The sequence below is a fragment of the Hordeum vulgare genome, chromosome 2H, assembly GCF_904849725.1.
Source record: "Hordeum vulgare subsp. vulgare chromosome 2H, MorexV3_pseudomolecules_assembly, whole genome shotgun sequence".
NCBI classification, from domain to species: domain Eukaryota; kingdom Viridiplantae; phylum Streptophyta; class Magnoliopsida; order Poales; family Poaceae; genus Hordeum; species Hordeum vulgare.
In genome coordinates this window covers 449,780,860-449,852,948 of record NC_058519.1, presented here as the reverse complement: position 1 = coordinate 449,852,948, position 72,089 = coordinate 449,780,860, and the positions used below count along the sequence as shown (strand labels likewise).

Genomic DNA, 72,089 nt, shown 5'->3' with positions numbered 1-72,089 from the left:
ATCATCTACCTGTGAGGAACATGAGCGACATGATAACTTTCATAGCTGAAATGTTCCGATAGAGGTCGTGTTGCGCGCCAGTTGTCCCCAACCTTATCCACCTAACGGTCATATCATTGGGGCATTTATGTCAATTCATGTCGAGATTGCTCCCAGGCTATAAATAGCCGCCCCCATAACCATTGGTTGGTTGGCTGCCCCGCGAGAGAAACTGACACTTGTGATTTGAGAGCAACCCAATCCTCGAAGACTTTGAGATATTTTCATAAGTGAGGAAAAATCCCAAACACCCAAACCAAAACCCAAAACCCAAAGTGATTGAGCATCACTGAAGAGATTATTCCTGTGTGGAACCGATGCTTGTTACCTTTGAGGATTGTGCATCCTCCACATGGTTAGGCATCATGGTCTAGAGCATCCAGTAGTGAATTGTGGATCGCCGTGTGACCAAGTTTGTGAGGGTGTGGAAGTCTGCCTTGAAGACTTACCACGAATGTTAGGCGAGGACAGTGTGTCCTTAACTCAAGGAGAATACAGTAAGGACTTAGTGTCCTGGGACTCTGTTTCCTTTGGTTTAAATACCAAGCCGCTCCAAACCAGACGTATAACTATCACAACAGTTGATACCGTGTCATCAAATCATTGTCTTCATCGAGCACCGGGTTCTAATTCCTCAACCCTTTCATTTCCTCAAATGTATGTTGACGACTTCGATCTTTACTGTTTGAAGAATTTGAGTGAAGACTTTCTCAAATTCCTCATCCCAAATTCTTCACTTAACTTATTCTTCACCTACATGTCCTGATCACGCTACTTGTGCAATCCGAACGTTTCATTTCACTCTGATGACTGTGCTTTTGCTGTTTTGCACATCTGTTTGAGTACTAAGTTTGTTGCACTTAGTTCATGACTGGGGAATTTCCTCACAAGCAATTTCCTAGGTGAAAAAATCATGAAAAATGCCTATTCACCCCCTGATACGTCTCCAACGTATCTATAATTTTTGATGGTTTCATGCTATTATCTTGTCAAACTTTGGATGTTTTGTATGCCTTTTATATATTTTTTGGGACTAACTTATTAACTCAGTGCCAAGTGCGAGTTCCTGTTTTTCCATGTTTTTGACCCCTTTCAGAGGAGGATTTTGAACGGAGTCCAAACGGAATGAAACTGCCAAAAAGATTTTTTCCGGAACAGAAAAAGATCGGGAGCCGGAGAATCAGGGCAGGGGGCCACCAGGGACCCCACAAGCCCTCCTGGCGCGGCCAGGGGGGTCGCGGCCCCCTGGCTTGTGGGCTCCCTAAGGCTCCTTTGCCCTTGGTTTTGCACCTATATATTCCCTACAAATCCATAAAAAATCGGGAGATCATCGAAAGTACTTTTCCGCTGCCGCAAGCTTCTCTCTCCGCAAGATCCCATCTGGGGCATGTTCTGGTGCCCTGCCGTAGGGGGGGTTCGGATACGGAGGGCTTCTTCATCAACACCATGACCTCTCCGATGATGTGTGAGTAGTTCACCATAGACCTACGGATCCATAGCTAGTAGCTAGATGGCTTCTTCTCTCTCTTGGATCTTCAATACAAAGTTCTCCATAATCTTCATGGAGATCTATCCGATGTAATCTTCTTTTACGGTGTGTTTGTCGAGATCCGATGAATTGTGGATTTATGATCAGATTATCTATGAATCTTATTTGAGTTTCTTCTCATCTCTCTTATGCATGATTTCATATCCTTGTAATTCTCTTCGAATTGTGGGTTTTGTTTGGCCAACTAGATCTATGATTCTTGCAATGGGAGAAGTGCTTGGTTTTGGGTTCATACCGTGCGGTGACCTCACCCAGTGACAGAAGGGGTAGCGAGGCACGCATCGTGTTGTTGCCATCAAGGGTAAAAAGATGGGGTTTTCATCATTGGTTTGAGATTATACCTCTACATCATGTCATCTTGCTTAAGGCGTTACTCTGTTCGTCATGAACTCAATACACTAGATGCATGCTGGATAGCGGTCGATGTGTGGAGTAATAGTAATAGATGCAGAAAGTATCGGTCTACTTGTCTCGGACGTGATGCCTATATGTATGATCATTGCCTTAGATATCGTCATGACTTTGCGTGGTTCTATCAATTGCTCGACAGTAATTTGTTCATCCACCGTAATACTTGCTATTTTGAGAGAAGCCTCTAGTGAACACTATGGCCCCCGGGTCTACTCCACACCATATTTTCAGCCTTACACTTTTTACTTCGTTGCACTTTCCGCCTTCAGATCTCACTTTGCAAACAATCTTGAAGGGATTGACAACCCCTTTATAGCGTTGGGTGCAAGCTCTTTTGTGTTTGCGCAAGTACTCTGGACTTAACAAGATTGTCCTACTGGATTGATACCTTGGTTGTCAAACTAAGGGAAATACTTACTGCTCCTGTGTTGCATCACCCTTTCCTATTCAAGGGAAAAACCGACGCAAACAAGAGAAGTAGCAAGAAGAATTCCTGGCGTTGTCGGGGAAGGACTTTTGTTGCCGTAGCAGAAGAATTTCTGGCACCGTTACCGGGGAGGATCAAGTCAAGAACTCATCCAAGTAAGTGTCGCAAACTCATCTCTTGCATTTACTTTGTTTGTCAGTTGCCTCTCGTTTTCCTCTCCCCCACTTCACCAGTTTGCCTTTTTCGTTTGCCTTTTTCGTTCGCCCCTTTCTCTTGCTTGCTTTCTGTTCGCTTGTGTGGCATGTGCCTTCAATATGCTTGCATCTTCGCTTGCTGAAAATCTAGTGATATGGGTCCTCATCCACTTGCTAATCTCTTTAAGAGATCCAATTATGTTGATCCAATTGCTAGTGAGTTGAGTGCACTTGACTATCTTTATGGAGTTTTGCTTGAGATGCGTGAATCTGAAAATTGTTCGGAAGAAATTTATGAAGTGATTCACGAGGGCTCCTTGGATTAAAAGCATGATTGCAATGGTTTCACTATAAATTCTATTAGTGGCAATCATGCTAAAAATATGCAAAACCCAAAGCTTGGGGATGCTAGTTTTGCTATGTCCACTACTTGTTGCAATGATCATGAGTGGGGCGATGTTTTTTCTTATGATCTTGAAAAAAAAATTAAGACTTATGATGAATATGATATTTGCAATATTATGGAAAGTGGGTTTGGAGAAGTCATGACTTTAGTTGATGATAATCTGAAAGTGCGTTATATCGACTAGAGGGGGGTGAATAGGAGATTTTTAGAATTTCATCACTGAGGAAATTCCTTTTGAGGAAATTCCTCACTGATAACTAACTTACAGCGGAAATAGTTAAGGATCAGTCGTGCAATCGTTCACAACAGCAGTATTACAGAGTGAAGATTGTGAAAACAGATTGCACAGTAAGCAGGCACGCGGAATATAGATGATGATTAACTATTGTGAAGAATTTGGGGTTGAGGAAATTCGGAGAAAGTCTTCAGCAAATTCTTCAAACAGTCACAGTGAAAGTCATCAACACATAATACAGAGAAAGTAAAGAGTTGAGGAATTAGAACCCGATTCTTGGTGAAGACTGTTGTTGATGACCCAGTTCCAACTGCTGTGACAGTTGTCCATCTGGTTTGGAGCGGCTTGGTATTGAAACCAAAGGACACCCAGTCCCGGGACACACAGTCCCTACCGTATTCTCCTTGAGCTAAGGACACACAGTCCTCGCCCAACACTCGTGGCAAGTCTTCAGGGCAGACTTCCAAACCCTCACAAACTCGGTCACGCGGCGATCCACAATTGACTGCTGGATTGCTCTAGACCATGAAGCCTAACCGTCTGGAGGATGCACAGTCCTCAAAGGTAAAAGGCTTCAGTCCCACACAGGAACAACTTCTTCAGTGATGCTCAATCACTAGATTTGGTTTGTGGTTCCGGTGGGTGGTGTATTTCCTCACTGATGATTTACTCTCAAAGGCTCTGAGGAATTGGGTTGCTCTTATGACAAGTGTCAGTTTCTAACGGAGCAGCTAACCAGCTAGTGGTTGTGGGGGGCGGGTATTTATAGCCTGGGAGCATCCCGACATGATTTGACACTAATGCCCTTAAATAATATGACCATTAGAGTTGATAAGACCAGTGACTTGGCATGGTTATCGAAACGGTCGGGACCCTCAACTGTGAGAGTCCTCATGTCACTCATATTCCTCACTTGAGGCTTTTGGTAGGATTTGGCTTGGGATGAGCATCATGAGGAAATTCATTCCATAGCGTTACTTTGACCCCCTTTACAGTACGGTGTTCCTATTCATCAAATGCGAAGAAAGTAAAACAGAAAACGTAAATCTTCACGCTTCAATTTCTTCAAAATGATTTTCTTCAGGAACCACCGATCTTCTCAATATCAATATCTTCATGAGGAATATCAATTTCATCGCAGATTCCTCGTGATTCATTTCTTCAGCTTCAGACCAATTTCTTCAACTAAAGATATACATTTTTAGGGGTCGATATTCTTCAAATATCTCAAACTCCTCAATGACTTATAGATCATGTGTACACTTATAAACACATTAGATACTTAACCTATAAGTCTTCAAACCACCAAAATAACTAAGGGGCACTAGATGCACTTACATAATCCCACTATTTTTGAAGAGCGTCAACTTTGCATGCATGTGGATCATGAAAAGAATATCCTATGTGATAGTTACATTGTTGAATTTGAATATGATCCCACATGTAATTATTATGAGAGAGGAAAATATGGTGGTAGAAACTTTCATATCACTAAATCACCTCTCGTTATGTTGAGATTGCTATTGTCTCTTTCTTCTTCCTGGCATATGGTAACTATTGGTTGTCTTGACAATCTGTTTTCCTACAAAATGCCTATGCATAGGAAGTATGTTAGACTTAGATGTGATTTTCACATGCTTTATGATGCTCTCGTTGTGCTTCAATTCTTGTCTTTTGTGTGAGCATCATTGAATTATCAATGCCTAGCTAAGGGTGTTAAACAATAGCGTTTGTTGGGAGGCAACCCAATCAATTTATTTCTTTTTCTTTCTATTTTGTTGCGTCCACACTTTCATAATTCTGTTGTGATTGTGTGTTTTTTTGTGTTTTTTTGTGTTTTTTTTGTGTTTGAGCCAAGCAAAACCTTTATGATTAGTCTTGGTAATGGTTGTTTGATCCTTCTGGAAAAAGACAAAAAAAATTCGCTCACGAGATGATATTTCATTTTTATTCGGAAAGAGCTTTTGAGTTGATTCTTTCTGCTGCCGGTGGATATGCATTTTTCCCAGGCAGTCGTAAGTTTTCAGAATTTTTGAGGTAGCATAAGTATACGAAGTATACAGATTGCTACAGACTGGTCTGTTTTTGACAGATTATGTTTTTATTGAGTTGGTTGCTTGTTTTGATGAAACTATGGTTAGTATCGGGGGGTACTAGCCATGGAAAAGTGAGAATACAGTAGCCCAACACCAATATAGATAGAATTCAAGTTTGCTACAGTACCAAAAGAGGTGGTAGTTTGTTTTCTTGTGCTAATGTTACCACGAGTTTCTGTTTAAGTTTTGTGTTGTGAAGTTTTCAAGTTTTGGGTGATGTTCTCATGGACAAAGAGATAAGGAGTGGAAAGAGCTCAAGCTTGGCGATATCCAAGGCATCCCAAGCCAAATTCAAGGACACAAAAATCCTATGCTTGGGGATGCCCCGGGAAGGCATCCCCTCTTTTGTCTTCAATCCATCGGTAACATTACTTGGAGCTATATTTTTATTCACCACATGATATGTGTTTTGCTTAGAACGTATTGTATCGTAGGAGTCTTTTCTTTTTGTTGTGTCACAATCATCCTTGCTGCACACCTTTTTGAGAGAGAGAGACATGCACTCATCGTGATTTTGCTAGAATGCTCATAGTGCTTCACTTATATCTTTTGAGCTAGATAATTTTGCTCTATGTGCTTCACTTATATATTTTAGAGCACAGCGGTGCGTGACTAGGTAGTTTCCTTATGCTATTAAAGTAGTCCCAAAGGTGATAGGTACCCCAAGAGGATACAAAAACCTCCATCTTCATGTGCATTGAGTAGAAAGAGAAGTCTTGATTCCTCTCAAGTAGTTTTGAGACGTGGATTCGGTAATATTAAGAGTTATGTTAGTAGGGTGTTGTGAATCTAGAAATACTTGTGTTGAAGTTAGTGATTCCCGTAGCATGCACGTATGGTGAACCGCTATGTTAGGAAGTCGGGGCATAATTGATCTATTGATTGTCATCCTTTGTGTTGAGGTTAGGATCGCGCGATGGTTAACACCTACCAACCCTTCCCCTAGGAGTATGCGTTTAGCACTTTGTTTCGATTACTAATCAAAACTTTTGCAACAAGTATGTGAGTTCTTCATGACTAATGTGAGTCCATGGTATAGATGCACTTTCAGCTTCCACCATTGCTAGCCTCTCTAGTGTCGCGCAACTTTCGCCGGTACACAAACCCACCATATGCCTTCCTCAAAACAGCCACCATACCTACCTACTATGGCATTTTCATAGCCATTCCGAGATATATTGCCATGCAACTCCCACCGTTCCGTCTCATGACTTGTGTCGTCACTCTCATATTGCCATTGCATGATCATAAGATAGCTAGCGAGATGTTTCAACGTCATACGCCAAGCTAGATCGTTGCACATCCCGGTACACTGTCGGAGGCATTTCCTATAGAGTCATTTCTAAGCTTTGGGCTGTGAGTAAATAAAAGTGTGATGATCATCATTATTAGAGCATTGTCCCATGTGAGGAAATAAAAAAAGAGCCCAAAAAAAGGAGAAAATAAAAATAAAAAAGAGAGGCCTAAGAGCCTAAATAAAAAAAAGAGAAAACGAGAAGGGACAATGCTACTATCTTTTTCCACACTTGTGCTTCATAATAGCACCATGTTCTTCATGATTGAGAGCTTCTTGCTTTGTCACTACCATATGCTAGTGGGAATCTTCATTATATAACTTGGCTTGTATATTCCAATGATGGGCTTCCTCAAAATTTCTCTAGGTCTTCTTGAGCAAGCAAGTTCGATGCACACCCACTAGCTCTACTTTTGAGCTTTCACATACCTATAGCTCTAATGCATCCATTGTATGGCAATCCCTACTCATTCACATTGATATCTATTAATGGGCATTTCCATAGCCCTTTGATACGCCGAGTCAATGTGACCATCTCCTCCTTTTTGTCTCACAACCACCACCACACTCTATTCCACCTATAGTGCTATATCCATGGCTCACGCTCATGTATTGCGTGATAGTTATAAAAAGTTTGAGAAAGTAAGAGTGCGAAAACAATTACTTGGCCAATACCGGGGTTGTGCATGATTTACATTAGTTGTGTGAGGATGATGGAGCATAGCCAGACTATATGATTTTGTAGGGATAACTTTCTTTGGCCTTGTTATTTAGAAAGTTCATGATTACCTTGCTAGTTTGCTTGAAGTATTATTGTTTTCATGTCAATAGCAAACTATTGTTTTGAATCTTATGGATTTGAACATTCATGTCACGTGAAAGAAGTTGCAAACCACAACTATGCTAGGTAGCATTCCACATCAAAAATTCATTCTTTATCACTTCCCTACTCGAGGACGAGCAGGAGTTAAGCTTGGGGATGCTTGATATGTCTCCAACGTATCTATAATTTTTGATGGTTTCATGCTATTATCTTGTCAAACTTTGCCTGTTTTGTATGCCTTTTATATATTTTTTGGGACTAACTTATTAACTCAGTGCCAAGTGTCAGTTCCTATTTTTTCCATGTTCTTGACCCCTTTCAGAGGAGGATTTTGAATGGAGTCCAAATAGAATGAAACTGCCAAAAAGATTTTTTTCCGAAACAGAAAAAGATTGGGGAGCCAGAGAATCAGGGCAGGGGGCCACTAGGGACCCCACAAGCCCTCATGGCACGGCCCCCTGGCTTGTGGGCTCCCTGGGGCTCCTTTGCCCTAGGTTTTGCGCCTATATATTCCCTAAAAATCCATAAAAAATAGGAGATCATCGAAAGTACTTTTCCGCCGCCGCAAGCTTCTGTCTCCGCAAGATCCCATCTGGGGCACGTTCTGGTGCACTGCCGGAGGGGGAGTTCGGATACGGAGGGCTTCTTCATAAACACCATGACCTCTCTGATGATGCGTGAGTAGTTCACCATAGACCTACACCTACGGGTCCATAGCTAGTAGCTAGATGGCTTCTTCTCTCTCTTGGATCTTCAATACAAAGTTCTCCATGATCTTCATGGAGATCAATCCGATGTAATCTTCTTTTGCGTTGTGTTTGTCGAGATCCGATGAATTGTGGATTTTTGATCAGATTATCTATGAATCTTATTTGAGTTTCTTCGGATCTCTCTTATGCATGATTTCGTATCCTTGTAATTCTCTTCGAGTTGTGGGTTTTGTTTGGCCAACTAGATCTATGATTCTTGCAATGGGAGAAGTGCTTGGTTTTGGGTTCATACCATGCGGTGACCTCACCCAGTGACAGAAGGGGTAGCGAGGCACGCATCATGTTGTTGCCATCAAGGGTAAAAAGATTGGGTTTTCATCATTGATTTGAGATTATCCATCTACATCATGTCATCTTGCTTAAGGCGTTACTCTGTTCGCCATGAACTCAATACACTAGATGCATGCTAGATAGCAGTCGATGTGTGTAATAAGAGTAGTAGATGCAGAAAGTATCGGTCTACTTGTCTCGGACGTGATGCCTATATGTATGATCATTGCCTTAGATATCGTCATGACTTTGCGTGGTCCTATCAATTGCTCGACAGTAATTTGTTCACCCACCGTAATACTTGCTATTTTGAGAGAAGCCTCTAGTGAACACTATGGCCCCCGGGTCTACTCCACACCATATTTTCAGCCTTACACTTTTTACTTCGTTGCACTTTCCTCCTTCAGATCTCACTTTGCAAACAATATTGAAGGGATTGACAACCCCTTTATAGTGTTGGGTGCAAGCTCTTTTGTGTTTGCGCATGTACTGTGGACTTGACGAGATTCTCCTACTGGATTGATACCTTGGTTCTCAAACTGAGGGAAATACTTACTGCTCCTGTGCTGCATCACCCTTTCCTCTTCAAGGGAAAAACCGACGCAAACAAGAGAAGTAGCAAGAAGAATTCCTGGCGCTGCCGAGGAAGGACTTTTGTTGCCGTAGCACACACCCCCCCCCCTCTAGTCAATATAACACACTTTCAATTTTGGAGTAGTCTACCATCAAGCCAAAGTCCTCACCAGCAAACCCCTCACAGCAAATTCCTGAGTCAGCTCCCAAGGTGGCAGCAAAGTCCTCAGTTGCTGCCACACAGTCTTCACCGCCACTAAAGCTGACGACCAATCAGAATCCAATAGGGACTTCAATTCCCTCAGGGTCCTCTGCTTCAGGTTGTGCGCATACTTTTCAAGCGCTAATATGAAGAAGAAAATGACCACTGGGTGAGGAATAAGGCCCAGCCCTAGCAAAGTCCTCAATGTTCCTTTTGCATCGGAAGAAGAAGATGAACCTTATGATGAAGTACTTGCATCAATCATCACAAACAAGGAAGAAAGGATCGCATAGGCCAAAGACACCACCATTCCCCTCATGATGGATACAAATGTGATACTAGACTTCATAGATATCTGGTATGAAAATCCTCAAACACCAATTGACGACTTGAAGATTCCATCTCGACCAAGTCACATGTTGACAACCTTCATCAATGAGGAAAAATGGAAGGTGTGCAAGGCCAAGCAAGCCAGAAAGGCTCAGCCTCACAAAGAGAGCTTTCTGAAGAACAACATCTTGACTATGACTCCTGATCAGCTCCTCACCGCTCAAACTGAGATCAATAAGCTCAGTGAAGAATACAATCACTTTCATGCGGACTCGAACGACGCAAAAGTTAGATTAGTTAACATTGCAAACAAAGTCATCACTGGCCACAACAAGCAGGTTGCAGCCAAAACGCAACCTCAAATTTCTCACGCTAACTACATAATTGAGCTGCCTGACGACTCTGATGATGAAATTCCTCCAACTGACGAACCTACCAGGGCAGTTGAAGAAATGGTTGCGCCTGAAGAACCTGTTACTGCCAAGACGACTGCATTAGCCATGCCTGAAGAAACTGATCCTGCTCCAAAATCTTCACAAGTCAAGAAAGTGAAGCTTCCTTCTGCATCAGAAGTGAAGAAAACAAAGGTTGTTGAAAAGGAAGCACAAATAAGAGAAAGGCTTCAACGAGCTCAGAGTCCTCACAAGCAAAACGCTTGAGGACTTTGACAAATTCCTCAACTGTTCCAATTGATGCCACCCCAATCAATGCAGCACCCTCCTATGTGATTGTGCCATTTGGTGTCAAGCACGTCATCCAAGAAGGGGATGAAGGGATGGAAGACACTCACTCTCCTCCTTCCACACCAATTGATGAAGAAATTGAAGCAGATCCAAATCCTTCAATTCCTCAAGCCTCATCTCCTCATCCATAGCACATCACAGATGTAGGAGATGAAGGCAAATATGAAGATGTGGACATTGGTAGCACAACACCTGTGATCAATGACGACTATTGGGAAGAGGCTCATCCCAACTTACCATTGACCACTCCAATTCCTCAAGTTCCTCAGTCCCCTGCAGCCACTGAAATTCAGATAGGGTCTGAAGACAAGAGCACTCCAATTAAGTCCATCCCGGATACTGCATTAGCTGCATCAGCTGAAGACACTGCCAATCAAACAGCTACCAATGAAACTGTTGTACCAGAAATTGATGAATCTGTAGAACATATTCCTCAAACTGAGAAGAATGTAGTTGAAGAGCATGTTTCTCAGAGTGAAGACACTGCCTCTGAACCTCATGTTGATAATCCTTAGTCGGGAGTGGTCGTGGCTGAGATTTCTCAAACTGAAGATCTTCGAAGACTTGTGGGTCGGTTCAAGCCAAATCTTCAACCGAAGACTCTTCAGCCTTGCAATGGAACAAAAAGTCCAAAGTTTGACAAGGAAAAATTCTTTGATGATCATCACTATTTCATCGGCACACATCATTTTGACTCTCCAAGGATAAGGCGCAACACACTCTGGACCCTCACTCAGATGAACTACTATGGCGCCGTACTCTTCAATAAGGACAAGGTTTTTCCGCACCGGAAAATTCCTCATGCAGATATGGAGAATATTCCTTGCTTTACTCCTGTTCTTCGCATTCTTTTTGCCGGTGGACTACTGCCATTCTGCATGGACAACTGTGACTGGAATGAAGAAATCATTCTTCAATTATATGCTACATTGCACATCTCAGGAGATGTCTCAGATGTCAACAAGTGGGTTCTGGACTGGATGACTCAAAACACTCACTACAAAACCCCTACCACGGAATTACTTCGTGCACTCCAAGTTCCAATTCTTTCAGAAGGAGCTAGATTCATCTATGATGAAACTGAACTACCAAATGATCTAATGCGAGTGCTGATGAAGCCTTTGGCTCCTGGAATGCAGCCAAGAACCACATTCCTCGTGAAGGAATTTCTTTATGTGCCTAGGAGAGTTTACCACATTTTTCCCAAAACCTTCTATCCAATCAAGGGTCATGACTCTAACGACAAAGAAACTGTGGGCATCATGAAGAATTTGCTATTCAATATCATCCATGGGATTCCAATAAATCTTCACGATTTCTTCATGAGGACTCTGGCCAACACTACTCTGTCACCTTTTGGTCTGGAGCCTTATGCGCCGTGGATTATGAAATTCATCAGGGCCAGATCTACAGTTCCTTACAAGGCAGATATTCTGAATCACCTCGGCTACTTGCCTCCAATTGAAGTCGTCAAGAAATCTTTTTGAGATCATTGAAGGTAAAGGGAAATCTGTGATTGATGAAGGATTTCAGCCCCTTGATGGCCAATTTCGCAAAGTTGCGCCATATTCCACCAATGACAACACTGCCTCACAAGACTCAGCTACCAAAGGTAAAGCCCCTCATGAATCTGCACCACGTGTGATGACTGATCGCGATCTCTTGCTAGTCTTCATCAGAAGGTTGATCGCAACCACAAATGGGTAAAGCGTCGGTTTGGTGCTACTGTGAAAGATCTCAATGCAACTCAGAATGTTGTGAAGAAACATCACTATTATCTTCATGAGATCTTCGACCGAACATGGGCCATTCTGTCTCACCACAAGACCTCTGAGGAACTCACCAAAATGGAGTTCCGGCAAGACATCGACTGGTCCTGGCCGCCCAAGAAGATATTCAAGAAAATTCAAGTTCCTCAATTGGTGGCCAACTCATTTTCTTCAACGCGCAAAACTGATGAAGTTGAAGATCTTCACGACACAGCTGTGACGAACGACCCCAGCGCTCCTCCACCACCAACAAAGTGATATTTTTCAAGGGTATTAGTCCTCGGTTTCATCCCTTTTTCGTCACTTGATGACAAAGGGGGAGAAATCTAAGTTAGTCTTCAAGCGGGTCTACTTTATTAGATTATGGGTTTTTGAACTATATTTTCTTGAAGTTACAACTCTCGTTCTTCTGAAGTGTTTGGTTGTATGAGTTGTAAACTTATGCTCGGTGGTGGTCTGGCACTTTTGAACCTTTTTCCTCGCATGCTTATTCCTGACATTGATTAATGCACGCATGCTGAAATTAGTCAGACTCCACTTTCCATCATGCATTTCAATTTCCTCATGATATATGTCAAATGCTTGCATGGATTACAAGATATAGGGGGAGATGTCCATGGTATAAATCATCAATGTGCATTTGCAGTCCAAAGAAAATTCCTCAAATATGTACATCTTGAGGGGGAGTTTCTCTATATATTGTATTCAAATTCCTCAAACTATGTACTTACATGTCATACTATTATCCCTGTTGAAAACTTAACCTATTTGTCATCAATCACCAAAAAGGGGGAGATTGTAAGTGCATCTAGTGCCCCTTAGTGATTTTGGTGTGTTGAAGACTTACACGTTAAGAGACTAATGTGTTTGTGAGTATACTGTGACAGCCCGATGCCGACGTTCCAGAAGATTCCCCTCTCTTTCCATTTTTGCCGTGTGTCTATTTTGTTTAATTCGTATCATCATCACATCATTCGCATCATCGGCATTGCATCGGCATTCTGTTGCCACCAGTTTTCAAAACTTGCATCCGTTGTTAGTTGCCGGTTCTCGTCGTTGTTCGTTCTGAGCCCGACCGCACACGCACGCGCCCGCGGCATCGTCGTAACCCTGTTTTTAAAGCGTGCGTAAAACTTTCTCTGATCGGGTTGAGATTTGACGTGCCATCTTATTTTAATATAGCCAGGCCGCCTGTTGAATTTCGTCGCGATCGGAGTTCGTCTGGTACCCGAACGGTCGACCGTAGCGGCATTGTATTCGGTCTACCATCGGACGTCTCTCGGTGTTTTAAAATTCGTGCCGCGCCGCCCGTTTTCCCTCTTGTCTCCGGATATCCCCTCTACACGGCCGCGTACCCATTCCCGTGTTCGGAATCGTCTGAATCCGACCGCACAGTTGGATCCGGAACGAAATTCTGGGTAACCTAGCCCCCCATATGTTTATAAATAGACCCCGTGTATATTTTAGACAGCCACCCCAGCCCGTGCATCGATTTCCGTGCCAAACCCTAGCCGCAGCCTCCTCCCACCTCCTCCTCGCGCCGCCCGGCCCGCGAGCCCACGCGAGGCCCGCCCGAGCCCATCTGGGCCCGAGACGCCGCCGCCCCCGATATGCCCCGGATCCCCCCCCCCGCCTCCGCGCTGCCGTCAGCCGCCAGCTCGAGGGGAGGAGCCCCCGAGCCCGCACATGCCGACACCCCAGCCGCGGTGCCTCACCGGCCGGGGCGCCCCGCCGCCAGCTCCTCCCTCGCCCCTGGCCACCTGCATCGCCCGCCGTCGCTTCCCGTGGAACCGCAGTGGAACCGCAGTCCTGCGCCTCCTCGCCGGCTCGTCGTCGCGCCTCCTCACCGGCGTGCCGCCGCCCCGACCTGCCTCCGCCGCCGGATCGCGCCGCCACCTCTGGTCCCGGCCGCCTGCCTCCACCCCGCCGGCGCCTCACCCCGCCAGCGGCGCGCCGCCGCCCTGCCGAGGATCGGGAGGACGACGAGGCCAACAGCGCTCGGTCGCCTCCCCTCGCGTTGACCGACCGCGGCCCAGGTCGGCCCAGCCCCGATCGCAGCCCAGATCTGCCGCCCGAGGCCTCCTCCTCTCCTGGGCTTCGGCCCACCAAGGTGAGCAGCCCCGCTCCGTTAATCCCCGCCCGTGGCGATTTAATCTATGTTGCGCTTGCCCCCGTGGCCCATTAGTGATTAGTTTCGGCGTGTGTAGCATATTAGGAATTTACGGAATTAATATAAATTCCAGAAATATACGTATATATAAACGCCCGTAGTTATTTATCCGTAAGTCGGATCGCGATGATTTAGACATGGATTTCGTGTAGTTTTACGCGTAGAACCCGTTTATAAAACTTGCATAATTTTTCGGCGTTGTTTGACGTGTTGAATGCATAGATGTACGTGTTGTCCCAATAGGATATAGTCCGTATTAATTTCTCGTGCATGTATGAGTTGCTCGTATGTAGTAGATAAAATGCTCATGTTTTAGGAATCATTTTTGCATGTATTTTAGAGTAGCCGTTGGTATTTTCGCGCGTAGTGATTTGCCGCTAGTTTATTTTCCCTTATGTAGATTATTTTTCCGCATTTATGTGTGGCTTTATTTTGTTGTGCAATCCCACAAATTGTATATGTTTCCGGAGTAGAAAAATCCATGGGATTTTTCTGTGCAATTAGTTTTAGCTTTTGAGCAAGTTAGTTCGTGTGATATTTCGCCGTGATGCCCTTTTGTTTAATTCGTAGGATTTATTCCGTGCGTCGTTTGACGGAGTTGTCAACTAGGAAGTTGTTCTTGGATGTTTTGTCTAGCCCCTGGTATTTTTGGTTGCAATAGATATGCATGTTTAGGTGTGGTTTGCTTGCTCTCAAATTGCTAGAAATAGTGCTGATTTTGAGGAGCTGAAATATTTCTAAGTCTGGAATCTGTTATTATTTTGTTGCTGTCTTGTCTTGCTTCTATCTTTTGATCTGTAGCTCTTTTGAGGTTGGTCCAATGGAGTTAGTTGTACCCCTTGTGTTTCTCTAGCATGCTGTAAAGTTTCATGCCATTTGGAGTCCTGTAGCTATAGGTTTTGCTGCTGTCAATATTGCTTCAGATCGAAAACTGCACTTTCATGAGGTGTAATTTTCACTTAGTCTGAAATAGTGTGTGAGATGCCATTTTGTGTCTTCTTTCCCTAGTTATCCATGATGCCATGCTAGTTGTTCTTAGTTGTTTGTAGTAGTGCTTCTTGCCCTCTTCCGTGCCATGTCATGCTTGAGCATATCGGAGTTGTGTAGTCGTAGTTGTGGGGTGTAGAAAATGCTATGTGGCTGATTTTGGCAGATTGTAGTGATTTCTTGTTTTGATCGTGGTTTTTGAACCGTAGCTCCGATTTGATCGTGTCCTACATGAAACTCGCTTAGAATCTCGTGTAGTTTCATTTTATCTTGCTGGTTGTTTTTTTTAAGTGCTCGTGACCGTCGTTGCACACATATTGCATTCATGCCATCATATCTTGCGGTGCTTGTAACTTTTGATCCGTAGCTCCGTTGGAGATGTTCTCTATGTGTAGATTGCTTGAAATGACGCGTAGAATCACGTGGACCTATTTGTTTTGCTGTTTAACAACTAATTAAATGTGTTAATTCAGATCTGGACAGAATTGTAAATTAACATGTGAGGTCGTCTCGGAGATGCTATATGTCATTTCCGACCTCATTTAAAATGCCTAGATAGGTAGCTTAATTACGCTTCACCTCTTGCATGTTTGACAACATTAATATTGCCGTGTAAATAACCGGGAGTGAACTAAATAATTCATATGTGGAGTTTCGTCAATATGCAACTCGTTGCATATTGAACTTCACTTAATGTGTAGTGTTTGACTGTGTGATTTGTCATGCCGTGACTTGCATGTTCTCAGCTGCTCATGCATCATTTGTGTTGTTGCACCGTGTGGTGAATTCCGTGTGTTGATTTGTGTTTCCGGTTTTCCCCGTCTCGATAGAGTTCCGCAAGCGTGTCGGATGTGAGGACCCGTTCGACTAAGTCAGTTCGTCTGCTTCACGGAGGCATCCTTCTTCCAAGCGGGATCTCAGGCAAGATGACCATTTCCCCAGATACCATTACTATCATTGTCATGCTAGTTACCGTTTCTATCGTTATGTCTCGTTGCCTACCACATGTTAAATATCAGCCTCTCAACAATGCCATGATAACCTTCAACCTGTTCGACCTAGCAAACCACTGATTGGCTATGTTACTGCTTGCTTAACCCTGTTGATAGCGTTGCTAGTTGCAGGTGCAGTTGCTTCCATGTGATAACATGGGTCCCTTGTCTTATCACCATATTATTGCTGTTTAATTTAATGCACCTATATACTTGGTAAAAGGTGGAAGGCTCGGCCTTTCTAGCCTGGTGTTTTGTTCCACCTTTGCCCCCTTAGTTTCCGGCTACCGGTGTTATGTTCCATAATTGAGCGCTCCTAACACGATCGGGGTTGTTATGGGGACCCCCTTGATAATTCGTTTTAGATTAAAGCTGGTCTGGCAAGGCCCAACATTGGTACTACATTTGCCTAATCACCTAATAAAATTGCATAGGGACTTTCTGGACCCCGAGGATAATTTAATCAACCCCCGGGCCAGTGCTCCTCATGAGTGTTGGTCCAAAACAGAGCACCGTGCGGGGCCACCACGAGGAAACTCGAGGTTTGGCACTTGTATGCTTCGCTTATCCGCCGTGTCCTGAGAACGAGATACGCGGCTCCTATCGGGATCGTCGACACGCCGGGCGGCCTTGCTGGATTAGTTTTACCTTTGACGAGATATCTTGTGCATCGGGATTCCGGTGATGCTTTGGGTAATCTCAGTGTTGAGGTTTTCCACTAGGGAATCCGACGAGATCGCGAGCTTCGTGATTGAGGATTTCTATGCGGCTTGTGGTAATTTGTGATGGACTAGTTGGAGCACCCCTGCAGGGTTAAATCTTTTCGGAAAGCCGTGCCCGCGGTTATGTGGCAACGTGGAAGCTTTGTTTAACACTGGTTCTAGATAACTTGAAGTTAACTTAATTAAAACTTGCCAACTGTGTGCGTAACCGTGACTGTCTCTTTCGTGAGTTCCTTCTCCGATCGAGGACACGGTGGGGTTATGTCTGACGTAGGTAGGAGTTCAGGATCATTCATTTGATCATCAGTAGTTCACGTCCGTTATGCGTAGATCTTCCCCCTCTTATTTCTTGTACTCGTAAGTTTAGCCACCAAATATATGCTTAGCCGCTGCAGCAACCTCACCACTTAACCATGTCTCACCCATTAAGCTTTGCTAGTCTTGATACCTTTGGAAATGAGCTTGTTGAGTCCCCTGTGGCTCACAGATTACTACAACACCAGTTGTAGGTACAGGTAAAGGTTACTTGACGCGAGCGCGTTGATTGTACATTTGGAGTTGCTTCTTCTTCTTCTTCTTCATCGATCTAGGATGGGTTCCAGGCCGGCAGCCTGGGATAGCAAGGATGGACGTCGTTCTTATTTTTCTCGTTTGTTTTTCGTCCGTAGTCGGACCCTGCTCTTACTCTTGATAATTATGTAATGTACTGATGTGACTCTGATGTAGCATGTGGCGAGTGTAAGCCAATTCTTTATATATATCTCTTCTTCTCAGTACATGTACTTGTAACGATATCCATTCTTGCGACACGACGAGATGCGCTTCTATCCCTGACGAGGCCCTCGTGCCAAATTGAGGATAGGGTCGCATCTTGGGCGTGACATATACACACGCTCTATAAGTCGCTGAGGACTTTGAGTTATTCAAAGAATATCGACCCTAAAAATGTATGTCTTTGGCTAAAGACTTTGGTATTTGCTGTGAAGACTTTGAAAGTGAGGAAATTGGTATGTCTGTGAAGAAATCGATGCAAGGACTATGAAGCGTGAAGATTTTCGTTTTCATAGTTTCATTTTCTGTATTTTGTGTCATAGGACCATCGTAATATTAAAGTGGGTCGAGGTAAAACTAAGGAAAAGTTTCCAAATGATGCTCATATCAAAGCCTACACATACAAACCCTTCGAATGAAGCCTTTGGATATCTTCAACGGCTTAGTTAAATTCTTTAGTGACAGAGATGAAGATCTTCTGGTCTGTGAGGAATTTGCTCTAACTGGGGAGTTAGGTTTTTGCAAGTGCGGATTACCTACCACTACCAGTGAGGAACATGAGTGACATGAGTACTTTCATAGCTGGAACGTTTTGATCGAGGTTGTGTTGCGCACCAGGTGTCCACAACCTTATCCACCTAACAGTCATATCATTGGGGAATTTATATTAATTCATGTCAGGATTGCTCCCCGACTATAAATAGCCCCCCCCCCCCCCATAACCACTAGTTGGTTGACTGCTCCGTGAGAGAAACTGACACTTGTCATTTGAGAGCAACCCATTCCTCGAAGATTTTGAGTGAAATTCATGAGTGAGTAAAAAACCCAAACACCCAAACCAAAACCCAAAACCCAAAGTGATTGAGCATTACTCGAGAGATTGTTCCTGTGTGGAACCGATGCTTGTTACCATTGAGGACTGTGCATCCTCAAGACGGTTAGGCGTCATGGTCTAGAGCATCGAGCAATGAATTGTGGATCGCCGAGTGACCAAGTTTGTGAGGGTTTCGAAGTGTGTCCTGAAGACTTATCACGAGTGTTGGGCGAGGAATGTGTGTCCTTAGCTCAAGGAGAATACGGTAAGGACTTAGTGTCCTGGGGCTGTGTCCTTTGGTGTTAATAACAAGCCACTCCAAATGAAACATATGGCTGCCACAACAGTTGGAACTGGGTCATCAAACCATTGCCTTCATCGAGCACCTGGTTCTAATTCCTCAACCCTTTCATTTCCTTAATTGTATGTTGACGACTTTGATCTTTACGCCTTGAAGAATTTTACTGAAGACTTTCTCAATTACCTCACCCCAAATTCTTTAGTTAACTTATACGTGGCGTGCATGTCCTGATCACGCTACTTGTGCAATCCGAACATTTCATTTCACTCTGACGACTATGCTTTCGCTGTTTTGCAAACCTGTTTGAATATTAAGTCCGCTGCATGCAGTTCGTGAGTGAAGACTTTCCTCACACCCCTCTACTCGATATAACGCACTTTCAGTATGACCTTGATACATCCAGCACAAACCTTTGGGACGGTTCTTTCATTGGCGATACATGCAATCAATTGAACTGACGATACGTGGAAAACCTCTTGCCTCTTCAATAGCAATCAACTTTTATGTATCCTACACATTTGGTTCTATCAAATATTCTGGTCCAGCCATTTGCACCATGATGTGGGAAAACTTGATAGTGATCTGCATGTGCTCTCCCCCATCCGGACCATCTAATCAACGACATCGGCGGCGGTAACAAGTGCAAGAATCCTTAGAGCAGACGCACAATTCAGCTTAGTGGAGAATGATAGTTGTCCGCAATAATCCCTACTGAGCTTGAACTAGGGATCATGTTAGTAGGGGGAGGGGGACGAGGGGGAGTCGTCCTGTCTGGTCTAACGTGGCGGCTGCGCCCGAGCCTCCCCATATCCTCCCCAGATTAGGCGTGTCGGCGAGTTCAGGCGTTTAGGGCCGGTATGAGGAGCCTGTCTAGGTCGCCTTTATTTGATCGGTCAGCGACTAAACTGTTCGCCCATGCGTATAGGAAGGGTTTGGGGTCCATGACTATAGATGCTCTTAGTAAGCCAAAATAGATGCATCTCTTCCAAAACCTGTTTGATCAAAATGATTAATCATGTCTTTCACTCATTGAAAATAAGAAACCATATCTTTTTCAAGCTCTAGGACTTCATCTCTTTCCTTTTTTGAAATGAGGCAAAAAGGTGAAAACCTTCACAAACTTGCCCACCCATATGAACTACTTCCAAACAGCGGAGTCAGGGGACCACAAAGGCAGATCGACAAACACACATGGCAACAAAATCACTGTAACCATTAAGCACTTGGATCCCAACATCACCAACGAAACCCTCTCGACCCACTACAACTTGAGGAGAATACAATGACAAAGACATCAGACACATATGAGCCCACATTTGCTGCCTATAGAGGTGTATCATGGAACCACGTGCGCCTCCACATTTTGGACGAGGGGGGTCAACCTATTTGGTTTGACGTGACGGATGCTCCGGGCCTCCCCAAATCCGCCCGAGATTTCGGTTGGATATGAGTGGTGCCGGTCAGCCCGGACGTTTAGGGTTAGCATGAGGATCCCATGTGGGCCGCCTTTATTTGGCCGGCTAGTAACCGGACCGTTCGCCAGGGCGTATAGGGAGTGTTTTGGGCGCCCGACTGTAGATACTCTTAGTAAGCCAAAATTGACGCCTCTCTTCCAAAATTCTGTTTGATCAAAATGATTAATCGTGTTTTTCACTCATTGAAAATGAGAAATCATATCTTTTTCAAGCTCTATGACTTCGGTTCTTTCCCTTCTCATTTTTTAAACAGGGCAAAAGTTTCGCCTCATCCATTCATTAAGGAGAACATAGTTGTCTGGTTAATTAACAAAAAACTGAGTGAAAACCTTCACAAACTTGCCCACCCATATGAACTACTCTCAAACACTGGAGCCATGGGGCCACAAAGACAGATCGACAAACACATGTGACAAAAATATCACTAACCTCTAAGCACTTGGATCCCAACATCACCAATGAAACCCCTGTAGACCCACTACAGCTTGAGAAAAATACAATGACAAAGACAAGAGACACATATGAGCCCACATTTGCAGCCTAGAGAGGTGTATCATGGAACCACGTGCGCCTCCACGTTATAGCCACCGTTCTTGCCTTTGCACTTGATTTTCTTCTTCTGGACGCCATATTAAGGGTGAACACCATCCTTCTTGCATTTGCACCTCGTTGCATTATGCTTCAAGAGACATCCGATCATCTTCTCGAATTTAGCATCCAAATTAGATAGATATTTAACAAACTTGATGGAAAACATGTGCCCGAGGTTAGGCGTCGGCACGACGGTCACAACAACATCATCATCCACATGAACATCATCACCCACATGAACCACATACCCGACGGACTCAGGCGAGTGTGTGATAACAACATCAACACACACCCCCCTTCATGTACAACCACCTAACTAAGATCAAGAGGAGGTTTAGTAGGTGCCCAAGCCATGTATGAGGGCACAAGCGAGTCTACCTTCAGATGCTCGACGGTGGAAAAAACAACCTCAAACATCCTTTATAGCTCAAGCATGATTTGCATCACCAGAGTCACAACTACAACATGGGGCTTGCCGAGAGAGTCATCCGCCTTAATATGCAAGAGTCAGCATCGGGCACATACCTAGGACGCAACATAGGAGGGCTTGACGCCACAACATAGGAGGGCTCGACGCCACAACACCCCCCCCCCTCACGACCATCTTCGTATTTTTGCTTGTATTTGCTATGTTCTTTTAGCACCTCGTGAGCATACCATGTGGAATACATAAGTTGTTTAGTGTGTTTTCATCCTGAGCATAAGAACACTGGGATAGGGTCCCTCTTGCATGTATCCGTATTTGCAAATTTTGTGTACACTTGGCCTCTGTTGGCTTTATTAAATAGAAGCAGGGCACTGCTTGTGCCAATGTCTAAAAAATTCTTGAGCACAAGGCCTATCATCGTTATGATCTTTGTTCTTGCCGCGTTCGCTTTTGACGTGATGCCACTTATGTTCCTATTCCACTTGACCCCGTCCTTAAGAGTAACTCCAAGGGGGCGATCCATTTAGTCCGCCACCGTTCGTTTGAGGTCGTGCAAACAAAACCACGCCGATCCATTGTCAAAACGCGTCCGCTTCATGTCTACGCCGACTCATTTTCGGTTCAAATTTGGGACTGGAATGCATCGACGCGGACGCAAAGCGGACGCACGTACGCCCTCTCGGTGTCCGCTCCAACCACCCGCGGTCAATATAATTTATGACGGTCGTCCTCCGCGGGCCCATGCGTCAGCGGCCGCGGTAGACCTTTTTAATCCGAGCGTGCGATGGGTTCGGCCTCATCTGCTTCCAGAACTCACTCGTCCCAATCTCGCCACCTCGTCGGCGACCAAACCCTAGCACTGCGTGCCATGGCCAGCTCCTTCCAAAACAAGGGCAAGGCCCCTGTCTACCCCCCGCGCGATCTCCTCGCTGGCGTCTTCCCGCCGGTCTCGCTAGCGTGTCAGTGTCCCGGTACACCAAACGCGGTGGCACTGGGAGCACCGCGTCCCGCTGTCGTACCCCGATGTCACCCTCCCGCATCACTAGCATCTGGATCCGGAGAGGATCCCGGTGCCGGCCGTGCCACCGTCGGCGCGATTGCACGCGGAGGAGGTGAGTTGTCGTCGACGTCTGTTGACGCCGGAGCAGCGGTTCAACCCTGCCTACGCGGCCGACTCTCCCCACTGGGAGCTCTGGTTCGCGGTTGAGCACGAGGAGCAGCGCTGGCATGGCGTGCGCGACGTGCAGCCAGGAAGCCCTTTGCCGCCCCCGCCCGTCGTTAGCGAGGAGGACCAGGAGGCTGAGGCCGCCTACCAGGCGGCGCTGGCAACTGTTCTCCATGAGAGCAAGGAGGAAGAGTGACGCAAGGCCGACGAGGAGGAGGTGGTGTACCAGGAGCGGCTTGCGGAGGCCATCGTGCTGTCCGCCGTCGGCGACTGCGTCGTGCCACCTCCACTGAAGACCGAGCCCACGGAGCCGCAACGGGAGGTCTACCAGTGGACCGGCTGCCTCCGCGAGTGGGTCAGAGCGACACCGGAACAGGAGGAAGCCTACCTCCTGCACTGGAAGTCGCAGCACCTGCGGGCGGAGCGCGCTGAAGGCCGTCGGCAGATGGAGCTGGAGAAGGAGGCGGAGGAGGAACGACAGGAGATGGAGGAGGAGGAGCGCGCCCGTGTTGCGCTGCCACCGCCACCAGCACAACCCGCATCGGCGGGACAGATGACGGAGGCGCAGGCAGCTGCGCTTTGGAACACGATGTTCCCTTGGACCGACCGTGCGCCTATGTTGATTGACCTCACCGGCCCCGACGACGACGCCGCCTAGGGCTGCCTCCTAGTTTAGTTTTTTATGTTTAATTAATGTAATAAAAACGTGTGGACTCTCACCGGCCTTCGTGGTCGGCTTTTAATATTTAATTAATGATTGTTTATTATTTTTGAAAATGCTTTATTTTTGTTCACAGGCCGATAAAAATGGGTGGGGCAAGCGTTGAACGCATACGTCGACCCAAACGTCGAAACGGGTGTTGGTGTCCGTTGGATCGACCCAAACGGACAAAAAACAAACAAAATGACCGTTCATTTGAATCGGTCGGTTGAAGTTGCTCTAATAACCCTATCAATGTTTCACATATAATGGCAACATCTGGATCCTTCAGGGCCCTCGTTGCGTTCAATTAATAAGTGAATATAAGAACACCGGGTTCAAAAGGAGTATCCAAACTTCACCGTGCCCAAATAGTGAGCAAAGTAAACTGAATAAATCAACCACAAAAAAGTGAGCTTTTTCCATCATTTTTTCAGATTAACAAAAAAACTTGTTCCCTTGTATTTACAAAGGACACAAACATGATAATGGTAATTGGTACTCCTAGTTGCATATTTCATATTCCTCAGTTCCAAAATAAATGTCTTAGGCTTAGTACAACTTCGTACTAGCTCTAATACAAAGTTGAGACAGTTATTTTAAAACGGATGGAGTACCATATTAGATTCATGTTCAAGGAGCAGAGGAAACAATTGGAAGAATACCTTACATTTTGAGTTCCGAGCATAGATATTCATTTTAAGGCTAGATTTGAAACATTGAAGCACCATGCTTAAGGACATTTCCCCTCGCAGAGCATCAACTTAGAGAAAAGAGTTTTATTACCCTATTTTAAGGCTAGTTTTCGTTCAAGCAGCAATTTTACCAATAATTTTTGAAATTTAATGCTAATACGATGCTAAAAAAACAATTTGGTTGCATGTTTGGACTAGGATTTTAGTTTTGCATAATCCTCTGGAAATGACCATCTCCACAGTACGACAATCTTTCTTTTGCTCACCTTGAAAACATTGAATTATGACTTCACGTGCTCATGGACAACTTGAAGAACATGAATAAACACACTAGTCGGACTCCTATTTCCATTCTACTTAATGTATGACACGTATTCTGACAACACCTCTTTGCGTACAAAACTAAAATAATCTTCCTGCCAAAACTCTAAGCCCAAATGCTATTCGGTCAAATGGGCATCGACACTATACCCTTTAAGATCAACATAATACAGAAGAGGTTAGGTTAGTCTGATCACCTCATACTTTTGTTAACGTCTCTATATCTCATATGTGATCCCAACTTTGAGCAGCTGATCTTTAGGAATGGACAACACCTTGTGACCCTCTGCCAAGTTCCTCCTCACGAATGAATACACATAGTCTACCACGACCACCTTTAAGGCGGGCGACTCAGGTCCTGCAATCACATTCGCTGACCCCATCAGATAAACCACCCCTCGCTTCATCTCTGCGTCAATCAGTTGCTTCTCCTCCTCAATCGTCTGAAGAGAATAGGAACTAATCCTCCCTACATGGTTGCTCATTGGCGGCTCTATCACCTCCTCGCTGTGTATGACAGATCGTGCGGACTTCCTAGGCATTGTCTGACCTTCCAAAACTCCAGTTGGAGAGTTGGCATCCTCATTCCCCGGTTTCTCCACTTCAAATGCATTCTCATCTTCGATGAACATCTTCAATCTCTCTGCTAGGAATCTGGCAAAGTGTCCCGAGTCCTCTACTTCGTCAGTGTAACCATACCGTGCAACACACCTGAACATCCGATGCTCCCTTGGACCAACCTGCCGGAAGACGAACCGCTCCACAGGTGCCACATGAGGGATGGGTAGGTGCTTGATCGACATGAACAAAAAGATAGAGTGCACAGACGGAATTTTCTGCACCAACCGGAGGAACACCGGCGGAATACCTTGCACCAGCTCCGAGTACAAGAGGCCCACCCCAGGGATCCGCTGCACATTATGCTTCTCAAGCAGTGCCGTCACCTCATCAATGGGGACGATGTGGTCAAGCTCGTACCAGTACTTCATGACATGCACATAGTGCCATGTTACCATTAAGGCCATCAGGACAAGCGAGAAGCAGAATGGCAGGTACCCGCCCTGGATGAACTTCGACAGTATTGAAGACAGGTAGATCCACTCTATGGAACTAAACACAACGTAAAACAACAAGATGAAGATGATGTTTTTCTTCCACACGAGCAACATCACGATGGTCATCAAATGGGTGGTGATTGAGAAGACGGTTACGACACAGATCCCTGTGCATCAACATAATGAAATCAGTAGGCGTGCCTAATGTTCTACTAAAAGCCTCGTAAACTTACCATAAGCATTCCCGATTTCGGTGGTAGTTCTGAAGGTGATAGTGATAATAACACTAGCCAGTCCCATCAGAAAATTCACTTCAGGAATGTACACCTGCCCCTGGTGATGCTTGGAGGTATGGATAACCCGAACCCTGGGGAAGCAACCAAGAGATAGGGCCTTGGACAGGATAGCGAATGCGCCAGAGAGCATAGCTTGGCTTGCAATGATAGCCGAAAGAATGGCAACGGTGAAGGTTGGCCAGAACAATGGTGCTGCATTTTTGTTACAGAGAGGCAATCATTTCTTTTGAGAATCACAAACTAACTCGCTTACAAGGAGCAAAACTGTAGTTTAAGTTGTTTATACCTGGGAGAGATCTGTAGAAGGTGTCTGCAACATCCTCCGGGAATTTCCTCAGATATGCTGCTTGCCCCATGTAACATAGTGCTACCGAAGGGAACAAGACACCATTAAAGCTTATCTAGGTAAGTACAGAAACCGCTGTAAGATATTTATGTTCTGAGACCTGTGTGACGAAAATTGCTAGTACCTTTGAAAACAGAGCTAGAATAAAAACACACACGCGTTGAAGCAAGAAGCAAGGCGACAATTACCTGAATGGCCGTGATATTGAAATGTCCTAGGTCAGCATACATACCCTCTGTGCCTGTACCATAAGGCAGTGCATTCAGATTGCAGGCTACAGGTTCTCTCTTAAATTGCATTTTTCATCAAAAGGTTTACCTGTAACACACAAGATAGCACCTCCTAGTGAAATCCACGCTTCCTTCCCATTTCTGCTGAAGTAATATAGTATGTGCATAGGATTGAAGGCTCGAAGAATAGCGATCTCATACACTACGATGTTGTACATTCCAATGCCAGCAATAAGAACGAACCACACCGAGATGATCGGAGCAAAGGAGTACCCGACCTTATCTGTCCCAAAACGCTGGACTGAAAAGAGCATGAGCAGAATAGGCACCGAGATCCAGACTATCTGTGCTGTACAGGAAATGCAATATACACTTTAGATGTGATTAAATCTGGGTACTGACTAATTAGTGATGATAGAAGCTACTTTTTCACACACTTTCAGTTAAACTTGGCACTTTCTCTTTGATCCCGCTCACTGCAGAGAGCACTAGAAACACATGAAAAGGAATGTATAAGTATTCCGCAAATCAATCACAATATGACCTACTGATGACTCTCTGTTACTTTTGTTACCAGAAATTGCTGGTGTCAAGGTCCCATCACCCATCACCATGGATGTGCCAAGGATTGTGATGGTGAAGAGGGCAATCTTGGCTGCTTTACTGGACTCAAGCTTCTCCTTCAACCATTGTGCCCTCTTCAGTGTTAAGCTCGGTGATTCTATGCTATAATTCGACACCATTGAATCCTCTGCCTGCTGGTTTGGGATCAGCCTTATCTTCGAATACCGCGATATAAGTGAGTAGAGCGCAAATGTGCCACCTGTAATAGCAATGTGCAGAGAAGACATAGTAAGTACTCCAGCTTGACATGTCAATAGTCCAAAAGTATCACCTTACCATCTCCGTTGTCATCTGCATAGAGCACGATGAAGACATACTTTATCATCGGTATAAGGATGAGGGTGTATAGGATGAGCGAGAGGACACCCAAGATATCATCCTTGTCCTTGACACCGTTAGGGAAGGTGCTCGAGTAACAATAGAGCGGTGACGTCCCAACATCCCCATAAATGATGCCGATGCTCTGAAATGCAAGATGTAGTACTTGTGTCCAGTTTCCCTGTGTCAGCCAAAAGACACATTACTGTCAAATTATAACCTGAAGGAACATGGTTGCTGCATCATAACCAAGTTGTGTGTGAAGCAGACCTCGGAACCATGGCCTTTGATATTCGAGACCTTCTCCGCATCACCAATAAGTGAGTCTTGGCGCTCAAGCCGTTTGGTCGTCTCGATGCTCGGTGGGTTCTCAACTTCTAGTGACATCTGTGCTCAGTTACTATTTTTTAGAACCTCCTAAGCGTTTGGAGGTATTTCTCCTATAGCAGGCAGACAATGCACACATATAAAAAGCAATATATTTCCAACAAAACAGCATGAGCACACTGTAAACAAAACTACAAAGCACTATAACAACTAACATGTTACAGGGAAAAAATGTACAAACTGAGCAAGTAAAAAAGTATTAGACAGTGAACATGTAGTGAACACTATCTTTTGTGATCAAATCTGTGCTTATCTAGGATGGGTGACACGGGCGACACGGGTGCGACGCGAGCGACCGCATCCGCCATTAATGGTCGTTCCCCACTGCCCCATCCTCATCACTCCACCTCCTCCTCTCCTCGTCACTTCACCTCCTCGGCCTCTCCTCCCCTCCCACCAAACCTCATAATCCAGATCTCGCGTGTGTGATGGCGGGGGCGGGGCGTGGAGGCAGAGCGAGACGGATCCATCCTGTGGGGCTGGTGGCAACACCGACGACTGCCGCAGCGCCTGTGCCGGCGTCGCAGCAACCGGTGGTGGAGCTACACTCACCGGAGGCGCGGGCGGAGATGTTGCGAGTGGTTCGGGGGCTCTTCCCCGATCGCTACGAGTGGCCCGGGCTCATGGTGGAGATAATTCGCATGGCCACGCTCGAGGAGCGAGATCGATTCTGCGGGGACGACGGCGGAATGGACTACGAGTTGATTTTCTGGGCAATACAGGAGGCGGAGGTGGCGGATCCAATCCAGGCGGCGCGGTGGCGCAGGTTCAAGGCGATGAGCCCATCCCGGCTCAATATTCGTCCGCCGCCGGTGTTGGAGATGTCGCGACTTCCTCCAGATGCGTTGCTGCCGGGAACCAGTCCGCCGCGCTTCCCCTGAAGACCCGCGACCCTGGCAGACGCCGCCGGATTCGGGGGTGTTGGGCGGGTGAGGAGCTGCAGCGCAGCTTGGAACCACCGCCTTGGCCAGGGGATCGTGGTGTGGTTCCTCCACATCTACACCAGGTACATCGAGCTCGTTCATCTCAGTTCCGTGATTGTTGTTTTCTCTCGGAAAAGGTTCAATGTGATCTTCTGGTCAATGGATGCATTGGGAGTATTTTTGAGAAATTGCAGTGTGACCATTTGGTCAATGAATCTGCTGATAGTGTGGTAGGATTGAATCCTGGGATAGATGTGTCTAGGGATGGAGTTTCTACTCCGACAGGGTTACCTCCACCGGCGATGGTCGTCGATGAGGTGATGTCCAATCTGGTTAAGCCCACTGATAATAGTTTGAAAAAAGGTCCCCCTGCTTCTGCAGTTGTGGTTGAAAACGTGGATAATAAAAGGAATTGGAGGATTGTTCCTCAGGGGATTGCGCGCGCGCGCGGGGGGGAGGGGGGGGGGGGCAGGAAGTGTTAGGATCAGGGGTGAATCCTAGTTCACATCACCATCATCAAGTAGACGTTGGCTCTCTGTCTACTGATCACCCCCTGACGGAATCCATTCAAGAGGCAGCCACCTAAGAAGGGGGGACAGGGAGTTCCTCCACCACCTCCTGCTGCCCCTACAGCAGTGGTGGCGCCGGCAGCCCCAAAAGCCAATGCAGGCAATGTTGCTAAGGGGGCCCCGGCCGGTAATGTCCAGGTTGCGGCTCCTGCACCTCCTCCAGCCCCTCCTGTGCAGCCTTTGGATCCAAGGTATAAAGACATGATCTGCTTCAACTGTAGCTGGCTGGCCTGGCCATTATGTAGGGAACTGTGTGGAACCCAAGAAGTGCTTCATATGTTCTGGCACACACAATGTGAATAATCGTGTTGCTTGGGCAAGGCTTCAACCTACGGCAGAATACTTTGGAAGTGCAGCAGTAGGACTAGGCTTCTATCACATTTATATTCCTGTTGCTGCTGAGTCCAATTGGATGAATTTCAAAAAAATTGTGCTATTCTCAAAGTTCTAAAAGGTGAAGTTTCTGCTTCTAATCTGATCACTCAGCTTAATGGCATTTTCTGCAAAGGGAAGGAGTGGCCTTGGCAGATCAGGGAGTTGGAAGAGAAGAAGTTCCTCCTAAGGTTTCCTCCTTGGAAAAAAGTAGAAGATCTAATTGAATTTCCTGCTTTTGACCTTCCAATTGATGGAGTCTCTGTGAAGATTTGTGAGTGGGCTGGGATGCTTGAGCCTTATGGAGAGCTTACTGAGGTCTGGATCCAAGTGGAAGGTATCCCCCTAAGTGGTGTGCCTGAAAGGTGTTTGCTCAGATTGCATCTTGCTTTGGTATCTTAGTTGATGTGGATTGGAATGGAATCTTCAAAAGTTTCTATGAGAAAATCAGAATTAAAGTAGCTTGCAGATATCCTACAAAAATTCCTTATTAGAGGCTGGTTGAGATGAAAAAGAAGATGTACATTCTGGTTTTCACAGTGGAAGGTTTTGATCAGGTTGGGGATGGCTTTGATGAGGATGATGATGACCCAGATTTGGATGTTGAAGGTGAGGACAAGCTGGATGATGAATCTGATTTGAACAAGGACTTTATGGAAGGAGATAATGATGAACCTATTGATGAACTGGATAAGGCTAACTTCTCTAAAAGTAAAAGTTCTGGTTCTGGAAGTAAGGTGAATGAGACTTGTGTCTCTGCAGTTAAGTTTCATCCTATGCTGCTGATTGATGAGATGCATGAACAGTTCATTGAGGAAGCTGGTTCCAAGACCCCCCCTGTCCATGTGGAGGATATTCCTGAAACTGCTGGAGTGATATCAGACAAGGAAGATTTGGACATACACACTCATATGGAATACTGTTCTGCCCAGCACAAGAATTTTGAAATGGATGTTTCTGAGGAAGAAGATGATATTAACTACCTGAGATGGTGTGCCTTCCTGAAGATTTAGCAGCAAAAATTGGTTCTGCCAAGAGGTCTCTATTTGAGTCACTAGAGGAGGCTGAGATGGAAAAAAGCAAGAAGGAAGTCTCAGCTCAGGACAAGAAGTGGGGCCCTGTGCTCTCTACCAGACCTGCTACAAGGCAACATGGCAATGTAAAAAATCATGGAGAAAGCTATTGCTTACCTGCAAAAGAAAAACCTGGAGATTCTTGCTTCTTTCCAAGGTAAATCTTTTGTTAACACTGATGATAAACTTCTTGTTGAACAAATTTCTAAAGTTGATATATGTGTGGGAGATAGCTGTGATGAACAATGTGATATTATTCAGGATTTAGTTCTTAGGGAGAGTCTTAGATGTCTGGACTCTGGAATTTGCAGATTACAACCCTGAAGTTGTTTTACCTGAGAATTTAGATACACCTATTCATAAGATGGCTGGGAGTTATCCCTTGGGTGAAGATGGGGTTGCTACCAGATTAGATGACGCTGCTAATCTGGATAGCTCTTGCCCAAATCTTAAACAATCTAGAAGGCTTTGTAGCCTCTCCCACCCTTTTAAAATATCATGATAGGTGCCTTCTGAAACATTTGAGGCCTAGGTCAACCTGGTAAGATTCAGCGTCTGCAGGAGTTTGTTAGAGTTAATTTGGTGGATTTTGTTGGTTTCCTTGAGACCAAGAAAGAAAGTATTGATGGTAACAGCTTGAATAGAATTGCGGGCAGTAAAAACTTTATGTGGCATCAATTACCTGCTCAGGGTTCGGCTGGTGGTGTCCTTGTGGGCATGAACAGTGATGTGTTTGGCAATTTATTGCGGTGGCGACGGTTAGGAACAAATCTGAGAATTGTGTTTGGCAATTTATTGCAGTTTATGGTACAGCCTATAACGATCGCAAGGTAGATTTCATTGCAGAACTTCAATCTCATTAGGTCTGCTGATGATAAAAGTAGTGGTAACATTAATCACTCTGTTGCTTTTCTTTTCAACGACTGGATTAATAAATGGGGTCTAATGGAAATTAGTGTTGCTAATAGGAAGTATACCTGGTGTAACAACCAGGACAATCCCATTTATGCCACTATTGATAGAGTATTTGTTTCTCCCTCTTGGGATGCTTTATTCCCTCTTTCGGTGTTGAGGGCCCTCCCAAGAATTGGGAGTGATCATACCCCTTTGCTGCTTGATACGATGGCCAGGAAAGTTACATCTCCAAAGTTGTTTAGGTTTGAAAAATGGTGGTTGGATCAACCTGATTTTAAAAATATAGTAGAAACTACATGGAAGGCTCCAGTTTTGGAGAGAGATGCTATCGATGTTTGGATTTCTGAATCTAAACGCCTTAGGAAGAAAATTAAAGGTTGGAGTGTGAATATTGAGGCTGCCATTAAGAAAAAGAAGAGGGAGTTAATTCAAGAGTTTGATATTTTAGATGTTTTTGCGGAAACTGATCGTCTTACTGTTGAGGATAAAGTTCGCATGAAAGATATCAAGTCTGAATTGGAAAGTATTACGAGGAAAGAGGAAACTGCCTTGTGGCAGAGATCGAGGGATCGTAGAATTAGAGATGGTGATAAAAATAATGCCTATTTTCATGCCTTAGCAAATCGTAGGCACCGCAAAAATCATTTCACGGAGTTGATTGGTGAGGATGGACCTGTATATACCACTGAGGAAATGCTGGGTGTGGCGACATCCTTTTACAAAGGACTGTTTAGCCATGAAGAGAGGCACAATATTCATCTTGGTCCTGCCTTTTGGGGGGAAGATGAGTTGATAACTGATACTGAAAATGATTGTCTCCAAAAGAATATCTCAGAGATGGAAATTAGAGAGGCCATCTTTGGTTCTTATGCTAATGGTGCCCCTGGCCCTGATGGCCTATCTTTTCTGTTCTATCAGACCTTTTGGGAGCTAATTAAAACTGACTTCATGGCTATGGTGAGAGATTTTGAAGCTGGTAAGCTGGACATCCATAGACTAAACTTTGCCCTAATCATTTTGATTCCGAAAGAGCCTGATGCCAAGACTATGAAAAAGTTCAGACCTATCAGTTTGAGTAACTGTGCGGTAAAAAAAAGCTAAAGTTCTTACTAATAGATTATCTCCTATTAGTAATAGATTAATTTCCCCTAATCAAACTGCTTTTATTAAGGGGGGGTAAATCCTTGAGAGTGTTGTGTTGGCTCACGAAGTAATTCATGAGGTGAAAAAAGCTAATATTCCAGGACTAGTACTCAAGTTGGACTATGCGAAAGCATACGATCGGTTGAGTTGGGAGTTCCTGTTTGAGATGCTAGAATCTCGGGGTTTTGGCCCCAAATGGGTTGCTTGGATCAAAAGTTTACTGTTTCAAGGTACTTTTAGTGTACGGATTAATGATACGACTAGCCCTTACTTTGTAGGGGGTAAAGGTCTCAAGCAGGGAGACCCCATGTCCCCGCTGTTATTCAACTTGATTGCTGATGTATTTTCTAAAATGCTTATCAAAGCCTCCCAACACGGGTTAATCTCGGGGCTATTAACAAATGTTGTACCGGGAGGGATTATTAGTCTCCAGTATGCGGATGATACTCTCCTCTTTTTAGAGGATTCCTACGAGAAAGCGAGAAATTTTAAATGGATTCTATCTTGCTTTGAAAGTCTCTCGGGTATGAAAATCAATTTTCATAAAAGTGACCTCATCACTATTAACATGGATGAGGACAGAGCAAGGGTCTGTGCCCAGATTTTCTGTTGTAATTTAGGCTCTTTCCCTATTAAGTATCTAGGAGTGCCTCTACACTATGACCAACTTAAAAGAGAAGATCTTCAACCATTAATAGACAGAATTATTAAGGGTATCTCTAGTTGGTTGGGGAGGTACTTGACTTATAAAGGCAAGATTATTTTGATGTGTGCCTATTTTGTTAGTATTCCTGCATATCTGATGGCATTTATGAAATTCCCAAAATGGGCTATAAATGCTATTAATTCTCAGATGGCACATTTCCTGTGGGGTAACATGGGGGATCAGCATAAATATCACTTAGCCCATTGGGGTTTTGTTTCCAGGAAAAAAGAGTTTGGTGGTTTGGGAATTCCAAATATTAGAGAATATAATATGGCTTTGCTAGCATCATGGGGCAAAAGATTATTTGATGATAATGATAGTGATTGGAAGAAGCTACTGGCCTACAAATATAATGTCTCTAGTCCAAACTTATTCTGGTCCAGGCAACAGGGGGGCTCTCCCTTTTGGAAGAGTGTAACCTGGGCTTTAGAAGCTGCCAGAAATTTCTATCACTGGAAGATTGGTAATGGTGATAGTATTAGATTCTGGCATGATACTTGGGCTGGGGATTGTTCCCAGAAGGTGAGATTTTGGGAATTATTTGAAATCTGCAATCAGCAAGACTGTTTTGTGTCTCAGGTTTGGGATGGAACAGCCCTTAGACTTTCCTTTAGAAGGTGTGTTAATAGTAGAGTTATGACTAGTTGGAATGACCTTATTGATCACATTAAAAGTTTCCCCATGTCTAACTCACCTGATAGGCCAATCTGGCTATTAGAGTCTAATGGCATATATTCAGTGAGATCTTTTTATAAGTGTATCAATTTTGGAGGAGTGGTTTCTCCTTGTGGAGACAATTTATGGAAAACTATGTGCCCTCAAAATATACATGTGTTCTTATGGCTTTGTCTATATAACAAGATTTTAACTAGGGACAATGTAGCCAAGAGGAAAACTTTGGATGATTTAACATGTTTGTTCTGCAAGGAGGTTGAATCTGTGCAGCATCTGTTTTTTGATTGTATTAATGCTGGTAGTTCATGGTCTGTCATATCTGATTTTTTCAATATCAGTAGAATTCAATGCTTTGATGATGTATCTTCCTTGTGGAAATTAAACAAAAGGAGATCTGTGCTTAATTTGATTGTTGCTGCCTCCTTGTGGGGTATTTGGACTTTGAGAAATGAATTTTGCTTCCAGGGACGCACATGGAGAGGTTTGGGCTGCGTTCTTGTCAAACTAAGAGGGATTTTGCAACTATGGATGGTTCTCTGCGACACTGCTCAAATGGACGTCCTGAAGAGGTTCATCTTGCTGTTGGACAAGCATCGAGGGGAGCTACTAAGGATTGCGTGGATCCAAGCCTCTGATTAGTTCTTTTCCTTTGCTTGGTTGTAATATAAAAGAAGTTAAGCCTGATCCAAGTATGATGTGGTTGTGTTCATGCGTTGGTTGTAAGGGCTTCTGGCCTGGGAGTTATTCAGGACATGTCCTTTTAGGTCATGCCTGGGGTTGCTGGGTGGAAGTAGATGTTTTCTTCTCTGCTGCTGGTAGTGTAATAACTTTGGCTGCTTCGTTACAATAAAATGAGGCAGGGGGAGACCCCTTTTATTCAAAAAAAAACACTATCTTTTGTCGGTTCCAACTTTTTCTCTCTCGTCAACCGCCTTGCACAGGCAATCGGGAGGCGAACTTCTCTGCCTCCTCTCTTCTTCAGCGAGGCTGTGGGTCCTCCGCCCCTTCGGTGGTCCGAGGGGCTGGGGACCCGGCGACTTCACTCCGGCTACTAGATAGGAAGGCTTAGTATTTCTTGGAGGCGTTGCAATGGTGGTGGAATCAACGCCGCGTCGGAACAAGTTGGCTCTGCTTCTTCCCCACCCTGGTGATGCTTCAATTGGCAGCACCAGGAAGCAGGTAGCCTCTGTGTCTCATCGGACTTTGGTTTTGACGATGTTAGGTTGTCATGGCTGATGCTTGGCGTCTTCTCAGGCGACAACGTCGGCTAGTGCTGAGTATGCAGGTGCCTTGGAGCGTGGTGTGTGGATGGCGGCTTGCGGCGATGTTCTTCTTCTCCGATCATTTTGGATGAAGATAACGCTGTCAGGATCTGACAGACTTGGGGATGATCCCCGACCGGCGTGCCACAAAGACTCGGTTCCATCGCCTCCTGCAGGCCGTTTAATCGGTTTACAAAGCAGCATGATCTGCAATGGAGTTCTTTCAAATCTGGTGTCAAGATTGCTCGCGTCTTTCTCCGGTGGTGCCATGGTGACAGCAGTGATCGACGATGGGCGATGACTAGATTGGGCGTATGGATCTTCAAGACACTGGGCCCTCTGTTTGTCTCATGGAGTGAACACATATGTACTCAGTGTAATTTATTTGTTTAATGACATGTGGTAATTTCTTTAAAAAAACACTATAAAATACTTCCTCCATTCCATAATGTAGTGCATATAGATTTTTTGAAAAAGCAAACTTCGACGAAGTTCATAGAGGAAAAAATCTACATCTAGTAGAATACCAAATACATATCATTAGATATATCATGAGGCATACATATTTTTATGTTTGGTATTGTAGATATAGACATTTTTCTATATAAACTTGGTCAAGGTTTAACTTCTGAAGAAAAAATCTACAGGTACTACATTACGGAACGAAGGTAATAATAAACATTCACAAATAAAACACCGGCAGGCAGCCGCACCATCTCATAAATAAAGGTATCATCCAGAGATTACAAGTCCAAAGTTAAGATTCTATAAACAATTGGACACTACCATTTTGGAGGGCCCGATAATCAAGATAGAAAACTGGATAGTCTTATTCCGCCAGACGTTAGCAACACCACATCCAATGCCATACCCCATACACCGGATTCGAAATAGGGGCAGATAGTGCGCGGGTGTCAAAAACCTCTGAACATATCCTATACCACTGGATTCAGAAATGATTGGTCCTAGATACTTCCACCCCTAAATATCACTACTGGTTGTAAGAACTAAACGCCAACACAAGGTGGTATAACGGCATTTTAATATGAGGAATAATCCCATGCTACAAGGAACGGCTTGGTCCGACACTAGTGAAGCATACACAGATGGGTCGCTCATGTTTCGTCAACAGATTACGTTTTTGGGTGGAACTGATAAGTGCATGAAACTCAACATACTAGCAATTATGATTGCACAAACTCGCAGTTTCAAGGAGAACAACAATCTTGACAGTTGACAGTCCAGTGGTGAGGCCGAGATGGAAATGATCATTAGAGCAAGTCTAATAAGTCTTACTCAGCAGGCTATAGCGTGTGTCATGTCACAAAAATCCTATGTAGAAGTGAGAGAAAGGAGGAGAGAGAGGGAAGACGGCGCTTAATCTATCGCCTAGCTCTAGCACACTCTACGAGGAAATGGAGCCAGCTTGCAGCCCGAGCAAGTACAATAGAGCTGAGTCAACTGGCTATAAGAAATAAACTAATATACTTTTGTTTAGTTAGAGGAAAGAGAAGAGGAGAGAGAAGGTAAGCGGACTCTTAGCTAAGAGCCAGCTCTAGCACGTGCTCCTAGGCATTTTGTGAGTATGAAAGATGGACCATATAATAAAGAAGTAGTACACTTTCGCAATGAACTATTGTACATGCCCTCCCTCCCCCTCCCAACCCTAGTCGCCCAACTCCCTCCCCCTCCCTTCCTCACCGCCGCGTGAGGCAGCCATCGGGCAAGCCCGGGGCGCCAAGGATCGTGGCGGCGGGGCCTTGGCTGCCTTGCCTCTGCGTGGGGAACTCCGGATCAGGAGCGGTGGCTCCATGGACGAGGCACGGCAAGCTAGCAGCCGTGCGGGCGGTGGATCTGGCGTCCGAGCCGCGTGGGCAACGGGATCCAGTGGTCGTTGGCGGCCGGCGGCGGCTTCTCCGGTGGTCGGTGCGCGCGATCTGGCGCATCCCCTCCTCCCATGTTCGGCGCGCGGGCTAGCCTGGTCGGGCCGCGCTTCCTTGGGTCGCCGGTTCTGTACAAGAGGCGCTGCTAGTGACGGGGATCTAGTTCGGACGAAATCCCTGGCCGGCCATGGCCGACCGCGTTGACGGCGACGCCTGAGGGCGCTGTACCCCTCCTTGGAGGCGTCGGTATGGACTGGTCCCCTCACTTCCCCTTCCCCTAGGTCTCCGGGCGAAAGCCCTAACTTTGTTGGGCGGCGGCGGCGCTCACGGCGTCGTTCCCTTCTTGAAGGCGACGCTTTGGGAACCTTGGGGCTGGGTGGTGCTTGTGGGTGGTGGGCGACGGTGGTGGTGCGGCCCTATCCTAGCATGGATCTACGTCCCCTGCTTGGAGATGGACTCGTGTAGGCGGAGGTCGTCGTTTGGCGTCATGGTGGCGTCGATGACGGAGGCACCTGCCAAGGCTGGTACCTCAATCTGCTCTGAAGATGAACCAGTGGAAGATGGTGGCGGCGACACATATGAGTGCGTCAGACCGGTTTGTGCCCATGACCCGGTATGTGGCTCGGTCGGGGCCTCCGGCTTTAGATGTTAGGCTTAGGTGAGAGGTCTGGGTATTTGGCTCAGCTTGCACCCCTTCATCATATGGATAGGAGTAGCGGCAAATGTTGCCAAGATGGCGGATTCAGACATATTGTTGTACTACTTTGTAAGGTCCTCGGGAATAATCAATAAAATGGTCGCATGCATCTCCCAGATGCAGAGACCAGGGGTCATCCTCCTTTTCTAAAAAAGATGGGATATAGATGACATAGCAATGGCTTATAGCCTATTGTACTTGCTCTAATGCTACAGCCGCTGCTTTGCTTTTTTGCACCAATCACGTGTGTACTCCCCTCTTCCTCACATGCAATCATTAAATGCTATAGCAAGTTTAGGCTAGCCATAGTGGGAGTAACTTAGGTAGTATCGTATACTTGAGACTAGCAAACATGCTGATGTGGCAGACAATTAAAGAGGAAAGAGAGGGTTAGAGTAACATAGGTAAATACTGTAACATGTTAAATGCTATGCTAGTATGTGTCATGCATGTCAATAAATAAGGTCATATATGATATTAGTTTATGATACTATGCATTTATGAAGGTAGTATCATACAATAGTATCATATGCATGATACTACTATATGATACTCCCCACTATGGCCAGCCTTAGTAGCTCATCTACAGCCGACCTATTATATGAGTAGTCTTTTAGTAAAGCTCTAGATGACATGGCATTGTTATAGAGCTAGCAGTCGGCTTTCTTATTAGCCATGCTCTTAAGAGTTCGGGTCTACATTTAAGGATTAACGAAAGTATAAGTGGACATGTAAATGAAATGTAAGTGGACTTATTTTTCGCCATATATATGCCGCAAAGGTTCCACTATTACCGATAACAATGACCGCGCAGGAAAATGTAAGTGGATTTACCGTTGAGTTGGGTAAATTAGTTGGTTCATTTCATGGCTCATGGCTCATGGATGATGGATCTTAGCATCCTTGGACAAACTCATCCTGTATAGACCAGCGATGCTTGGAGGTAGCCTGCATCCAGTGGATTGGAACGGATCGTTCTTTATCAGTCCGCTGGCCCACTCTCTGCCAATATCGGTTTGCTCGCTGTCTCGCCTGCTGTACCTAGAAAAAGAACAAAAGAAATTTTGTTTGACGCATCTGCGGTATGGTACAGACATTAAAAAAAAAAGACCTCCCCTCAAGATTGCACTACTGTCCCCAGATCTTGCGCGCGCCACAGAAGATAATCTCTACTATTAAAGGAGGATCTGCCGTCGTCGTGATGGTTCAACCTCGTTCCACCTCCCCCTTCCATCGCTACCTCCCACCCACGTACTACCATCGATTTTTTTTCTTTCAGTTACCCTCCGACAGATAACCGCAACCCCGCGAAGGCAATAACACACGTCACACGCGCCGCTCTCTAATCGACCCCCTCGCCCAACAGAAAAGAAAAATCGCCCCACCCTCACGTCGGGCAAGGCATCGCCTTGCCGGCCGATAGGGTTCGTGCGCAACCGCATCACGAGATCCCAGGTGCTGGATGCGAGACGTTGGCCTTGCCGTGGAACTCTAGCCCCTTTCTCTCCGTAGATCTCCTTCCCCGCCTCTCACTCGCCTAACACCTGGCGCCGCCGTGATCCGCCTTCGCCCGAGCTCGCCTTGCCTGAGGTCGCCTCGCCCTTGCCGCCGGCTACGTCGCCCAAGGCCGCGCAGTCCCAGCCCGCACGTTGGTTGTTGGTGAGTAACCTCCTCTCTGCTCCCTCTCAGATCCCAACCACAGCTACCAGTTCGTCATCTCTGCCATGTGCCCCGCGAGGCCGATCCATGCTTCCTGCTGGCGCTCGGCCGTTGTGCTCCGCCTCCCTACGTGAGACGTTGTTCAACGGGTTCCCATCTTGGCCTTGGATTATAAGTGTAGCTCATGTATGTGTCATTTCTAGAGTTGTCCGTTCACAGTTTATCACTCTCCTGGACCACGTGAATATATGCATCCAGCTGACTGAGAGAGGATGTCCCCTTTCGGTCTGAATTTGCCTTCCTATGGTTAGTTTGTAATGATATGTGTTGTCCCGAAGTACACTGTTTTGGCAAGGATTTGAAGCTAGCGTACTGAAGGCCTGAAGTTTTGCAGGTGATTGCTTTAATCGAACTTTGCAAGCAATCTGAAGCCGGCATGTCGTGTTTCTTGCCAGAATGGTACTTGTTGTGTTCGGTTTATAAAATTTAAAGAAGATCTGATTTTTCCCACACACACAAAAAAAGACTTGATCTGATACCTCTAACTGAATATTATTATAATCAAAGAATGGATTTTGAATAAATCCATCATATTCAGAGATAACATTGGAGTGTCAAATGTTTTGGGATCTAGGTAATAATTTAGTTTACTTACCAAATTGCATTACTAACAAAAGAATTACAAACATGAGGAAGTCTTATCTGTACTGATGGAGCTAGCACTACATAGTACAACCAACATGTGTCTAGCTAAAGAGTCCCTTATTCCATGTATGTATGCTTTTCTCCTAAAGTTTCCATGATTTTTGCTTGTTTATTAAGATCAGATTAGGGCAATATATACGTCCAAATTCAGATCCCAATGGTGCCCAACAAGGAGGGAATCAGAGAAGCCTCGACGGTAATTTTAGTTAATTCTAAAATGACAGGACCATGATGGATGTCAGCGACCTGCGTCTTGATGAATATCAATTTTCACATACACATATAACTTGCTTTGATACATATATATGCCTCTTCCTCCGAGTAGTATGTCCCAGTTTTTCGTTCTTCATATTCATGTCACTTGACAAATATATTCAATTTTCTCTACAAATGCATGTGCCCCGCATACGTCTCTACAGAGCTCAGAAATCTACCATGCATAGCAATAGTATGAAATATTTTTTTAATTAATATGTTTAAAGAAAACTGAGTTAGGAATATTTTGATTACATACAAGATACCCTGCCTTTTCTCAAAAAGAATAGATGGCCATTGTGAGTTGGGCACGTGTGTATATTCTTTTTCATAGAGTTAGCAATATGATGGAAGTGCATTGGTGATGGGCTGATGGCCGCTCGGTGATTCAATTAATGCTTGGTTTTCCTATTGATGAGAATAATGGCCACTTGCCCCTCCTCCATGTCGTAACTTATGTACTTCATATGACTTTTTATCCTTAATTTCTGTTGGACATTTCAGTTAAGGAAAATGGTTTATAATGGACAACTGCTTTTGATTTTCAGTTTGCATAGCCAGATTTGTAGCAAACAGTAGTTCCATAAATTCATGTATTGTCCTTCACTAAATGCAGTTTTATACATAGGAAGTTTTTTGTTTGCAGGAAAGATTTGATGCGAGGCATGAAACACTTTTTTTTTACTGATGCCACTTGATTGAGTAGGAAATAATGGCTCTTGTCATTTTCCATCTTGTATATCTCTGTAGCATGAAGAACTTTTGTAATTGATAAATTGAATTATATTCTCTATTAACTTCATTTAAGCCGCAGTTGCGCTCGTCCTTGATGTTGTAAGCTTATGAATGAATTAGGTCAACCATACACTATATTTAGTGGATCAACTGTTGCCATATTTGTGCATCCTTATAATTTTTTTATAAGGATGGATTACAAGTATTATTATGAAGAGCTTGGACTGTGTCATATGTGCATAGATTTGGATTCGTCAAGTGATATATTTTCCAACTCTTTTCTCTCACACTCGACTAACTCTCTTTGGGCAGAGGCTCAACCAGGAGAGGGATATGGACCTGCCACTCATGGCCATACTCATTAATGCATCTGCAGTGGTGCGGATTGGGACCAATCGATGGATTCCAGTCAAGGGGTTTGTCGGCTAGGGCAGAGGCAGGCGGCATAAGAATGCAATAATTAGATTAAGTAAGGCAGCCAGACAGGGCATGTGGGAAACATGCATGGTGATGGCTTGCTCAACTACAAGTTCCATAATAAATGGTACAAGCATGGATCCCTTCTTTCTGTAGCTTCGGTTCTTTCATGAAAGCTTTAGCTATTGAAGTTGGCTTGCTTTTACTGGTAATGATTTGTGGTAATGCTTTCTTCATCTTTCTTACTTAGACGAGCACTGCTTTGTCCTTGCCAGCAACCGTCATTTGTTTGATTTTTGGCTTTCTCGGGTCATGACTATTGAGGTGCGTCGATTTTTATATTTCTTAACATTTTTGTATCACTTTACCTGCATATTCAAGGTTTTTTCTTTCTTGGTACTAGGATGGATATTTTCTCCTGGAATGCAGATGAATGTTTGATTGAGGAGATGAACCAAAGCATCCTGCTATGATATGATCAAGCAGTTTCTCAAGTACATAGGAAAGTAGCTCAACAACTGGCATAAATAGAGGTATGGCTGATGTTTATTCGATTGTTAACAAAGGACATGCGGAGCAATGTCACAACCCCTATTTATTATGTTTAGTACCAATTGATGTCATATGTTCCATTCAGTTACTACAATGCAGATGCATGCTATGCATTTTCCGGTGTATGAGTTCTTTGTGACATCCTCCCATATTCTTGATCAAGACTCTGATGATACACACACATACTATAAACTTTAGTACTATTATTTGCTTGCTTTATTTGGTCATATATGATTCTCTGCTGCTAATCCACTCCTACATTTCCAAGCTCAGTTTCATTATACATGGGGTGTGTTTGTGTGATGATATTTCCAGATTTTTAAATATATGGCAAGCACAACCCATGATATCTACGCTTATTCTTTTTTATCTTAGATGGTTTGTTACTACTGTACTTGAGTCATTTATTGATTTATTTTTATGCTAAATTGTAGCATGCACCAGGAAGTTGATGTATGATTGTCTAGAACTTGTGACTGATTTGGATTGACCATCGTATGTACCGATCCAAGCTCCGTCAGGATGTAGACAATGTTCATAAATTCCTTCTGGAGCAGTACATCAATAAAAAACATGTCAATGTAAAATGCTCCTACATTAATCATTCTGAACAAAGTCATGTCTAGGTACCTCCAGATTTTTTTGCAGATTTTGTGAACTCTTGTATTATGAGAAATCAGATCAATGTTGGTGGGTAAGAAGTTTCAGTTTTATTTTCCAGTTTTATTGATGTTTGATTGGTTATTGGTCATGCTCTCGAAGGAGTTATCGATGGAGACAGCTGGGGTGTCATCGTCCTTGCCATACCTAGGCATATGTGTCGGCACTTACAGATTCCATTGCATAGAGAAATGACACGGCTTGTCTGCTACCTACTGACTCATTTATGTGCTATAGGGCCAACTTTAATTTTATGTACTAACTCAGTGTGAAGAATAATATAAATGCAGGAACCCACATTCATGTACAATGAACATATAGAGACAATATTACTGCATGAAGGTTCTGATTGTTCTTCACACCGAGTTAAATTGAAGAGGCAAAAATACTGGAAGGTCTTCATTTATGAATTTTCATTTCTGGATTATATAGCTTCAATGATGTGCCCATGCACCATAATCTCACGTAATATAACCATACAGAGACAATATTGTGAATTTCGATATCTGGAGTATTTGTGAAACTCAAAGCACGAAATGATACCCACGAACAAATGCATGCAAGCCGTACATTATTCTTAATCTAATAAATCAGATTATCCTATTCTCCAAAGTAAGCACATCAAACATTGAGAAGTAACCATATGACTAATAAGTAAAATCATTTTTTTAATTCCGTGGCAACGCACGGGTACCTAGCTAGTACCGGTAATTCCAAAAAAGAAAAGAAGCATACCTCGCGAAGCAAATGTCGGGGCAGAAGAACAAGGGAAGACAGGGAGGAGACCGGAGGGCGGAGAGGAGAAGAGGGGACACCCGCGGCCGCGGCCACGGCGCCCCGTACTTGTAGCGCAGCGAACGTCCCTGTGGTGAGGAGGAGATCATTCGGCGGCGCTCCGCGAAGCACGGAGGAGCGGATTCCAAGGTCGGCCGCATCGCGTGCCCTGGACCGAGCCGTTGCGCTCGCGAGCAGGACAGTACGGTGGTGTTTGGTTTGCGGGCGAGTTTGGGTAGGTTGAGGATATCCTGAAGGGCAGTACTAGACGCCGGCGGACGGGCGCTAGCTTTTGCCGCTCGGACCCCAACCGTTCGATAAAACGATTAAATACTGTCAGATTTGTTTACGTTTCGTCCTCCCTCGCGAGTCAATGCCCCGAGCACCGCCGACACCCCTGCCCCGCGCTTGAAGCACGACCGCAGCGCCCTTGTCGCCGGTCGGCGCCCTCGGCAGATGTCCTCCTCGTCGGTCAACACCCTCGTTGGCCATCTGCATCGCCTGTCGCCGCCCCTCATCCCCAGCTCTACCCCCATGCAATAGTTGCGCCCCCCGGGTTGCAACTCCGTGTGTCGCTTGAAGCTTTTTCCCCTCTGAGATGTAGCACCTCCATGCCGTCGGTCCACAGCTCCTCCGGTGTCACCGCTCCCATCATCGTCGGTATGTTGTATCGGTTGAAGATTTTTCTCATGTCGCTTGAAGCTTTATTCACGGTGGTTGAAGCTATTTTCACGAGTTGAAGCTTTTTCCATCAACGGTTGAAGCTTTTTTCCACAATGGTTGAAGCCTTTTATATGTCGCTTGAAGCTTTTTGCTTGTTGTAGCAAAAATGACAGGCTTTCTTCGTTGGTGTGTGGTTGAAGCTTTTCAAACATATGGTTGAAGTTTTTGTGAACGATTGCAGCCTTTTTATGTTTCGCTGTCGCCAGTTGAAGCTTTTTATATAGTCGGTTGAAGCTTTTTTCTAGTCGGTTGAAACTTTTTTCATCACCGGTTGCAGCATTCGCGTTTTGCATGGTGGGTGGCCCTTGATTCCCCTCGTCTCTGGTTGAAGCTTTCGATGATGCCGGTTGTAGCATTTTTTATCTCCGGTTTGAGGCTTTTTTCGTTGCCAGTTGCAAAAAAGCAATGCTGTTTGTAGCTTTTTCAGGGAGGTTGTGCTTTGACGCATGAACTTGTAGCTTCGGCTTCGCAACCTCGCCCGCGATGCAAACTCCTGCCAGCAGCCTCGCTGCCATCTACTTGTGGGAGAGGGAAAGGAAGAGGTGGGGCGGCCCTCATCGACGGCCACAACGAACACAACGGAAAAAGAGGAGTGGTGAGGGAGGATGAGGGAACGGGAAGAAAAAATGCATGTGGACCCACGATAATATGCGGTCAGGAAGCGCCAAAGCGTTTTCTTATCCAACCGCGCGCGTGCGTCCGTCGTAAGGTTTCCGTCGACACGCGGGTGGTAAACATTTACCTATCCTCAATCGTCAACCACGTGGTTAGAGATAGGCACATTTTGTTGTTTGGTTGGTTAGAGCTGAGTAGGCTGGATAGCCATTTTTTATTGTTTGATAGTAAGGATAAAAATTGATTAGGCTTTGTTCGGTTACACCCTGATCCAAGGAGGAGATTTGGGGGAATTTAACTTACATGGAATTCAATCTCTTTCAATCCCTGTCAAACCCTCTCCAAATCCCTGTCAACTGAACGCAACCTTAGGGATAGTTATTTGTGTGCTTGCTTGAGGATGAGATTACAATATAACATGCATCCTTAACTTTATCGATGAAATTAGAGATAAGGATAGCCTTGACATGCATATCCGTATCAAAATTGAGACCGTGACAACTCAAAATCAACATCTATCTATACCTCATAGCCACACGAATTTGCATAAAAAATATTCAGAAACTTCACAGACATTGCACATGTGCTTATGTACACTTTGTCCTACTGTTGCATTTGGGCATCCATGGAACTACATGATGGCTACTTCCAGCGCAGATTGAGCTCCATCTCGGAGCACGAGCGGGCAGTTGGTAACTGCTCGCCGGTTCAGGGCACCCGCAACGCCCGATGTCAGATCGTTGAAGCTGCCATGGGCGAAAGATTGGGTGAGGTTGGGAGGGAAAGAGGTGCGAGACATAGGGCCATACGACATAAAAACGATTCGGGCCAAGGGAATCACGGGCTCAAGAGGGTGGTTGCCTTCGTCCGACATATTTCAGCGGCTCCCGTCAACCAGTTTTTGGCAGAATATTCCCAGTATCTTGGCTATCCCCATCCTTTGGTGCCTTCCAACCAAACGAATGGCATCCATCGAAAATTGGATATCCCTATCCCATCGAGGGATAGCCAGAGAACCAAACGCCACCTATACAACGCCCTCATTTCTAAGCACACGCCCCCATCAATTTTGGCCGTAAGATCGTTCGTTTGGGGTCTTTCTAGCCGTCCGGTCGCTAACTCTCCGGTATGAAATTCGGTGGCCTCTCCTTAACTGGGCTAGTTTCCATTGAACGATTCATCCTATTGAAGCCCATTAGCACCTCCCCCTGTCTTCTTTTGGGTGCTTTTTTTTGGATGCGCACCCCCCGTGTCGGCCCTCGCGTTTTACCTCTCTTTCCTCGACCTTTCCTATTCATTTTCTAGCGACTTGACCATACCTTACTCTTTTTTTAGAAACAACCATACCTTACTCATGTGTGTTGTCACACCAACCGAAGCCACCTTCCCGGCCTTGACCTAGAACAGCCAGGCCCAATACAAGTCCTCCTCACATGTCTGCCCTACCTTCATGCCGACACGTCTTCCTAGGTGCGAGTTAGGGCAATTATGTCACCATAGTTTCTCCCTCCAACCACGTCATCTTTAACTTCGTGACTGCACCTCCGTTCAAGGTGAGACGCATCGATTTGTAGAGTTAGGTTGCAACATTGAGTAAAATTGTTGCTTGGCATGTATTTATCCAGTCTGTTTGGTCTTCAGAAGGATACACTTTTAACCCTTTCAGTAACATGGAGTTCACTAGCTTGTTAGCTTATAAATAGCAATGCTCTTACATGACGTACTTTTGATGATGCTAAAATAAAAATGCTACACAAAGTTGAACATGGCATTCGGGTTAATTTTCTTTCTTCTTCATTTTCTTGAATATGTTTGTTTGATCAGCTCAATCGGGCAGCAAAATGTGTATTGTTTCCCTGACCCCATGATGTTGGCTTACCAACTATTACCTTGATTTATCTATACCCCATGGTCCTCGTGACATATGGGACACGAGGATTGATTCTCTAATGAAATGGTTAGTAACTTCTCCATTTTATTGTTTTGACTCTCCATGATTGTGACCCTAATTGGCTGACCCGTTCGCTGCGATGTGAGGTTAACACCCATGTTCTTATTTAATCAATATAAATATATTTTACTTCCCATATCTTTGTACTTTAATTGATGTCCTATTTATATATTATTATAGTCATGTTGTTGGTATATTCCATATCCATGTTGAGGTTTGAATGCTCTTCAAAACTATGCCACTACCCCTTTCCCTCAGATTCAGGCCTCGTAGTACTTGAGAACTACATGTGTATTCCTTTTACATGTCACCTCCTAATAATCCATATACTAATCACATGCATTAGTTGAACCTGATGTGGATATATATCTTTAAAAGAATAAGTTGTTCAACTTAGATATCTACCACTTAATAATGTTGCTTCACGTCTGACCGAACCATGTATGGCTATATTTACACAAAGTCATTTAAGCTGAGGGATAATGTGGTTCCTTTCGGCGAGGCAAGAATAAAACTGGATTTTAGAGATTTAGCACTCTCTAGATAGTGATAACACAATTTAAAAAACAGGATAGTGATAACATGAGATATGATAACGTGATGTGGTTCTTTTAATAAACGAAGGTACGACCGTGAGGATTAGTTGTGTTTTTTAATGTTTCTAGCTACATGCAAAATTAGAAACTAACTTAAATTTACAAATTTAGTATTGTGACCATGTAACACCTGAATAAAAATTGAAAGATCTGAAGACATGTGATATATTTTGTGTGGCAATGATTTGGATACCCATTGTTCCACATGCTATGTTTACTTGTTATATCATATGTCCACTTCTAGAATTGCCATGTACTCTAGCTAACATTTATGAGTACAAGTTAAAAATTATCTGATAGGACTCATTTTAACTGTCTTGTGGCACCGACACCTAGTTAACCAGAAATATCAAAACCATCACTATCATTTTGTTTGTAACTAGGTAAAATTCACATTTTGTAGGTCTGCTATAACAGAAATAGAGTTGAAGCTGCAAAAGTACACCAAGGAGATTTTATACTAAGAGTTGGAGTGAGAATTATCGTGCATGTATAACTAAGCATTTTTTTTATCCGCGCTTGGCCGGCAAGGTTCTAAAGATGGGTGTAGCATATCCATTATTTGACGACTATGGCGGGTATGAAACAATCAATTCGAGGGTGAGATCTTTCCCCGTTGTCCCTAAATTTTTTCCTCGAGGTCTTCCATTAGCTCCTTATCCGTGGGACGAACTTGGAGCTAGTCGGCAAAAACAACAAACACACCTTGCACTACACATAGGTTACTTTCATTACAGTTTCACTCAACACATCAACTTCGTGCATGGAATTAAGATAATGCATGCCCCAGCTTAATTAAAAAACACAGAAAATCCCTACAACAATGTAATTAGCTCCAATGGTTGAAATACCCTCATATATGGCCAAAGTTGTTGCACTAACACACCCGCTTCATATGCTAGATTATTCAGGCCTAATCCGTTGGCCCTACTATTTTGAATAAGGTCCACAAAGAACTGAAGTAAGCAGGTTGTGGCGTCGCCCATGGCAAGCTGCTGCGACTGGTGGGGCGACAAAGCTTACCTCTCCCATCTGGAGAATTTGGGGTTTAGTGAAGTGTTGGGGTCACAAGGGAAGCCTCTTGTTGTGCGGAAGGATACAATGCTTATATTATTGCATTCCGAGGTAGTTTCCTTTTGGTTTGTATGCCTTCGTTGTTGGAAATATGCCCTAGAGGCAATAATAAATTGGTTATTCTTATATTTCCTTGTTCATGATAATCGTTTATTATCCATGCTAGAATTGTATAGATTGGAAACTCAAATACATGTGTGGATACATAGACAACACACTGTCCCTAGTGAGCCTCTAGTTGACTAGCTCGTTGACCAAAGATGGTCAAGGTTTCCTCGCCATAGACAAGTGTTGTCACTTGATAACGGGATCACATCATTAGGAGAATGATGTGATGGACAAGACCCAAACTATGAACGTAGCATATGATCGTGTCAGTTTATTGCTACTCTTTTCTGCATGTCAATGTATCTGTTCCTATGACCATGAGATCATGCAACTCCCAGACATCGGAGGAATACCTTGTGTGTATCAAACGTTGCAACGTAACCGGGTGACTATAAAGGTGCTCTAGAGGTATCTCCAAAGGTGTCTGTTGGGTTGGCATGGATCAAGACTGGGATTTGTCACTCCGTGTGACACAAAGGTATCTCGGGGCCCACTCGGTAATACAACATCACAATAAGCCTTGCAATCAATGTGACTAAGGGGTTAGTCACGGGATCTTGTATTACGGAACGAGTACAGAGACTTGCCGGTAACAATATTGAACTAGGTATGGAGATACCGACGATCGAATCTCGGGCAAGTAACATACCGAAGGATAAAGGGAACAACATACACGATTAACTGAATCCTTGACATAGAGGTTCAACCGATAGAGATCTTCGTAGAATATGTAGGAGCCAATATGGACATCCAGGTCCCGCTATTGGTTATTGACCAGGGAATGTCTCAGGTCATGTATGCATAGTTCTCAAACCCGCAGGGTCTGCACACTTAAGGTTCGGTGACGTTTTCGGTATAGATGAATTATTGATGTTGGTAACCGAATGTTGTTGGGAGTCACGTATGAGATCCAATACATCACGAGGAGTTCCGCAATGGTCCGGAAACAAAGATTGATATATAGTAAGTTGGTATTTGGATTCCAGAAAAGTTTCGGGCATTGCCAGCAGTGTGTCGGGAGTGACGAATGGGTTCCGGGGGTCCACCTAGTGGGCCCACCACTCCCTGAGAGCGCCACATGGACTTTCGGGTGGCGCAATAGCCCTTGGTGGGCTGGCCAATCAACCAAAGAAGGCCCATGAGGAAAAAGGTGGAAAATCCAAAAGAGGTGGACAAATGGGAGAGGAGTCCTCCTCCAAGTGGAATTAAAGGAGGACTCTTCCATCCTTGCTTCGGCCAAGCCAAGGGAGGCTTCCCTTGGCGGGCAAGCCTCCTCCCTCCTTCCTCCTATGTATACTAGAGGTTTTTGACGTTTTTTGCACGGAATTTTCAGCCACGTGCTACCCTCTCCTCTAGATCGTAGTTCTTCCTCTATATCGGTTTTCAACAGCACTTAGGCGAAGCCCTGCTGGAATAGATCCACCACCATCACCGACACGCCGTCACGCTTCCAGATAATTCATCTACCTCTCCGCCCCTCTTGCTGGATCAAGAAGGCGGGGATCGTCATCGAGTTGTACGTGTGCTGAACACGGAGGTGTCGTCCGTTCGGCACTAGATCGAGACGGATCGTGATGGGATCGTGGGACGGATCGTGATGAGATCGCGGGACGGGCTGCTATTTGGATCGCGAAGATGTTCCACTACATCACCGCGTTATATACGCTTCCGCTTGGCGATCTACAAGGGTATGTAGATTCAATCCCCCTCTCGTAGATGATCATCACCATGATAGGTCTTCGTGTGCGTAGGAATTTTTTTGTTTCCCATGCAATGTTCCCCAACAGTGGCATGATGAGCTAGGTTCATGCGTAGATGATATCTCGAGTAGATCACAAAAGAGTTTGTGGGTGTTGATGTTCAATTTGCTTCCCTCCTTAGTATTTTCTTGATTCAACGACATTGTTGGATTGAAGCGGCCCGGACCAACTTTACTCGTACGCTTACGAGAGACCTGTTTCATCAAGTGACATGCAACTTGTTGCATAAAGATGACTGGCGGGTGTCTGTTTCTTGAACTTTAGTTGGACCGGATTTGACCGAGGCGGTCCTTGGAGAAGGTTAAATAGCAATTTGCAGATCACCATTGTGGCTTTGCGTAAGTAAGATGCGATCATACTAGATACCCATAGCAGCCACGTAAAGCATGCAACAACAAATTAGAGGACATCTAACTTGTTTTTGCAGGGTATGCATGTGATATGATATGGCCAAAGACATGATATGATATATTGTATGTATGAGATGATCATGTTGTAATAGTTAAATATCGACTAGCACGTCGATGCTACGGCAACCGGCAGGAGCCATATGGTTGTCTTTAAACTAACGTTTGTGCTTGCACATGCTTTTACTATATCGCTAGGTGGTAGCTTTAGTAGTAATAGCTTAGATAGCGCGACAACCGCAATGGCGGCACGACGATGGAGATCATGGTGCGGCGCCGGTGACGATGGAGATCATGTCGGTGCTTTGGTGATGGATATCAAGAAGCACAAGTTCATGGCCATATCATGTCACTTATGATTTGCATGTGATGTTAATCCTTTTATGCATCTTATTTTTCTTAGAACGTCGGTAGAATTATAAGGTGACCCCTCACTAAAATTTCAAGATAAAATTGTGTTCTCCCCGACTGTGCACCATTGCGACAGTTCGTCGTTTCGAGACACCACGTGATAATCGGGTGTGATAGACTTAACGTTCACATACAACGGGTGCAAAACAGTTGCACACGCGGAACACTCGGATTAAATTTGACGAGTCTAGCAGGTACAGACATGGCCTCGGAACACAAGAGACCGAAAGGTTGAGAATGAATCATATAGTTGATATGATCAACATCGAGATGTTCACCACTGAAACTATACTCAACTCACGTAATGATCGGACTTGAGTTAGTGAATTTGGATCATGCGTCACTCGAATGACTAGAGTATGTCAATTTGAGTGGGAGTTCTTAAGTAATATGATTAATTGAACTCATTATCATGAACATAGTCAAAAGGTCTTTGCAAATTATGTTGTAGCTTGCGTTGTAGCTCTACTGGTTTTAATATGTTCCTAGAGAAAATTTAGTTGAAAGTTGATAGTAGCAATTATGCGGACTGGATCCGTAAACTGAGGATTGTCCTCATTGTTGCACAGAAGGCTTATGTCCTTAATGCACCGCTCGGTGTGCTGAACCTCGAGCGTCGTGTGTGGATGTTGCGAGCATCTGACATACACGTTTTTGATGACTACGTGATAGTTCAGTGTGTAATGCTTAAACAACTTAGAACTAAGGTGCAGAAGACGTTTTGAACGTCAAGGAACATATGAGACGTTCCAAGAGATGAAATTGGGATTTTATGCTCGTGCCCTTGTTGAGAGGTATGAGACCTCCGACAGGATTCTTTGTCTACAAAGTAAGCGAGAAAAGCTCAATCGTTGAGAATGTGGTCAGATAGTCTGAGTGCTACAATCGCTTGAATCGAGTGGGAGTTGATCTTCTAGATGAGATAGTGATGGTTCTCCAAAGTCACTGCCACCAAGCTACTAGAGCTTTGAGATGAACTATAACATATCAAGGATAGATATGATGATCCTTGATCTATTCGCAATGTTTGACACCGCGAAAGTAGAAATCAAGTAGGAGCATCAATTGTTGATGGTTAGTAAAACCACTAGTTTTAAGAAGGGCAAGGGCAAGAAGGGATACTTCATGAAACGACAAACTAGTTGCTTCTCTAGTGAAGAAACCCAAGGTTGAACCCAAACCCAAGACTAAGTGCTTCTGTGATGAAGGGAACAGTCACTAAAGAGGAACTACCCTAGATACTTGGTAGATGAGAAAGGTTGGCAAAGTCAATAAAAGTATATTGGATATACATGATATTGATGTGTACTTTACTAGTACTCATAGTAGCACGAGGGTATTAGATACCAGTTCGGTTGCTAAGTGTTAGTAACTCGAAGTAAAAGTTATGGAATAAACGGAGACTAGCTAAAGGCGAGGTGACGATATGTGTTGGAAGTGTTTCCAAGGTTGATGTGATTAAACATCGCACGCTCCCTCTACCATCGGGATTAGTGTTAAACCTAAATAATTGTTATTTGGTGTTTGCGTTGAGCATGAACATGATTAGTTCGTGTTTATTGCAATACGATTATTCATTTAAAGAGAATAATGGTTATTCTATTTGCTTGAATAAATACCTTCAATGGCTTATTGAATCTCGATCGTAGTGATACACATGTTCATAATATTGTTGCCAAAAGATACAAAGTAGTAATGATAATACCATTTACTTGTGGCACTGCCGCTTGAGTCATGTTGGTGTAAAACGCATGAAGAAGCTCCATGTTGATGGATCTTTGGACTCACTCGTTTTTGAATCGTTTGAGACGTGCGAACAATGCCTATTGGTGTAAACGCATGAAGAAACTCCATGCAGATGGATCGTTTGGACTCACTTGATTTTGAATCACTTGAGACATGCAAATCATGCCATATGGGCAAGATGACTGAAGGCCTCGTTTTCCCAGTGAGATGGAGCAAGAAAGTTACTTAATGGAAGTAATACATTTTGATGTATGCGGTCCAATGAGTGCCGAGGCACGCAGTAGATATCATTATGTTCTTACTTCACACATGATTTGAGTAGATACTAGTATATTTACTTGATGAAGCACAAGTCTGAATTATTGAAAGGTTCAAGTAATTTCAGAGTGAAGTTGAAGATCATCGTGACAAGAGGATAAAAGTTCTAAGGTAGGATCATAGAGATGAATATCTGAGTTGCGAGTTTGGTACAAATTTTAGACAATGTGAAAATTGTTTCACAACTCGTGCCACCTGGAACACCATAGTGTGATGATGCGTCCGAACGTCATAGTCGCGCCCTATTGTATATGGTGTAGACTATGATGTCTCTTTTCGAATTACCACTTTCTCACTCATAGCGATGCTAAGAGTCTGTTGGAATTATGTTAGCAGTTGATGCATTACTTATGAAATCTTGCAGATAGGATTTTAAAACATTGTTTCCTCGACGGTTTACTTGAGGAAAGGTTGTATGTGATAAAACGAGAAGGTTTTTTTTATCCTAAAGGATGCTAACTAGTGTGCAAGCTCCAGCAATCCTTATAAGGGCTGGAGTAAGCATCTCGGAGTTGTAATATGCGCTTTGATGAGGTGATCAAAGCTTTTGGGTTTATACATAGTTTATGAGAAACTTGTATTTCCAAAGAAGTGAGTGGGGGAACTATAGATTTTTTGATAAGTATATGTGGTTGACATATTTTGATCGGAAATAATGTAGAATTTCTGGAAAGCATAAAGGGTTGTTTGAAGGGAGTTTTTCAAAGGAAAACTTGGATTAAGCTACTTGAACATTGAGCATCAAGATCTATGGAGATAGATCAAAGCGCTTAATAGAACTTTCAATGAAATGCATGCCTTAACAAGTTTTTGAAGGAGTTCAAAATAGATCGGCAAAAGAAGGAGTTCTTGGCTGTGTTTTAAGGTGTGAATTTGAGTAAGAATCAAAGCCCGACCACGGCAGAAGAAAGAGAAAGGACGAAGGTCGTCCCCTATGCCTTAGCCGTCGGCTCTAAAGTATGCCATGTTGTGTACTACACGTGATGTGTGCCTTGCCATGAGTCTGTCAAGGGGTACAAAGAGTGATCAGGATTGAATCACTGAACATCGTTCAAAGTTTTCCTTAGTAACTAGTGGAATAAGGAATTTTTTTCTTGATTATGGAGGTGATTAAAGTGTTCGTCGTAAAGGGTTATGTCGATACAAGCTTTGACACTAATCCAAATAACTCTGAGTAGTAAACTGGATTCATATAGTGGAGCAGTCATTTGGAATAGTTCCAAATGGCGCGTGGTAGCAACATCTATAGGATGAAATAGAGATTTGTAAAGCACACACGGATCTGAAAGGTTCAGACCCATTGACTAAAGACCTCTCTCACAAGCAATACATGATCGAACCCCAGAACTATATGGGTATTAGATTCATTACAATCACATAGTGATGTGAACTAGATTATTGACTCTAGTGCAAGTGAGAAACTGTTGGAAATATGCCTAGAGGCAATAATAAATTGGTTATTATTATATTTTATTGTTCATGATAATCGTTTATTATCCATGCTAGAATTGTATTGATTGGAAACTCAAATACATGTGTGGATACATAGATAACACACTGTCCCTAGTGAGCCTCTAGTTGACTAGCTCCTTGACCAAAGATGGTCAAGGTTTCCTGGCCATAGACAAGTGTTGTCACTTTATAACGGGATCACATCATTAGGAGAATGATGTGATGGACAAGACCCAAACTATGAACGTAGCATATGATCGTCTCAGTTTATTGCTACTCTTTTCTGCATGTCAATGTATTTGTTCCTATGACCATGAGATCATGCAACTCTTGGACACCAGAGGAATACCTTGTGTGTATCAAACGTCGCAACGTAACTGGGTGACTATAAAGGTGCTCTACAGGTATCTCCAAAGGTGTCTGTTGGGTTGGCATGGATTAAGACTGGTATTTATCACTCCGTGTGACGAAGAGGTATCTTGGGGCCCACTCGGTAATACAACATCACAATAAGCCTTGCAAGCAATGTAACTAAGGGGTTAGTCACGGGATCTTGTATTACGGAAAGAGTAAAGAGACTTGCCGGTAACGATATTGAACTAGGTATGGAGATACCGACGGTCGAATCTCGGGCAAGTAACATATCGAAGGATAAAGGGAACAACATACAGGATTAACTGAATCCTTGACATAGAGGTTCAACCGATAGAGATCTTCGTAGAATATGTAGGAGCCAATATGGACATCCAGGTCCCGCTATTGTTTATTGACCGGGGAATGTCTCAGGTCATGTCTGCATAGTTCTCGAACCCGCAGAGTCTGCACACTTAAGGTTCGGTGACATTTTCGGTATAGATGAATTATTGATGTTGGTAACCGAATGTTGGTCGGAGTCCCGGATGAGATCCAAGACGCCACGAGTGGTCCGGAAACAAAGATTGATATATAGGAAGTTGGTATTTGGATTCCGGAAAATTTTCGGCCATTACCAGCAGTGTGCCGGGAGTGAAGAATGGGTTCCGGAGGTCCACCTAGTGGGCCCAGCACTCGCTGAGAGGGCCACATGGACTTTCGGGTGGCGCAATAGCCCTTGGTGGGCTGGCCAATCAACCAAAGAAGGCTCATGAGGAAAAAGGTGGAAAATCCAAAAGAGGTGGACAAGTGGGAGAGGAGTCCTCCTCCAAGTGGAATTGAAGGAGGACTCTTCCCTCCTTGCTTCGGTCGAGCTAAGGGAGGCTTACCTTGGTGGGAAAGCCTCCTCTCTCCTTCCTCCTATATATACTAGAGGTTTTTGAGGGTTTTTGCACAGAATTTTCAGCCATGTGCTACCCTCTCCTCTAGATCGTAGCTCTTCCTCTAGATCGGTTTTCAGCGGCGCTTAGGCGAAGCCCTGTTGGAATAGATCCACCACCATCACCGGCACGACGTCGGAGAATTCATCTACCTCTCCACCCCTCTTGTTGGACCAAGAAGGCGGGGATCATCATCGAGCTATACGTGTGCTGAACGCGGAGGTGCCGTCCGTTTGGCACTAGATCGGGATGGATCGTGATGGGATCGCGGGACAGATCATGATGAGGTCGTGGGACGGGCTGCAATTTGGATCGCAAAGATGTTCCACTACATCAATCGTGTTATATACGCTTCCGCTTAGCGATGTACAAGGGTATGTAGATTCAATCTCCCTCTCGTAGATGATCATCACCATGATAAGTCTTCGTGTGCGTAGGAATTTTTTTGTTTCCCATGCAACGTTCCCCAACAGTGGCGTGGGGTGGGAGGGGACGGGTAATGAGTGTTGATACCCCATAGGAGCTAAAGTTAGGTTTCCTAGTCTCTCAAGTTATGTAGGCTACTTATACAACTATCCTTGCATTTACTTTACCTAGACTCTTTAAAAAATAAGATAAGTTTCAAGTGTAGTAACTCTGGTACTGAATAGGATACGATTCAAGTATGGAACTAAATTATGATAGAGGCGAAGTTGTTCCTGCCTTTCAATGAGATGTGACTATCGTTTATGGTGGAGTGGACTTTGACGATCCGACTACGAACGTGTGAGAATGTTGCGCCTTAGCAATTGCTAAATCAACTCCGAGAGCTTATTGACCATGCAGGAGCATGATCAAGCTGACCACGAGGGTTTGTTTCCTGCACGCAATGAAGAACAAGCAAGAAACTGAAATTGTAATCTAGATATTGTGAATATAAGAGAAAAGATTTATTGATGAAAATGGGATTCTGTGACGTCCTGGTCTAGTTGTATAATACAAATGAAGAACGTGAAGTTGCAGCTATGGCGAACTTGTAATCTAAACAAAAATCAAGTCTAAACGGCGCCCTAAGGGTTGTATATATGGGGTAATAGAAGGGAATTTTGTGACCCCTTGGAGGAGGGGTCCGAAATCAATCCCAACTCAGTTTCCCCACACATACGGACTCTAAAAACAGCATAAAATGTGTATTTAAAAATTACATGGTCCTGGCCCAAAAATAAGGTGACGCGGAACCTATGATAGCCAATGGATGAAATTTATGAAGTGACATCTTGTATATTTCGTCCAAGCCTTCATGCTCTCCTTATGGTGGCTTCAAACAGAGACGGAACTAGGATTTGAACATAGGGGTGCGAAAGATATTATAATCATAGAAAAAACATATATATGGGATCATATAAAACAAGTCTCACATAAAATGGTGTCCTAACATATATATCCTACGTAATGACTGTACTTGTCATAATCTGGGTTTGCACAAAATGACATTATAATAATTTGTTTACCACAAGTTGACAACACATTGCATGTTTTGCAACTACCAGTTTAATTGAGCTCTATGATTATCTACAAGATCAAACAATTATCCAATGGACTTGAATTTTCATCAAAAAGGTTTAAACATGAAGCAAGTGGATTTGGAAAAAGCAATATCATGTTATAGTAGTTCTCTTTATTTTCTATCTATAACAAACGTATATCTAAAGTAAAAGAAAGACAATTAGATTTCCATCTATCATCTAACTAAGCACATACTAGTACGCAACTAACTAATGTATCAGGCACTACCGCATCAGGCACTACCTTGAGAAATGATCCACTGATGAGATTCATCCAAGATCAGCGGCCATCAACGAACCTTTATATAGTCCAGATTAATGGTCCATGATTTGCACAGACGAACCTGACAACGATGATCAACGGTGTCGGCGAATTTCCAAATTTAGATGCCGAGGAGACACAACGAGCACCAAGCCACCAAGGGCAGGCGGGCAACAGCTTCCAAGTGTTGGCTCATAAACATGCTATCATATAAGCAGCCGGCGGCCTAGCGATGGCAATATTGGTATCGAGTCATCTAGGGTTCTCGTGCTCGAGGATGTATTCCATCAGCATAATCTGGACAATTAGGCCTTAAATTATTATGACTTTTGGGCTTGGGCCATGTGACATTAAGGTCACCACTCTAATGGCTGTAACTAAATTACCATAGCCCGCCTAATCTTTTTTTAGGTGATAGCCTACCTAATCTAGTACATAATCTAGTACATGTAATTAGCATAGCCCCCGTTGTAACTTAATGGGGTGGCTGATCATTGGGGGGAGCCTAGCCCCCGCTCGCCCTGGCTCCGCCACTGGCTTCAAAGTGCAAAAATCACCACTAGAAACTCCGTTGTTCTTTACCGCGTGCGCACCTTATTCTCCATGTTTGATCCCGCTCCAATGGACATCCTTATTGTCCATGCTAGGTCATTTATTCATAAGTAAAATAAAAGTATCTAATTTAGGTAGCATCATATGTTCATGAACATTAGAAGGATTTCCAAGAAACGAAAGTACCCGATAATTCAATTGGCGTGCGCAAGCTCTAGTAATTGGTCTATTATGTATAACAGCAGGGGTTGTGGGTGTAACAATGGTATTGATGTCCTCATCATCCTCCCTTTCTTGAAATGAAGTCGTCCTCGATGGATCTCATCTTCCTGACCCAAATAAGGCTTCAAATCTGCAATGTTAAAAGTTGGACTAACCCCAAACTCTGCAGGCAGCTTAAGTTTATATGCATTATCATTTATTTTCTCTAACACTTTAAAAGGACCATCGACACGAGTCATTAGCTTTGACTTGTGCAAATCAGGAAATCTATCCTTGCACAAATGCAATGAAACAAAATCTCTAGGTGCAAAGACAACATGTTTTCTATCCTTATCTCCAGGAAGTTTGTATTTAGCATTCATACGCTCAATGTTTTCCTTAGTTACCTCATACATTTTTAATATCAATTCAGAATGTTGTTTAGCATCAAAGTTGAGCTTCTCCAAATATGGAAGAGGGAACAAATCAATAGGTGCACGAGGTATGAAATCATACACAATTTGAAAAGGGCACATCTTAGTAGTAGAATGCAATGAACGATTATAAGAAAATTCAATATGAGGCAAGCACTCTTCCCACGTTTTCAAGCTATTCTTCAAAAAAAAAAACTAAGCATAGTAGACAATGATTGATTGACTACTTCAATTTGTCCATCAGTTTGGGGGTGACATGTAGTACAAAAAAGCAGTTTAGTCCCCAACTTAGCCCATAAATATCTCCAAAAGTGACTAAGAAATTTAGCATCACGATATGAAACAATTGCATTTGACACACCATCAAGCGAATAATTTCACGAAAGAACAAATCAACAACATTAGCAGCATCATCACTTTTATGAGATGGTATGAAGTGTGCCATTTTTTAAAATCTATCCACGACAACAAATATGCTATCCCTCCCCTTCTTTGTTAGAGGTAAACCTCAAACAATGTCCATAGATATATCCTTCAAAGGAACAGTAGGTACAGGCAAAGGCATATGTAAACCATGAGGATTGAGTCGTGACTTAGGTTTTTGACATGTAGTGCAACGAGCAACAAAATGCTCAACATCCCGTCTCATCTTTGGCTAAAAGAAATTTGTAGCAAGTACGTCCTCCGTCTTCTTCACGCCGAAGTGTCCCATTAATCCTCCTCCATGCAGCTCCTACAACAACAAAAGACAAATGGAGCTAGCTGGAATGCATAGCTTGTTAGCACGGAACACAAATCCATCATTAATGGCGAACTTGTTCCATGTTCTCCCTTCTTTACAATTATGCAACACATGTTTTAATCAGCATCATGCACATACTAATCTTTGATGGTCTCCAAATCAAATATGTTAAAGTCAAGTTGTGAAAGCATAGTATAATGACGAGACAATGCATTAGCAATAACATTTTCTTTTCCCTTCTTGTGTTTAATGACATAAGCTAAAGTTTCAATGAATTCAACCCATCTAGGATGTCTACGGTTCAGTTTTGCTTGAATTTTGATATGTTTCAAAGATTCATGATTAGAATGTATAACAAATTCTTTGGGCCATAAATAATGTTGTCATGTTTCCAAAGTCCGAACAAGAGCATATAATTCCTTATCATAAGTAGAATAATTCAGACTAGGCCAACTCAATTTTTCAGAAAAGTATGTAACATGATTACCATCTTGTAATAACAGACCTCCTAATCCAATTCCACTAGCATCACTTTCAAGCTCGAAAGTTTTATTGAAGCTAGGAAGTTGGAGTGAAGGAGCATGTGTTAACTTATCTTTCAATACCGTGAAGGCTTCTTCATGTGTGGTACCCCAAGCAAAAGGCACATCCTTCTTTGTAAGCTCATTGAGAGATGTAGTAATGGTGCTTAAATCTCTCACAAAACGCATATAGAAACCAGTGAGGCCAAGAAAACTCCTGACTTGTGTGATCGTTTTGGGCTGCGGCCAACTCTCAATAGTTTCAATGTTGGATTTATCAACTTCAATTCCTTGTGGAGTAACAACATAGCCCAAAAAAGATACTCGGTCAATTCAAAAGGTGCACTTCCCAAGGTTACCAAACAAACGTGCATCGTAGAGCAATAAAAACAACACGTAAATGTTCCAAGTGTTCCTCCAAAGATCTGCTATAAATCAGTATATCATCGAAATAGACTACCACAATCATCCAATCAAAGCACGTAAAACCTCGTTCATTAATCATAAAATTGCTAGGTGCATTAGTTAACCCAAAAGGCATGACTAATCACTCATATAATCCAAACTTAATTTTAAATGTTATTTTCCATTCATCTCCCAATTTCATACGAATTTGATGGTATCCACTATGCAAGTCAACTTTGGAGAAAATTGTTGAGCCACTTAATTCATCAAGCATATCATCTAGCCTAGGAATAGGATGAAGATAATGAATAGTAATATTATTAATGCCTCTACAATCAACACACATACGCGATGTACCATCCTTTTTCGACACTAGGATAATAGGAACAACACAAGGACTAAGGGACTCACGCATATAACCTTTGTCAAGTAGCTCCTGTACTTGATGCATAATATCCTTCGTCTCCTCTCGATTGGTATGGTATGGCGCACGGTTGGGTAGTGATACACCGGGAATTAAGTCAATATGATGCTCAATCCCTCTAATATGTGGTAATCTAGGTGGCACGTCTTGTGGAAAGACGTCAGCGAACTCGTGCAAGATGTTAGTGAAAACATGAGGCAAAGAGGGATGCATGTCCTCGAATGAAAATAATACCTCTTTGCACACAAAGGCATAACAAACATATGTAGTAAAATCCCGATCAGTAATATAATATTTATTAGCAAGTAAACATCCACTTTTCAATTTTATTTCATATGCAACACTAGATGATGGTTTCTTAACCTTATTGTGTTACTCAAATTATCTTGTCACAATCTGATTTTCACTCTTATTTAGCTCCTATTTTGCTTTACTAGCTCTAGCAATGTCATCTTTCATAATATGTTCACACACATAGAAAGCAAAGTTATATTTTGATCCTTATGAACAAGACTATACTGATTTGTCCTACCTGGGTGTACAATTTTTTTTATCAAATTTCCATGATCTACCAAGTAAAACAGAGCATGCTTGCATGGGTACCACATCACAATCAACATAATCAGAATATGTAGCAATGCTAAAATGCACACGAACAATACATGTTACCTTAACCTTGCCACTGTTGTTGAAACATTGGATGTAATAAGGATGAGGATGTGGTTTGGTGGTGAGAGACAACTTCTCCACCATCTCCATGCTAGCCAAGTTGTTGCAACTCCCTCCATTAATGATGAAGCGAACAAAACATTCCTTCACAACTCCCTTTGTATGGAACAATTTGTGCCTCTAATTTTGCTCACCTGTGTTATTGATACGTCTCCGTCGTATCTACTTTTCCGAACTCTTTTGCACTTGTTTTGGACTCTAATTTGCATGATTTGAATGGAACTAACCCGGACTAACGCTGTTTTCAGCAGAATGGCCATGATGTTGTTTTTGAGCAGAAATAAAAGTTCTCGGAATGTCTTGAAAATTTACGGAGAATTTTTCTAGAATTAATGAAAAATACCTGCGCAAAGATCCATAGGAGGAGGTGTGCCAGTGGGCCACAAGCCCACAGGCCGCGGCCACCCCCCTGGCCGTGCCGTGAGGGCTTGTGGGGCCCACGTGGCTCCACCGCCCCCAAACTCAGCTCTATTTATTCCGTCTCGCCCGGAAAAAAAATCAGAGAGAAGGATTCATCGCGTTTTACGATACGGAGGCGCCGCCACCTCCTGTTCTTCATCTGGAGGGAAGATCTGGAGTCCATTTTGGGCTCCGGAGAGGGGAAATCGTCGCCATTGTCATCATCAACCTTCCTCCATCGACAATTCCATGATGCTATTCACCGTTCGTGAGTAATCTCATCGTAGGCTTGCTCGACGGTGATGAGTTGGATGGGATCTATCATGTAATCGAGTTAGTTTTGACGGGGATTGATCCCTAGTATCCACTATGTTCAGAGATTGATGTTGCTACTACTTTGCCATGCTTAATGCTTGTCATTAGGGCCCGAGTGCCATGATTTCAGATCTGAACCTATTATGTTGTCGCCAATATATGTGTGTTTTATATCCTATCTTGCAAGTTGTAGTCACCTACTATGTGTTATGACCCGGCAACCCCGGAGTGACAATAGCCGAAACCACTCCCGAAGATGACCATAGTATGAGGAGTTCATGTATTCACCAAGTGTTAATGCGTTGGTCCGGTTCTTTATTAAAAGGAGAACCTTAATATCATGTAGTTTCCATTAGGACCCCGCTGCCACGTGAGGGATGGACAATAGATGTCATGCAAGTTCTTTTCCCTAAGCATGTATGACTACATACGAAATACATGCCTACATTAGATTGACGAACGGGAGCTAGTTACATATCTCTCCGTGTTATAGCTGTTACATGATGAATCACATCCGGCATACTCATCCATCACCGATCCACTGCCTACGAGTCTTTTACTACTGGTCCTTGCTACGTTACTTTGCTGCTCTGCTCTCACTACTGCTGTTACTTTGCTGCTGCTGCTGTCGCTACTGCTGTTACTCTGCTGTCACTACTGCTGTTACTCTGCTGTCACTACTGCTGTTACTTGCTACTGCTGTCACTACCGCTGTTACTTGCTACTTGGCCGTTACTTGCTGCAACACTTTTACCGGCGCCATTGATACAACAAGTTAGGAATAGTCTGCCGTCAACAGACCTGTTTCTAGAACCGTTGCTATCATACCACTTTGCTACTGATACTTTGCTTGCAGACACTAATCTTTCAGGTGTGGTTGAAATTGACAAACTCAACTGCTAATACTTGAGAATATTCTTTCGCTTCCCCTGAGTCGAACCAATAAATTTGGGTTGAATACTCTACCCTCGAAAACTGTTGCGATCCCCTACACTTGTGGGTTATCAAGACCTTTTTCTGGCCGTTGCCGAGGAAGCACAGCTATATTCTCTGAGTCACTTGGGATTGACGTCTGCTGGTCACTATGAGGAATCCGAAAGATCCAAGAACTGAAATCTTGCCTTCCACTATGAGGACAGGTAAGGAACTGCCATCTAGCTCCGCACTTGATTCACCTTCAGTTATGGGTAAGTCTGCGACATCACCTCCTGCTAGAAATCTTGATTGTCGCATGTGCTTGATGATGCTACTTCTGCTGCCCATGATGCTTATGATGATGCTATGCTTGATACTATGCCTGATAATGCTATGCTTGATACTATGCCTGATGATGCTATGCCTGATGATGCTATGCGTGATGATGCTATGTGTGATACTGCTTTGCCACTAGGTGCATTCCTTGATGCACAAATTGCTAGAGTTGCTGCTAGACGTGATGATACTTCTGAAACTGCTTATACTATTGAAGTAGAACCTGCTACTATGCATGTTATGCCTGAACGCTATGTTATGGAGGGAGAGATAGCTGAGGACTTTCTTGCGTGTAAGGATAGCTATGATGTTGAGAAATTACTGCTCAAGTGGAAAGAAAAATCTCTGAACGCTAGGATGAAATACGACCCGAAGTTTGCTACTTCGCCTATCTTTGTCACCGATAAGGATTATGAATTCTCTGTCGACCCTGAGATAATCTCTCTAGTCGAATCTGATCCTTTTCACGGTTATGAGTCTGAGACGGTCATAGCCCATCTTACCAAACTGCACGATATAGCCACCCTATTCACTAGTGAGGAGAAGATCCGCCACTACTATATCCTCAAGCTGTTTCCTTTCTCGCTAAAGGATGATGCTAAGACTTGGTTCACTTCTCTTGCTCCTGGTTGTGTGCGTAGCCCCCAGGATATGGTCTACTACTTCTCTGAGAAATATTTCCCTGCCCATAAGAAGCAAGCTGCCTTGCAGGAAATATACAACTTTGCTCAAGCTGAAGAAGAGAGTCTCCCACAAGCTTGGGGGAGGCTCATCCAGCTACTGAATGCTTTGCCTGATCACCCTCTTGAGAAGAATGAGATACTTGATATCTTCTATAATGGACTTACCGATGCTTCCAAAGACCACCTAGATAGTTGTGCTGGTTGTGTTGTTAGGGAACGAATCGTAGAACAAGCTGAGATTCTACTGAATAACATCTTGTGCAATGAGAATGCTTGGACTATTCCCGAACCACCTCCTAAGCCAACTCCGAAGAAAAGAGGTATTCTATTCCTCAGTCCTGAAGATATGCAAGAAGCCAAGAAATCTATGCGAGAGAAAGGCATTAAATCTGAAGATGTCAAAAATCTACCACCTATCGAAGAGATCCATGGTCTCAATAACCCGATACAGGTAGTAGAAGTAAATTCTCTGCGTAGGTTTGATGAGAGTGATATTCCTTTTGATAAACCTGCTAGCTTATGCCTGGATGAATTTGATAACTTTGTTGCCAAACAACAAAGTTTCAATGATTATGTTAGCAGACAATTGGAACAAAATGCTCGTATGCTTAGTCATTTAAGTGCTTGTGTGGACAGAAATGTCAATGATCTTAAGCTCCTGAGTAAACATGCCTCTATGGTTACTACTCAGGTAGAACAAGTACTTAAAGCTCAGAATGACTTGCTCAACGAGTTGAATGACAATTCTGTCAAAGTCATCACTAGAGGCGGTAGAATGACTCAGGAACCTTTGTATCCTGAGGGTCATCTGAAGAGAATTGAACAAGATTCTCAAGGAGTTAGCACTGATGCACCTAGTCATCCTAGAAAGAAGAATAGAGATGATAGGAACCTGCACGCTGGCAACCCTGTTGCTGCTACACCTGAGAGTCCAAACGATGCCTCTGTCTGTGATGCTGAAACACAATCTGGTGATGAACATGAGCCTAATGATAATATCAATAGTGATGTTCATGATGATGCTCAACCTGGCAATGATAAGGATGTGGAGATTGAACCTGTTGATCTTGATAACCCACAGCCTAAGACTAAGAGATATGATAAGAATGACTTCGCTGCTAGGAAGCATGGTAAAGAAAGGGAACCATGGGTTCAGAAACCCATGCCCTTTCCTCCCAAACCATCCAAGAAAAAGGACTTTGAGTGCTTCGTTGAAATGATCATACCTATCTTTCTGCAAATGCGTTTGATAGATATGCTCAAGATGTCTCCGTATGCTAAGTACATGAAAGATATTGTGACTAATAAGAGGAGGATACCTGACGTTTAGATTTCCACCATGCTTGCTAATTATACCTTCAAGGGTGGAACTCCTAAGAAACTAGGTGATCCCGGTGTGCCCACTATACCTTGCTCCATTAAAGGTAACTACGTTAGAACTGCTTTATGCGACCTTGGAGTCGGTGTTAGTGTTATGCCTCTCTCTTTATTGTAGACTTGAACTGGATAAGTTGACACCCACTGAAATCTCTCTGCAAATTGCCGACAAATCAACTGCTTTCCCTATCGGCATTTGCGAGGATGTGCCTATTGTGGTTGCTAATGTCACTATCTTAACAGACTTTGTTATCTTGGATATTCGTGAGGACGATGCCATGGCGGTCATCCTCGGAAGACCTTTTTTAAACAACGCAGGGGCTGTTATAGATTGCAACAAAGGCAATGTCACTTTCCATGTCAACGGTAATGAGCATACAGTGCACTTTCTGAAGAAACAATATCGAGTACATTGCATCAATGCTATCGAAAAAACTTCATTGATTCTTATTGGGAGCTTTGAATGCCCTATTCCTCGTGTCAAGATGAAGTATGATTTGCTTGCTGGGGAGATACACATCCCCATTGAGGTGACCTAGTGACTATTCGAAAATTCTCCATTCTCTTTTGTGATTTGAAAAAGTTTGTCAAAGAGACTTGATCAACCTCACTGACGGATTTCTTTCGATGACCATGAGATGGATGAATCGAGGAGTCACGAACCTCTCTTCCAAGCTTTCACCTTCGGTTGCTTAGAAGAAAAATGATAGATTTAGTTTAGTTTTCCGTGTTATCTGTTTTGGCGTCCGATAGAAAAGTACCCCGAAAATAAAAGTTCTCCGAACGTCCTGAAAATCTCGTATGATTTTTTCTGGAATTTTTGAAAAATTCTGAGACAAAGTGCTTGTCTGGGGGCTGCACCAGTGGGCCAGAAGCCGTGATGGCGCGGGCACCCCCCTGGCCGCGCCACCTAGGCTTGTGGGGCCCACAGGCACCCCCTCCACTTATTCTTGCTCTTATCTCCTTCTCCTACCTCCAGAAAAAATCATTTTGCAGCTCAAACCCATGTTCTTGCTCCTCTTGCTGGGATTTTCGATCTCTTTGCTCAAATCACCATTCTCCGAACTGTTTTGGGGAAATTACTCCTTGGTAAGTGACTCCTCCACTGGTCCAATTAGTGTTTGCGCTAGTGCCTTATACTTCGCGTATTTTTGCTGCCTTGGTGACCATGTTCTTGAGCTTTGCATGCTAATTTTAGCTGGTCCCAAGAAGTTGTTGGGGAACTCGCATGGGAAACAAAAAAATTCCTACGCGCACGAAGACCTATCATGGTGATGTCCATCTACGAGCAAGGATTTCCGATCTACGTACCCTTGTAGATCGCACAGCAGAAAGCGTTAAGAAATGCGGTTGATGTAGTGGAACGTCCTCACGTCCCTCGATTCGACCCGCGAACCGTCCCGCGATCCGTCCCATGATCCGCTCCGATCTAGTGCCGAACGGACGACACCTCCGCGTTCAGCACACGTACAGCTCGGCGATGATCTCGGCCTTCTTGATCCAGCAAGAGAGACGGAGAGGTAGATGAGTTCTTCGGCAGCGTGACGGCGCTCCGGAGGTTGGTGATGATCTATCTCAGCAGGGCTCCGCCCGAGCTCCGCAGAAATACGATCTAGAGGAAAAACCGTGAAGGTATGTGGTCGGGCTGCCGTGGCAAAGTTGTCTCAAATCAGCCCTAATACCTCGGTATATATAGGACGGAGGGGGAGGGCCTTGCCTTGGGGCTCAAGAGAGCCCCAAGGGGTCGGCCGAAGGGGGGGGGAGGAGGAATCCTCCTCCAATCCTAGTCCAACGAGGATTGGAAGGCGAAGTCCTTCCCTTCCTTCCCACTTCCCCCTTTTTTTCTTTTCTCTTTGATGTTCTTTATATCCTGCGCAAGGGCCCTCTTGGGCTTGCCCACCGGCCCACTAAGGGCTGGTGCGGCACACCTAAGGCCAATGGGCTTCCCCCGGGGTGGGCTGCCCCCCCGGTGAACATCCGGAACCCATTCGTCACTCCCGGTACATTCCCGGTAATGCCGAAAACTTTCCGGTAATCAAATGAGGTCATCCTATATATCAATCTTCGTCTACGAACCATTCTGGAAACCCTCGTGACGTCCGTGGTCTCATCCAGGACTCTGAACAACATTCGGTAACCAACCATATAACTCAAATATGCATAAAACAACGCCGAACCTTAAGTGTGCAGACCCTGCGGGTTCGAGAACTATGTAGACATGACCCGAGGGACTCCTCGATCAATATCCAATAGCGGGACCTGGATGCCCATATTGGATCCTACATATTCTACGAAGATCTTTATCGTTTGAACCTCAGTGCCAAGGATTCGTATAATCCCGTATGTGTTCTCACCGACTTTACATTCTTGCTTATGCTTTCACTTTGTTCGTCGGTGTTCACACTTTGCCACTGTATCATCCATGCTAGTTTATTTTCTTTTTCTCGTTTTATTTTCGTGTGTCTGTCTAGTTTGAGAAAACCCCAAAAGATTTTATTTTTCTTCTCTGGCTTGTTGGGAGTTTTCCCGTGTAAATAGTTTTCTTTTTCTTTGGGTCAAGGTAGAAGATATTGGTTACAATGTTTAGTGGCTCTCGCATGCATACCTGTTTATCTTTCAAAGAGCCATATTACTTTGTCTTCTCCTTTGTGTTTGCCTGCAGATTCCAGCTTTAGTCCAATGCACGAGCACTCTTATTATTGTTCACATCGTTCGGTCGTGCAAGTGAAAGGCAATAATGACGATATATGATGAAGTGACTGAGCCTGGAAAAGCTGGTATGAACTCGATCTATTTTGTTTTTGTAAATATGACTAGCTCATCATGCCTGATTCAGCTTTTTTGTGAGAGAAACATGTTTGTAATGACAACTTAGAGATCATAGTTGCTTATGCCATGCTTACTTAGCTAGGAGCTTATAATGGTTTGTCTTGGATGCCCACATGAATGTTGAGATGACTATGATGTAGTATGATAGGACGGTATCCTCCTTTGAATGATTCAAGTGGCTTGACTTGGCGCATGTTCACGCATGTAGTTGAAACAAAATCAACATAGCCTCTATGATATTCATGTTCATGGTGATTTATGTCCTACTCATGCTTGCATTCAATGTTAGTTAATCTCAATGCATTTTGATGACTGTTGTCGCTCTCTAGTTGGTTGCTTCCCAGTCTTTTGCTAGCCTTCACTTGTACTAAGCGGGAATACTGCTTGTGCATCCACTTCCATAAACCCAAAGTTGTTCCATATGAGTCCACCATACCTACCTATATGCGGTATCTACCTGCCGTTCCAAGTAAATTTGCATGTGCCACTCTCTAAATCTACAAGAAATAATCTGTTTTGCATGCCCGAACCGCTCATGTGGTGACAGGGGGCTATCAGTATCTTCCATGCTAGGCGTGTTATCCTCGTTATGTGTTTATTCACTATCATTCATGAGAAAGGGGCCGGTAATTGGAATTCCCAGTTCCATGCTCATATCGAAAAGATAATTGCAAACAAAACTCCCCCTGGATTGATGTTGGTATGGACGACACCAGAGTATTCGTCTAGTCGTGGAATGTGATTGATTGGTGGTGGGGGAGTCAAAACTTTACTTTTCTGTTTGGGAACCGCCTATAGCATGTGTAGCGTGGAAGATGTTGAGAACTCTTAGTCATTGTGTTGACAATGAGAGCATGCCACCCAAAATTATTATCTCTGTTTTCAAAGCTTGAGCTCCGGCACCTTTGCAAATCAATGCTTCCCTCTGCGAAGGGGTTGTCTATTTATGTTCCTGTTGAGTCATTCTCCTCTTACAAAAGCACCAATTAGAGAGCACCTCTGTTGTTTTTATGCTTTGCTTTTAACTGTGTTGAGTATGACTATGACTGGATCTTCTTTGCCTTGAATTACAATGTTTAGTCAGCCCTTGGTCTTTGAAGGTGCTCTGCATTTATGTTTTGCGGTCTGAGAAAGAGCTAGCGAGATACCACCTGTTCGCACTGCTTCATGTTGTTTTGATTGAAGTGTTGACATTTGAGGCTTCTTATTATTTGCTTGCTAGCTGATTATGCCATTGATATGAGTTTACCGTGAGACCTAGATGTCATTTGCTTATGTGGTTTGCTTGTGATCTTGCTGAAATTCTAGTTATGAGTTAGACATAGTTGCAACAACAAGATCAAACAGAGTTCGTCAAAGTTTTTCTTTTGTCTCTTTCAGTTTGTCAACTGAATTGCTTGAGGACAAGCAAGGCTTTAAGCTTGGGGGAGTTGATACGTCTCCGTCGTATCTACTTTTCCGAACTCTTTTGCACTTGTTTTGGACTCTAATTTGCATGATTTGAATGGAACTAACCCGGACTAACGCTGTTTTCAGCAGAATGGCCATGATGTTGTTTTTGAGCAGAAATAAAAGTTCTCGGAATGTCCTGAAAATTTACGGAGAATTTTTCTATAATTAATGAAAAATACCTGCGCAAAGATCCATAGGAGGAGGTGTGCCAGTGGGCCACAAGCCCACAGGCCGCGGCCACCCCCCTGGCCGTGCCGTGAGGGCTTGTGGGGCCCACGTGGCTCCACCGCCCCCAAACTCAGCTCTATTTATTCCGTCTCGCCCGGAAAAAAAATCAGAGAGAAGGATTCATCGCGTTTTACGATACGGAGGCGCCGCCACCTCCTGTTCTTCATCTGGAGGGAAGATCTGGAGTCCATTTTGGGCTCCGGAGAGGGGAAATCGTCGCCATTGTCATCATCAACCTTCCTCCATCGACAATTCCATGATGCTCTTCACCGTTCGTGAGTAATCTCATCGTAGGCTTGCTCGACGGTGATGAGTTGGATGGGATCTATCATGTAATCGAGTTAGTTTTGACGGGGATTGATCCCTAGTATCCACTATGTTCAGAGATTGATGTTGCTACTACTTTGCCATGCTTAATGCTTGTCATTAGGGCCCGAGTGCCATGATTTCAGATCTGAACCTATTATGTTGTCGCCAATATATGTGTGTTTTATATCCTATCTTGCAAGTTGTAGTCACCTACTATGTGTTATGACCCGGCAACCCCGGAGTGACAATAGCCGAAACCACTCCCGAAGATGACCATAGTATGAGGAGTTCATGTATTCACCAAGTGTTAATGCGTTGGTCCGGTTCTTTATTAAAAGGAGAACCCTAAAATCCCGTAGTTTCCATTAGGACCCCGCTGCCACGGGAGGGATGGACAATAGATGTCATGCAAGTTCTTTTCCCTAAGCACGTATGACTACATACGGAATACATGCCTACATTAGATTTACGAACGGGAGCTAGTTACATATCTCTCCGTGTTATAGCTGTTACATGATGAATCACATCCGGCATACTCATCCATCACCGATCCACTGCCTATGAGTCTTTTACTACTGGTCCTTGCTATGTTACTTTGCTGCTCTGTTGTCACTACTGCTGTTACTTTGCTGCTGCTGCTATCGCTACTGCTGTTACTCTGTTGTCACTACTGTTGTTACTCTGCTGTCACTACTACTGTTACTTGCTACTGTTGTCACTACTGTTGTTACTTGCTACTTGGCCGTTACTTGCTGCAACACTTTTACTGGCGCCATTGATACAACAAGTTAGGAATAGTCTGCCATCAACAGACCTGTTTCTGGCACCGTTGCTATCATACCACTTTGCTACTGATACTTTGCTTGCAGACACTAATCTTTCAGGTGTGGTTGAAATTGACAAACTCAGCTGCTAATACTTGAGAATATTCTTTCGCTTCCCCTGAGTCGAACCAATAAATTTGGGTTGAATACTCTACCCTCGAAAACTGTTGCGATCCCCTACACTTGTGGGTTATCAGTTATCTCCACACTTAAAACACGTTGAGCAACTAAACTTTCATACATGTCGACGTAGTCAACAACCATGTATTGTGTCTCTTGTTCAGTATCATCTACACCCTGTGCTTCATTTGCAATAAGAGCTAGAGTCTCCTCATCATAATCACTAGTAGAGGCATATCCACCATCCTCAATAACAATCATCACACGTTTGGATGGGCATTCTCTCGCATAGTGACCTCCACCCTTGCAACGACGACATGTAACCTCGTGTGTTTTCCCTCTGGATGCAATGGATGAAGAAGAGCTATGTGCAGGCCTGAAAGGTGTGCTCTTGGCGGAGGGTGGGGCAGGGCCCTGTTTCCTAGTATCTCGGTTGGAGTTGTCGGCTGAAGTAGGCGATGCTGCAGCAGAACGTGTAAAAGTAGATGAGGTACGTGAAGTCCAGGATGAAGTGCGACGTGCAGAAAAATTACTTCTGGCCA

At 44.0% G+C, this 72,089-nt stretch overlaps 2 protein-coding genes across 2 annotated transcripts; one reads left to right on the top strand and one right to left on the bottom strand.

The window, feature by feature from the left end:
- Positions 1-24,259: 24,259 nt before the first annotated feature.
- On the bottom strand, positions 24,260-43,790 carry LOC123426596 (potassium transporter 19-like). The gene is made up of 11 exons (XM_045110457.1): positions 43,455-43,790; positions 38,571-38,777; positions 27,402-27,571; positions 27,090-27,312; positions 26,764-27,012; positions 26,627-26,677; positions 26,278-26,538; positions 26,148-26,200; positions 25,900-26,014; positions 25,551-25,805; positions 24,260-25,484 (listed from the first exon to the last, which is right to left on the bottom strand). Exons 3-11 carry the CDS (start codon positions 27,516-27,518, stop codon positions 24,481-24,483), a joined length of 2,328 nt encoding a protein of 775 aa, XP_044966392.1. The 5' UTR covers positions 27,519-27,571; positions 38,571-38,777; positions 43,455-43,790; the 3' UTR covers positions 24,260-24,480.
- LOC123428093 (WAG22 antigen-like) lies at positions 27,629-35,656 on the top strand. Its single transcript, XM_045112256.1, has 3 exons — positions 27,629-27,639; positions 27,933-28,524; positions 34,360-35,656. Exons 1-3 carry the CDS (start codon positions 27,629-27,631, stop codon positions 34,531-34,533), a joined length of 777 nt encoding a protein of 258 aa, XP_044968191.1. The 3' UTR covers positions 34,534-35,656.
- Positions 43,791-72,089: the final 28,299 nt, after the last annotated feature.

Bases quoted from the DNA above. Each gene is read 5' to 3' on its own strand.
- LOC123426596 (XM_045110457.1), bottom strand. From the start codon at position 27,518: ATGTCACTAGAAGTTGAGAACCCACCGAGCATCGAGACGACCAAACGG. The intron at 26,539-26,626 runs GTGTGTGAAAAA...TTTCCTGTACAG, and splicing joins AGTGCCAAGTTTAACTGAAA to CACAGATAGTCTGGATCTCG. The intron at 25,806-25,899 runs GTATAAACAACT...ACAAAAATGCAG, and splicing joins CTTCTACAGATCTCTCCCAG to CACCATTGTTCTGGCCAACC.
- LOC123428093 (XM_045112256.1), top strand. The intron at 28,525-34,359 runs GTACATCGAGCT...TTTTGCTTCCAG, and splicing joins TTCCTCCACATCTACACCAG to GGACGCACATGGAGAGGTTT.